Genomic DNA, 65,126 nt, shown 5'->3' with positions numbered 1-65,126 from the left:
GATCCACAAAGGATTCAATGGGTTGAAATTCTAGAAAATGTGTCTTGTGTGCGACACATCGTCTCATTGTGGTCTCATGATGGTGAACATTTGTGCCAAGTTATTTCAGAATCCCTTAATGCATAAAGACGATAAGGCACGGACACGAAAAACAGACCCTGTTTCGCCTTTGTGTCACTTTAAAAAGAAAATGAAAAGAACAAGACATAATTAACTACATATTGCCGATGTTTGTGTGTAAACTTTGAGAGAGGTAGGTGTAATAGTATTGAAGTAATTGCACAACCAAATTTATGAGGACACATATACAAACAGACCTAACTGACAGACCGCATGTTGACTGCTATATACCACCCTCTTTCAAACTTTGCTTGCGGATTATAATAATGAAGAAATACTACAGGAGCATAAAAACGCCGAAATTTTATAAATAAGTCACTCACAAATAGGCATACAGTCTTTTTACGAAACTCGCAAGCACTTGTACAGTTCTTGAGCAAGCATGCATACAGTCAGGAAATAACACCGACGGTTATAAGCAAATTGCAGAATTTATCAATGATTTTATTTTTTTTACCAAACTAGAGTTGTTTCTTTATCCATGAAACAGTGCAATTTACATGTAGGTCATTCTTCAAGCAAGAAAATATGTACTTTTGACGCCGACAATATACAGTTTCTAAAAACAAATCTGTGATCAATCGAGTTTTTTGCTATAATTCTACCTGTAATCAAACTAACACATTATATACAGAAACAAATCATGTTCAGCTTCCAATAAAATATAAATATACATACCTTCAAAGTAAATCAGTCACTTTAAAATGCTGTTTTCAACGTTTAGCTGTCAGTTTATTGTTTTGATCACTCGCAAGAGGAAGAGGGGTATACAGTCGTTTATAGGGTGTGAGGAGAAACGCAATGGAAAGTTGAACCATACTGTCTGCTGACGACCAAAAAGGAAAAAGGTGTTTGGACTTCCGAGTACAATTTTTCTACGTTCTGACATTTAAACTGACTAAATTGAGTTAAAGTAAAAGTCTGTGTTCGGGATATTTTTGTAAAAAAAAAATATTTTCTGCAGTTTCATAAATTCACTAACGGGCCATTCATTATTCCAACAATAGTCAATATTTAAGAACACAAATCGCCCATTCGGTGATAATTGTTATCTAAATGTTCGCATATGCGATAACATGTAATACTTAATTTATCGAAAACATAGCGACCTAAACAACTATTGAGTACAATGATAATAATAATAATAATCAAATGATTTCAAGGACAGACGTAGTGTCATGAGACCGATATTATGGTTAGATGCATAATAGCTAGCCCTAATTATGAACAGAACAGAAAATGATTTTATTTCAGTAACTTATACATATACAGATCATCCTGATTCTTTTATTTCCTCCGATTACAGAGAGCAAAACATATATATCATAAACATTTTAGAATAGTATCTTTATGTACATCAAGTACCAGCTAGCATATAAATAGCACATAATTATATTAGTTATAATACAAAGATTCAATGGTAGAAGTTTATATAGGAAAGGCACATATAAGAACACAAATACACAAATACATAACAGCATCAAAGAATGGAAATCGTGCCGAATGATTGGGTCAGTTTCCACGTATACACCCCGGAGAACATTTGCGATACACCTCGCAGAATCAACACTGCTGTATTAACCACATTAACATTGAAAATAATGGTTCAACAATTAAGCAACGTTGAATACATTTGTTATCAAAATTATACCATGATATATCTCTTAACCTTATTTATGTTGAAGTGGTGCAAGTTAAACATAAAAGTAGTCAGCATAAAACACTCTACTTCTAATCTATTCATGACTTAAAATTAGAAGCAAAAAGTGTTTTAATTTTGCAAACGGTAAACTGTCATTATTTTGCCAGTAGTTTACTATTCGGGATAACCGAAATTTACGCCAATGCGTGCATTTTCATCATACGGACAATATCTAACGCATTTGACTTTGATATTATAAATCTGCAAGTTTTATTACTTCTAATGATTGAAGAGCAAATCAAATGATAAAGTATAAACAAACATTTTAGTGTACCATAGCAATCATTAATTTATTTCATCGTAACCAGTAAATCGGTATACATAAAATCGGTTATGTAATAGAAAGAGCATTGAAACTCGAGGGTAAACGATTTGTACGAGGGGGCGTAGCCCCGAGTATAAATCGTTTACCCGAGAGTTTTAATGTTCTTTCTGTTTTGTATCATAGCCATCCATATATGGTAGTTGTAGGCGTTCCACATTGCCATATACAGCAGTTCAGTGAGTACTTAAAATCCTTGCTTTACAAATGTGTAAAGCCCAGGTAAAATAAACCAATGCTAGAGCAGAAAATCAATAAAATACACGTCGCTGTCTACTGTTCCAGACATGCTGGCATACTTTCCTATCCAACAGTGCGGTAACTAGAGTGCGGGTATTAAATACCTGCACACTTTTAGTTACCGCACCCTGTAGTCAGAGTATACGAATTACCTGCACCAAATTTGTTAAGAAAAAACACCAAGCTATGATACAATTACAGTTTAGTGAGCATTATGGAAGTTCTTTCTAACTTTAATAATTTATATTTGTTAAAGGTGCATTCACCTATTCATAACTGCTGCATTATGTGCTTAGAAAATTTACATACAATAAAACATAATATCAAAACAATGAACCAAGTAGATGATAAATGTATACCATATATCAACATGTACCGATTAAGTACCCGGTACATATGCATACTCAACTGGCCTCTAACGGCACGACTGTAGTAACCACTACTATAATGTTGAACATACGATGTAGCAGTCCGAGATTTTCTGAACTCGTTGAAAGTAACACTGAGAAGTATATCAACCTTAATATTTCTAGGTTTGTGTATCCAGTCTATATAGAAATGTGATCCCATATCACTGAGGATAAAACCCTATATGGTCTGTCTTATTTTCTGACTTCTTTGTGCACAATTCAACACATTGGCAATGACGTCATCAAACAAAATTAGACAACTTTTGCATTGTTCTCTTTACTGGCGTGATATTAATGTTCCAGAAAGGGATACTATCACTTCACAGTATTGATGTAACACTGGATGTTTTTGAATCACTGACCGAACCTCACGAGGATTTTCTAACTTTGGTATATAATCTAAGCAGACAGGTCTGCTCATTTCTGCTTCTCTTCATTGAGGTAATGACATAATTAGTAAGTACGTTTTTCCATTGTTGTTTAGTTGAAAATATTCCTGTACTAATGTATTCATCCATTTCAGATTTAAGTCCGTATTTCTGTAGATGCCTGTAATTATATGTCCGGAATAAGGCCAAGTGCTTTACAGTCAATATTTATTTGTTTGTTTGTTTGTTTGTTTTGGGTTTAACGCCGTTTTCCAAAAGTATATCAGTCATGTAACGGCGGGCAGTTAACCTAACAAGTGGTCCTGGATTCTGCACCGATACAAACCTGTACTCCGCAAGTTACTGCCAACTTACTAACATGAATTATCAGAGGTGGAGGACGAATGATTTCAGATATAATGTCTATTATCAAATCGTCTCGGAGAACAAACGCCCCGCCTGGGGATCGAACTCGCGACCCCGTGATCCGTAGACCAACGCCCCCTCCCCCTACTGAGCTAAGCGGGCGGGCTACAGGTAATATGTAAGTACCTTGTTTAGCTAAATATTGACATGGAGGTCTACATAGTTGTCCTAAGAAAATGAGTTTCTTATAGTCAATCATGGTTTCTACAGATTCCGGAGGGAAGTTTGTACTTTGATTCGTTTTCAGCGACTGTATTCTTTTCACACAAAGCCAGTGAGCCATCTCCATTTTATCCATATCGTTTTGTATATACATATACCACAACTCACTTCCAAACAGCGCTTTTGGAATGACTACAGACTTGTATATTGTTTTCAGTTCGTTCGGACACAATCCACCATTAAAAATTTGTTTATGAATGTTCCCCTAACTTTAACTTAAACACGCATGATGAAGACATTAGTCAGTTGCAAATACATCCAAAGATGTGTGTAGTCCTACAATTCTTCAATAGTCTGATGACCCAATCTCCACTGACGTGTGAAATGTTTGCGCTGCGCTCTCCACATCACTCAAAGCGCAAGCATTTCGGATATTTGTCACATATTGATAACATACTGTCTAGTCTATTCTTTGATAAATATATCAATATCATGTCATCAACTGGTAACTGTAAGAGAACATATATTCATGCTGTACATGTAAAAACCAAAAACGACTGTCTGTAAGTTCATTAATAAGTCCATTTATAAAAATGAGATAACAGCGTTGGCGAACTTTTACTGCCTTGTTTGGTACCTTGAAGGATACCTAGGAAACGATTCTGACAGGAATTCTCGTTTCTTACACAGCTAGAAATATTGCGGTACAAACCTCTGAATAAGAGAAATACAGTATCTCGTTACATACATACAATTTAAAATATAATAACTTCAATGTCACATGACAAAACCATACAATCTCAAGTAAAAACACAAAACATATAGCGTATTGTAATTATGTTTTGTGTGTGTGTGTGTGTGTGTGTGTGTGTGTGTGGAGAACAGACGATCACACATTTAACAGATGTTGTTATCTCATACATGCACGGTATGCTATCATACGTACATATTATACAGGTTACAGTACCAAATAACCCTGATAAACTTTTCACAAATAATTGTACATGCTTTAAGAATACCAATAAAGTCAATTGCAATAAGGAAGTATAAAATATAGAAGTACGGTTGTTTTATAGTGACTTGTGTGCATGGTAATAAAACAGAATCTGTTATTTACAAACAAACTGGCACCCAGTCCATTTGGCCTATAAGACACTTTTTGTTATGCATTATAACTTCAATACATACTAAGATATTGACCAAAATACACAATTGACAATGAACTGAGTAATTGTAACTGTAAAAGAGCAAGACATCCGCCATATGCAGAGGTGCCGAGCCGCCAGGAGAGAGTCGCATTCAGATTGATCTCATGACGGCACACATTGCACAGTAAGCAACACATGAGTGTCCCATACCCTACGGCGGCATCCACCGCAGGTGTAGGTTCTCCATGGTTGACAACACAGTAATGGCAACTGCACTATCAACTGGAACGGCTCGTCTCTATGTTTGCTAGCTTGACTAATGTACTTACCTAAATTTACAAGAACAGATTTATTGTTTGACTGCAATAATTCAACTAATTTGTGCATACTTGGTCTGATATGATAATAACGTTTCATAGATTTTAGGCGAAAATAATACTCATCCTCAATCTCTTCTTAGATGCATAATTTACATAGTCTTTCTTGACGCTGTATTCCTATCACACTCATGTCTACCAGTTTCTATGCGTAGACTATGTGCTGTTAAAACACGGTTGTGATGTAATCCTTTGTTAGTTTCGTCCATTATATAGGTTATTGTACCGATACCGTTCTATACACACGATTATTTTACTATAGCTGTCCATTATTAACCTGTAACTGTCCATTCTTAAAATAATGGATACTTTAAGACTGGTCAGGTACAGGTTAATAATGGACAGGTATAGTTACAACCTTGTACGTTGAGAGGTGAGTACATCAACCTATGAAATTCAAAGTTTCGAAATATAAAATGCAACGTTTTACAGAAGTTGTAACGGCAATAAAAAAATACCTGAATAGAAATGTATGGATTTAACCTAAATTGCCCCACAAATCATCAGTCAAATGAAAATCAAATAATGTGCCAAAAGTAATTACAGAATGTTAGTTTAAATCTTCAACCGTTAGAAAGTAGTAATGTCATCTTTGTGTACTCCTAAATCGCAACAGAAAAGTATCGCAGATATACACCTGGTATGGCAGTTTCAGTAAAAGATAGATGAAAATAGGCAACATAATGTAATACAAGGGCTGTCGGAGGACAGCAACGCTCGACTATTCAACAGCCTTGTCAATTGAATAAATATTAAAGGGGGCATAATTTTGTAAAATTGCAAAAAGGGTTATGGAACCTGTACAATGCATATCAGCTCATGACAATAGACAATAGTGCAAGTTTCAACGTGGATACTGAGATACCAGCTTACATACAAAAATTTTACCAACAACTGCTTAGTCGAAAAAATGGCATAATTTTGTAAAAAATGCAAAGTAGAGTTATGGAACTTGAGCACTGCATGTCACATCATCACAATGAACAAGTGTGTTTCCATTTTCATTAGTAGGTACTGAAATACCAGCTTACATGATTATAAAACCTTAATGAAAAATTATACAAGATAGAGTTATGGAACCTGTGCAGGGTAAGTCAATTTATCACAGTGAGTAAGTTTGTGATGTTTCAATCCATTCCCACAAGTAGTTACTGAGAAAGCAACTTACATAAAAAAAAAACTTAACCAAATCGGGACGCGGACGCGGACGCCGACGCATGGATGAATGTTGCAGGCTCCGTTTGATTGGGCCTGTTCACGGACGGTAGCGGAAGTGCAAGCTACCGTCCACGCCCTCAATCCACGGATAGAGCAGAACTCAACATTTACATTTTATTTTTAATTAGTACAAGAATGTAATTTAGAAACATCCGCAGATGTATTCATACGACGGTACACATGGAACCTTCAATGATGCACAGAGTGCAATTCCATAAAAGCGGCGTATGGTCCCCAGATAAAACAAGGCAACCTGAAAGACAACTAAATCCCCCGCCACTGTTATGGATAGTGAAAGGGTAAACCTTTGACCTTGAGCTGTGATTTTGACCTACAACTGATATGGTTGACACATAAATTCTGCACATCGTCTTGATGAGGTGATCATTTGACCTAAGTTTCATGAAAATCCTTTGATGGGTTTAGGAGTTACAGAGCTCAAACTTGTAACATTGAGTTGTTACCTTGACCTTGAGTTGACAAGGCTGACCCAAGGGTTCTTGATGAGGTGATAATTTGACCCAAGTTTGATGAAAATCCTTCAAAGGGTTTAGGAGATACAGAATGGGCACAAAATGGAAGGCTCAAAACTTTGACCCCGAGTTGTGACCTTGACCTTGAGCCAGCATGGCTGACTTATAAGTTCTGCACATTGTCTTGGATAGGTGATCAAACCTTTGACCCGGAGTTGTGACCTTGACATTCCAACAACATGGCTGACTCATTAGTTCTGCATATCGCCTTGATGAGGTGATTATTTGACCCAAGTTTGATGAAAATCCTTTTAGAGGTTTAGGAGATACAGACCAGACACGAAATGGAAGGCTCAAACCTTTGACCTTGAGTAGTGACCTTGACCTTGAGCCGACATGGTTGACTCATGGGTTCTGCACGTTGTCTTGATGAGGTAATCATTTGACCCAAGTTTCATGAGTATCCTTCAAGGGGATTAGGAGATACAGAGCTGACACGAAATGGAAGGCTCGTACATTTGACCTTGAATTGTGACCTTGACCTTGATCCAACCTGGCTGATTCGTGGGTTTTGCACATCGTCTTGATGAGGTTATTATTTGACCCACGTTTCATGAATATCCTTTATGGGTTTAGAGGATACAGAACGGACACAAAATGTTACGGAAGGACGGACGGAGACCATTCTTATAACCCCCACCACTCGTGGCGGGGGATTAATAATGACTGTGCCCTAAATGAGAATTAAACAAACTGGAGTCCAATAGCTCCACCTATTCTTTGAATAGTCGAGCTAAAACACGTACTTTTCCTTTCTTTTTCAAATGCTGCAGACCTATCTTTCTCATGTAGTGTTCGGGTAAAATTGGTTAAATTTGTGCCATAACTGACACTTGTTGCAGCCCTACTAAGAAATGTGCAATTTCACCTTTCTACTACAAAGACAGAAACACAAAAACAAAAAGCCAAAAATAAACCGTCAAGTTCTCTAAAGTTTAACTGTACGTTTCGGTATTACCAGAAAATTTGGCCATAATGATCTTAAGGACACGTCACGGCTGAGATAGTTTAGCATTATTACAATACACAATCGGTATTGAAATTGTGTTTCCAATACATGTGCTCATTAGATAAAGTCTCAAAATCTATTTGAAAATAAGGGTCGTGTTTTGTATGATTCCAACACTGTGAGTTGCTCTAATTAGTGACAAATGACTGAAACAATAGGAATTCGTATGTGACTTGGATATACAAAACGACAGTGAGGTAACAATATATTCTTTTATTGGTTAAATTTATGAGTTGTAAGCTACAATATAGAATACCCATTTTATGAAAATCAAACTGGAAGTTGGAGATAACAGAAAAATAAAATAATTAGTTCATGAGTCCTCATATACCTGTCAAAATTTGTCATTAGTTTTCACGAGCTGTCAAAATTATTTTTATCTCTCTATTCTGCAAATGCATTGTTTTTGTAAGTATCTTGGACGGATATTGTAGTATGTAACTTACTTTACATTCCACATTAATATTTGTGCTTGAAATTGCTTTGTTGAGCTCACCGAAGTCGCGTATGAATTTCTATTGTTTTAGTTTATTGTCTGTTATGAAGGTATCAAATTGCAATATTAAGATGCAAGTATTGTTCCTTTCTGGTAGACAAAGGGCACTATTTGGTTGAATCATAGCGTAACGGTTTTTGGAAAGAACTGAATATTCTTTGTTGTTTTTTTTTTTTGTTATTCATCAGAAATTCAAAATGTGACGTCACCTTAATTGAATTTGAATACAATTTTCTTGCAATAACGATGTTATTTATTGTAATAACGAAATATGTCCTAGTAAAAACGAGATCTAAGCAAAAACGAGTGAAGTTAATTACGAGATAAGAACGATTGTTTTCTAATTACGATATAAAATACATATACATACATTTTAGAATTCTTCACCTGGACCCGACATATATTAATTACTTGATTTATATAAAACTGCAAACTCAACACGAACAAAGCATGGACAAACATTAATATACATACATCATAAGGCCAAGTTAAATTTTACTTTTTTGTAATGGTACTTCAAATCATTCATAAATATGACAAAACGAGATATGTTCGAAACTTTCCTAAGAATCAGCACTGAATATCATTAGTGTTTAAAAAACTTTTAATTGTAATAAATATGCAATCTAATTTAATCTTCATTTGACTTAGAATTTTTATTGAGCTCAGAGACACAAATCAATGAATTGTATTTGCCTCAAAGAGGTCAATATTAGAGACATTATATTGATATTAATATTGAATTTTTTCGTGAGGACCGTGCTTTAAGTCAGAGAAAAGCGTTGCACCTCGATTTGTCCATTCTTTCACATAATGGACAGTTTGAGGCTTTTCTCCTTTACATATTCTAGTACAACTGATATTCTTGCTGATAGATTAAAAAAAACAATACCTCTATATGCAATACTTTATGTGAATCACAAAAAGAAAAGCCAGATTTTCTTCTTCTTTATTTTGATGTCTATGACGACCGACGTGAAATGAAATGAATGAAAAAGATCAAATTTTCTCGTACGAAACGTTTGTTGCAATCGGAAAATTTGTGTACACTCGAAACTCATAACAGACAAGTTGTATTCATAATAGGCGAGTTTATCATAAAGGCCGGGTTTTAGTCGTATTGTCCAGAGATGTGTGATTAGAATCAGTCGGGTATTTGATATCATAATACGACTAATATCTAAACACTGCGGGGAATCACATGATCAAAATAATCTCTAAACCAAAATAAATTTAAAATAATATGGGATAATGTTGAAGAATCTTTTGCTGAAAATCTAAAATATAGCCTATCATATGCCAACATATATGTATCCTAAAACTACAACTTCAATCACAATCGCCTTCTGATTATCTGGAACACTCCAAGAAACTGATACTTATTATTTTCCTTAGTGTTTGTAATTACAGGATACCTATCATTATTGTCAACTACATGATAATTTAACAATTTTCATTAGTCACATGATAGGCTATGTTTAAACCCCATATCTTATCATGAGAGGAAATTTATTCATGTTCTTCAAAATATAACTTTGGTTTAGAGATTATTTTGATCATCTGATTCCCCACAGTGTAAAGTTAAATGATATAAAAGTACAGCTAGAGTCAATATGTTTTGTTTATTCAGGTGCAAAGTAGTTGTTGGTTGTCATTATGTGATAATTATATTACAGATAAATTTATGGGTTGCTACGGTAGGCGCAATGCCGCGAACCTTCTCGATTTAAAAGTCTGCTACTAGAAGAACAAACGTTGTTCTGGATAAAAGGCCTAACCTCTTACAATGTATTGAGCCTTCCAAATGTAAACGTATTAAAAGCCTATCCTAATACGATTAAAGTAAAAAGCGATCTTCTGTGAGTTCGTCACGTAAACGGACATGTTTTGTAAATGATAACGGTGTAAACGATAACGATCGAAATCAATAGAACAAGAAATATCTTTTAAAAATATATTCGGCATTGGTGAGGCTTTCATGTACGTCATAAATAATCGTATCCGCTGTAGATCTATCTACGTAATTCTAGGGACAGTTATTTTCCTATAATGTAGAATTTGATTAAACCCTGATGTTTTCAAAACTTCAGAATATACTTAGAAAATTCAGGAAATAAAAAAGATAGGGTCGTGTGCTTAATTTTTTGCTAGACTAATTTGAAAAGTTTGAGCATCACGTAACTTTTCATGACATTTTCGCGAATAAAAATTGTTCTACAATGTATATTTAAATGAAACTTCTCACAGTCATAAATAAACATATGGTCTATAATGCGGTGAAATAAAATGTAAAGATACGTGTGCGTATTTTAATGATATTTGATCCTGATTAAAGTTAACCACACATTTCAAGCTAATTTTAAAACATTATTTTGAATGATTTAATATGTCAGATGTTTTAGTATCACATTTTAACTTTAAAAAAATAGAAACTGTGCCATTGTAATAGATTTACTCACGGGTTGCCATAAATTCATATAATGGTTTTCACTTACCTACGCCGAATCCAGGCTTTATGCTTTCCAGATAAATAAGTAAAACGTGCAGAACAACCTTAAGTAGGTCAAAAGTTGGCTTAGACAGCTACGCCGAAAATGTTGGTTTCATAGTCCAAAAGCTGTAGTAGCCAATTTTGTTTACCATGTAAACAGAAATTGCAATTGTCGAATAATCTTGAGGACAAAGTTTAACAACGTAGATAATATCACATGCCATATCCGCAAATCATATAACAAATGCAGACATTTTACATTGTGATAAAGGCATAAATACGTATATCTTTAATGATAGTTTACATTAGATGGATACCCTCTTGCAGTGATAAAATAAAAACAGTTTTCTCTTCTTTCTTTCCTTCTTTACACCAAGATGGAGTGGTTCAGAAGAAAGAAGAAGAAAGAAGCGAAACTCTTGAAGTCTAGAAATAAACAAAACACAGGAGAAGACAAAAGGCCAGAGACAGGACAATGTACAAGATTGGAAGGATCAAATTCGGTGCGTAAAAAATTAATAATTTGCAACAGCATTTCGCTTTGAATAAATATAATACATGTACTTAATCGAACAATTGTATAAAATAAATCGGACAAATGAAAAATCGGTAGCATAATTATTGTTGTTGTTTTTTTCACTGAAGATATCAAATGGCTATCTTTCACTAAAATATTTTATATTTAGATATTTACTTCAAATGCAGAAAATCCTCCCCATCAAATATTTTAACTTTACTAAATATGTAAATTAATTGTGTATGTTGAGCTACATTCATAATAAAATGTTATGATGTAACAAGTGATTGTTTCTAAAACTTTCAGTTTATTTACTGGTAATACACATTTATATTGTGTTCAGCCATACATGTATAGACCTTTTTACATAAACTATCGGTTGCTATGCTATTTCCCGGATGTTTTAATTTTAACGCGCAAGCGCTATTTACGTGTAGCAAAAGAACGCTCAATATTATGTAAACCTACATAAAATTATCATGATATTACGAATTGTTTTGACACTATAAAGATGATTTCAGTCAAGTAATTTATTATACAGTATGCTTTGATTAAAGACATATATGTTATTAACCATATATTTCCAGAAAAGCCGGCTATATTCTTAATTTTCGTCAGAAAAGAACAAGCATTCCCAGTCTATTTAAACACCTCATACAAACATAAAACTTGTGTCTTACATTTAAAAATGTCATATTTTCTTCCATTTTATCTATTTTTTCCACAACAAATAGTCGTATATATTTTTATCCGACTTAACCGACATCTACATTCTTAGGGAATGCGGTTCCTTGTCACTGAAGTTGCTGTTTAAGTAATATACTGGAAATTATTACGTAATTATTATGCAAATGACATGATAAAATGTAGGTCACTTAAATAATCAAGACTCTAACATAATTTAGAGGATGTCACCCAGTTACAGCGGATCATAAAAGTTACTGAATCATATAACACAGCTTTGATGTGACATACTTTCATGCCCTACGGTCATCAATGCCATAATATGAACGCACTCGGATTAATATATCACGTGGTGGAGCTGTTTTGTGAATCAAAATTAAACATTTCACGTGATATCTAGTATTCTTAAATCTATAAGAATATACTTTGGAATTTTAACGGACATTTCCTTTAAAATTTACAACACACCTTTGGTCAGAAAAATCCGATGAACAGAAGTTTTCAGCCTTCGTGGTTCACCAATAGATCGTGGTTGCATTACAATGAAACTAAGGACCTCGCTTATTGTCGTGTGTGTATAGTTGCTCACATAGACGGCAAGTTGTCAAGTTCGAATCTTGATAAAGCCTTCATTATTAATGCCACCGCCTGATAAGACTCACAGAGGGGTCGAAATAGTTGTTTCCTTTTGTATTGCCTGACACTTAGAAGTGAAATACATCAACATTCATTGGGCAAATGTCGGATAGTTATCCTTGAAAACTGTTATAAAATTGACTGAAAATCTTAATGGAACATGCTTTCAAGATGCAAGGAAAACGCACTTACGGGCATCCAAAAGCGTAAAATTTTCTCGAGGGAGACCCCCAACCCCGCCCCCCACCTTACGAGAGGGTTGTAACCCCCTCTCCTGCTCTCCCCCCTCTGTCTTCGGCACACGCCTTCGACGTCCCATGGCCGGACCACTTTTTCGAAGCTGGCGACGGCCCTGTAAATACGATGAAAATTTAGCTATAAAAATCTTTGAAGTCGTAAGATCTGGATCAAATCAAGGACTATAACAACATTCTGAAGGAAAATACCTAATATAAATCTCTAAGTTTTAACTCTTATATTTACATGGTGGATCATTTTCATATCGAAAATGTATCGTGAGCAGAAGTCATTTACCGTTAATTAATGGAATAATTATTATAAACTTAAATTCCGCAGAGAAAATAGAACATCGTCTAGCAAAAGATTAAGAATGGAAGCGAAGAACACCGCTACCACCCTCTCTCAATTAAATCTGACCGCTGCATTCACCATCCGAACGACTTAGATACTTTGAAATTCAAAGAATGAATAAAAATTCATTTTCTTTTTTTTAATCAAAGGCTGGACTTTGTAATTTGAACATTTTATTTTCAGTTATATTACTAGTATTATGTAAGCTAATTGTGGCTGAGAGATCATGTTAGGAAATCATACAGAAACTTTTTTAATTCGTGGAAAATATCAATATTTTCATTTTTCTTAAACAAAATTTGTCGAGGTCAAAATTGCTGAAAAATATTTATTGCCTGTTCATTATGAATCCAAAATCATCAATTATAATGCCCATTAGTTAAACACACCCTATAAACGACTGTATACCCCTCTTCCTCTTGCGAGTGATCAAAACAATAAACTGACAGCTAAAAGTTGAAAAACAGCATTTTAAAGTGACTAATTTGCTTTGAAGGTATGTATATTTATATTTTATTTGAAGCTGAACATGATTTGTTTCTGTATATAATGTGTTAGTTTGATTACAGGTAGAATTATAGCAAAACACTCGATTGATCACTGACTTTGTCCAGAAATTGCACATTGTCGGCGTCAAAAGTACATATTTTCTTGCTTGAAGAATGACCTACATGTAAATTCCACTGTTTTATGGATAAAGAATCAAAACTAGTTTGGTAAAATATAATAAAATCATTGATAAATTCTCCAATTTGTTTATAACCGTCAATGAAAGAAGATTCGGTGTTATTTCCTGACTGTATGCATGCTTGCTCAAGAACTGTACAAGTGCTTGCGAGTTTCGTAAAAAGACTGTATGCCTATTTGAGAGTGACTTATTTATAAACTATAGGCGTTTCTTATGCTCCTGTAGTATTTTTTCATAATTACAACCCGCTAAAAATGTTTGAAAGAGGGTGGTATATAGCAGTCAACATGCGGTCTGTCAGTTAGGTCTGTTTGTATATGTGTCCTCATAAATTTGGTCGTGTAATTACTTGAATAGTGAATACTATTACACCTACCTCTCTCAAAGTTTACACACAAACATCGGCAATATGTAGTTAATGTCTGTCTTATTCTTTTCATTTGCTTTTTAAAGTGACACTTAAATGTGAAACAGGGTCTGTTTTTCGTGTCCTTGCCATAACTTCTTTATGCATTAAGGGATTCTGAAACAACTTGGCACAAATGTTCACCATCATGAGACCACAATGAGACCATGTGTCGCACACAAGACTATATTTTCTAGAATTTTAACCCATTGAAACCGATATATCATCGCAACTACAATTAAGATTTGAAAACATGAACAGTAAATGGGGTGACTTTTAGTGAAACGGCGCCTGTCTGGCGTCAACAATTTGACTGTTAACACTGTAGAGGTCACACTTTTGGCCCAATCTTACTGAAACTTGGTCAGAATGTTACCCTCAATAGAATCTTGGACGAGTTTGATATTTCTGGGCTCAAAAACTAGGTCACCAGGTCAAATCAAAGGAAACGGTTGTTAACAATCTAGAGATCACAAAGTGGCCCAAACTTAATGGTTAGAGACCACCAATTGTTTTCCCATAGACTTACATTGTAACATTATAGCGTGTACGGCCTTCCATACATCGAAACGTGTATATCTAATTACAAGTTTTTCAAGAACTATCTTAGTTCTACCAAAATATCGGACGAAAAACATATGAATAGTGATACTTTATTTAAGTAATTTTCGTGTGAATGAGATGACCCCCTGTTTACATCATTGACATAGCGGGAGAAATTCGTTTGATAAAACTTTTTTTCAATACACATAAAATGTAGCAAATTTTGTCAAAATGTATAATAAAATACTGTAAATGCAGTGAAAAAAATATCAATTTTGAAAAAATAATCACTTCCTGGGTTTGTTTACATGACTGGCCAATCAGAACGCACAGACGTTACCTTACACTTACCTCATTCCCAGTAAGTTCCCTGTACTTTTTTGAATTGGTGGTCTCTGACCTAATGAAACTTGGTCAGAATGTTACCCTCGGACGAGCTCATCTGGGTTCAAAACCTAGGTCACCAGGTCAAATCAAAGAAAAAGCTAGTTAACAGTCTAGAGGCCACATTTTTGACCATTTATTAATGAAACTTTTTTTCAGAATGTTACTTTTGATGATATTTAGGTCGAGTTCAAATCTGGGTCAGATGGGTCAAAAACTTGGTCACCAGGTCAAATCAAAGGAAAAACTAGTTAACACTGTACAGGCCACATCTATGATAATACCGTAAGGAAACTTTGTCAGAATATTAATCTTGATAATCTATAGGTGACTTTTAAATTTGCTTCAACTGGGGTCAAAACCTAGGTCAACAAAAGCAAAGGAAAAACCTGTTAACTTTCTAGAGACCATAATTATGGCAATATCTCTATGGAACTTGGTCAGAATGTTAATCTTGATGATCTTTAGGCAAAGATCAAATCTTGGTCAAGTGGGGTCAAAAATTAGGTCACCTGTTTTGACATCAGTGAAAATCTTATTATCACTCTAGCCAAATTTATGATTGTATCTCCATGAATCTTGAACAGTTTTCCTCGATGATCTTGATAAAGTTTAAACAAAGACGAGGTACAACTCACGCAATTTTTTTTACAATGGAAGTGTATTGAGCCAGGCTTAGCAATGAAAACGATTAAATCCACAAAGACAGATTCCCGTTGTGTGCAAGCGTTATCACTATCAAATGTAAATTATTTCAAATAGAAATAACGGTTAAAACTTAACAGGTAGAAAACACGCCGCATGGTATTTGTAACGATAACATGTTTATGTTATTATTGAGAAAGGGGGAATCGGGTTACTGAAACCATTAGACTATTTGATCCAAAATAGTTGTACTTTTTTTGAATCTTGTTTACTAAAATATGATTAAATTTTACCATGACGTAAACCCTGAATTACTAATAAGGACTTAATCGACTTTTCCGATAATGTGTTCGTTCGAAGGATACTTGCGGGTGCAATAGTTTTTAAAATATCAGAGGATCATTTTGTGGACAGACGGGCAAGACAGACAGAGGTCAACCTATAGCACCCTCCTGTCTCATCTCATCGATATTTTGAAATCGTCAGGTAACATTTCTTCGCGTGAATTCCATAAGGTATCGACGTTTAATTTCTTGCATGACATAGTAGGGACCCTGTGTAAACTTTCAGTTTGTATTTATGTATTTTATGATAGTATATGTGTGTAAAACCAACACTGAACACTTGCATGTAAACGATGCTGAAGCATTCAATTTATTATATAATTAAGTAGGATAGCGAGTCACAGACCCTCTATCCCCGCCCCAATGGATTAGTACAAGCATAGCACGAGGAGTCCGACATTAAGGTATTGGACCTGTAATAGAGTACCTCCTTTTTGAAGAGTATTCAATTCCTACCATAAACAAACTTTGAGTGCAATTTTCGGGGGGGGGGGGGGGGGGGGGAGGGTAGGTTCAAGCCCCACAGGGACAAAAAAAAATTTCCATACTTTCCTTTTTTTCTAGTAGGTTTTTACTTCTTTCAAGACTTACTATGGATGTATTGTACAAAAGCGGAAAATTTTCATTTTATAAACGATTTCTTGCTGTTCAAAGTGAATTTACCTCTGAATCAGGAGGGGTAGAGTTAGACATCTTTAAAAATACTGAGTTACATGCAGTAAAGGTTCTCTATATTGCCTTCATTCTTTAAATTACATATTGTGGAAGAAATGCAGGTAGGTTTTACTTTTGCCCCAAGGTTTTTTTTGAATGAAGTGAGCAAAATTCAAAACAAACCCACAGGATTCGACCTTAATTTTTCAATGTTGGAGTTAGAATTCTGTCTCATTAAATCTGTTTACTTGAGGCACCCTAGAAAAATGATATTTACAGTTTTATTTTGTGTTTTATAATTGTTTAACAATAGTTTAATGTTTCTTTTATCAAAATTAATGCTGTAATGTATTCTCTGCAAACGTTTTATATAGTGACCATCACATTGAAATTCGTCTCTACTTGAGCTTCAGGAAATACCATAAATTATACAAAATTTACACAAAAAACGGCACGTTAAAATGTGTTTAAAATTTGCAACACAGAGCGGAACATGGTCAACTTTAAGAATATACAAAGCAATTGCCATTTTTTAAACATTACTATTAGGGGCCCAATACCTTAAATGACATTATTTATATGACGACTGATCAAAAGAGACAATTTTGTATGCATTTTTTTTAATTTCATTTCGACTTTAAATGACATAAATCGCCTACTTTACTCGCAAGATGGAATACAGTTTCACTCGCAAATACGCGTTCAGATCAAATATCAAAATTGGCAAGTCGGCATACATTGAATGTTTTTTCACCGACTAGATAAAAATATATTTCATTCAAAAATGCAACAGATATGAAACATCTTATTTACATATATTTATGGAGTATGCATACTTGTTTCAGGAAACATGAATTATTGGATTACAAATCAATAATTTGACGAGTTATTCATCTGTTTCGTGACTTGGTCGAGTGAATTTTCATGCAATGAGTGGTATTGGTCAACATTTTAGCAGCATTTTGTAAACATTACCTGTCAATGTCATCTATCATATCACCATATACACATATTTATGCAGACTTATCGTTTAACTTAAATACACATACAGTGTAAAACAAAATAATTAATTTCAAGAAAAATTCTTACTTTCCGGGTGTCTGTTTATTGTTTTGATCACTCGCAAGAGGAAGAGGGGTAGTACAGTCGTTTATAGGGTGTGGTTAAAGTATCTCAGTTGTGGGTTTGCAAAGATCAGCATATATTTCCCTTTGTCTTGCGGTGGATATTTACCATAAAACAGACTCATTATTGATCGAACAGATTGAAATGCAATATAACTTTAACGTAATTTATATTGTGTGGTCATGTCTTTTTGCCTAACGTAGAGTGCGCATGCGCGAAAATTTTCACTCGTTGCCAAGGAAGTAGCTCTCTGTAAAAACATTTATACAGCGTGTACTGTTTTAACACTAATGCGTAGTACTGTTTATGGGGCCTCCGTGACCGAGCGGTTAAGAACTGTGACTTCAAATCACTTGCACCTCATCGATGTGAGTTCGAGCTTCACTCGGGGCGTTGAATTCTTCATGTGAGGAAGCTATCCAGCTGGCTAACGGAAGGTCGGTGGTTCTATCAGAATGCTCGCCCGTGATGAAATAAGGCACCTGGGTTCTTCCTCCACCATCAAAGTTGGAATGTCGCCATATGACCTATAATTGTGTCGGTGCGACGTTAAACCCAACCAACAAAGGCAATACATACCAGCTTATATGTAGTAATTGTACATGTTTCAAAATTCAAAAACAGTGCCTGACCAGTAAGAAAAAAGAAGAACAGTATCTTGGGCGCTGCTATTTGCAAAAACAACTATCCAAATAAAATTCATTTTTACAAAATTTGACATTGTTACGTATAAGCACATTTTCCCTCGTTGCAATTATAGAATAAACAAAGCACTGAACTACTAATGGGGCGATTATCTGTTAGTCCGAGGGAAATTTTGGGCTGGAATCCCACTACCAAGCTGACTGTTAATAATTGTTTTCTAGTCCTGTTCCTTCCCTAATACGATGGTTAAGAAAATTGACCACCGCAAGGAAAATTGACCGCCTTTGTATAACTTGAAATACTGTTGAAAACAGGTTTTTAAACACAAATCGCTTACATATACACCTGAAGTAAATTGAACACAAATCACATTTTACAATATTACTTTCAGCATTCGTCAGATGAACTTGTTTAGTATAAAATTCTTTAAAAAAACTGCCGTTAAATTAAATAATGTTGTAGTTTCAATTGTAAATGTAATCATTATTCTATATCAAATTATAACATGTTCGCTATTTCTGTATACAAATCGTAGAATGTGGTCATTTATTTGTGAGAATTCCACATAGCGCTCTCCTCCCTTTGAACCTAGCCACTGATCTAAGTTTATGCATCCTTTTTACATTCTATACATTTTGTGCTCTTTATTTTTTATATAATATGCAAAATCACATCTAGTAAAAGTAATACTTTTATTAAAAATATAATTAAACTGTGGTCGCTGGAATCCCGTTTCCACTTAATACAACATATACATGATCTAATTATCGAACATACAATATGAATAACGACATATAGAATAACAATGATAACACTTAGAATATGAATGACACGACATTGAATAACAATATCAATAGCGACATTTACAGTAACAATGGTAAGACTTAGAATATGAATGACACGACATTGGCTAACAATATCAAAGATACAAAAACAATAACGAAACATAGAGTAACAATAATAACTTTTACCATAAGAATATCGAACATACCATAAGAATAACGACATTTACAATAACAAAAGCAAAGTTTAGAATATGAATGACACAACATTGAATAACAATAACAAACATACAATAATATACATATACATATATAATTTAGCAACGTTTGACATGCCATAGTATTTGGGACAGCTATACATATCTATATGCCATACATGTTATTACTGTTCTGCTGAAATGTTAGGACTATTTCGAGGGCGTTTGTTTAACTTGATAGTATACACAATTAATCATTTTCTTTTTCACACGTCTAACACGTCTAACCGTAATGCGACGTTGTTGGCGCTGCTCTGCGGCGCCGGTAGCTCTGCTATAAAGACTTATTGAAAGTGGCATTTTAAGTTGACTTTGAAATCTGTAGTAGATTAGAAAGAAAGGCTGCTGTTTTTTCCCCTTCATTCGTATCCGTATGCACTGAAAAGAATCTGAATAGTTGAGGAATCGTTCAATTTGGAATAACATAGGCGTAGCCAGGACTTTTTGGAAGTTGGAGCGAATGCAAGCCTTCGTAGTGCGAGTTATGGTATGTCCGGGAGGGGTATGGGGGTCTTTCCAAGACAATTTCTAAATTCTGGCATGTATTCCCTGCAATTTGACGTATATGCGAGAACTTGTTCAGTTTAAGACTTGAACTAGGTCATTGGTAATATTTTAAGAAAGCTATTTGATCATTTTGATACTTTTTAGTCTGAATATTGTCTGCTCCAACCGCTCTGTAATTATTGATACTATTGATATAAAAATGGCGAGCGAGGCAAAATGACTGATATCTGAAGTTAACGCAAAAGTATATACTCACCAGATTTGAGGGAGAAGTGCATCCTGCATACCAACCCCCGTGGATTCTCTCTTCTATACTATGTTATTGTATGCAACAATTTTCAACTTGGGCTGCAGTTAAAAGACCGTTAGCCTGTGAAATAACTGTTTTGTAAGCAAATTATTTGCGTATGCAACAACCCAAAACGAATTTAAATGCAAGTTTGCGAGCGAAGCGAGCCAAAAAAGAAAACATACGTAGAAATGGTATAAAAAGTATGTCGATGGAATCAAGTTTGCAAACTATGCCTTAAAACGGAGGTGCATTTGTATTCGTCGCACCCTCACCTGAAAACGCAAATGCGTTAACTACCGTGAACACATAATAGTTATTATAAAGATATTTCTTTATATATATATATTAGTGGTACGTTTTTCGGCGAACGCCGTCTAAGGACGTAAATTCGTGTCATGCTCTGACTCATGCCTCTTGACTAAAGTTTGCAAATCAGATTACCTGATAACACATTATCGATAATTTATCAAAATGAAAGATTTATGCAACACTCTTTATAGGACGAGAGTGCTATTTTTATTCACTCTGCTGATTGCGCAACGTTGAGAGAAAAGTAAGACAAAGCGTTCATTCTTAATGACGCTGTCCACGTTCCGCTCAGTATATTTAGCAAGAATATTGATATATCAAAAATGATAAATAAGTTTAATAAATTTAATAAAAACCTGTTCAAATACCAACAGATATCAATTTACAGAGAGAGCTGAGTACGGTCTGTGAATCACATGAAAGGTGTGATAAGCCCATCAGTTAAGTCTCCTGGGTAGAGAAGTGTCTTCAATACCACTGCTGAAATTAAATTGCACCCCTACGAAGCCTTTGTAAAAAAAAATAAAAGAGAACCATTTAAATTGTTAAAGTGTAGTGTTTAGTTTTGCTAATTGCAAAATGTTAGACAGATGAAAGATTAACACAAGTGATATGAAAACCATAAAGACGTCTTGTCTTATTACAATAAGCCGACAATTTTTATTAAAGATATTTCTCGTTTATATTAACACCTTCATTAAAATTATGTTTTTCTTAGCTTACCAAAGTTTTTGAATGACTGACAGTTCTAAATTAGACGAAACCTTCAATGAATTAATACATTCTGATTTGCTTTAAAATGAAGAAAACCCTCCTTAATTGTACGCCTCCTGCCTTTAGTTTGATATAATGAAATATTCTAACATGGCTGGATTTGATTGCCAGTTAAACAAAGAAGAAGCGCGTGCTCTGTATATATATAAAAATATATATATATTGATGCGAGGACCGATAGGAGAGCATTATGGCGTCAATTATGACGTCAATTTGCCGCATGATGCCCTGATTTTTACTACTCGGATAAATGAAGCTCAGCAAAATCTTTTTCAATACATTTCAATCAACATGAAAAAATGAAAACAATCAATGCCTTCTCAAGCCTTTCTAATGGTTTTATTTACCACGTTTCATTGTTCAAATGCTTAGATATTACTTAAATCTGAATCATGATTTTTTTAAATCTGAACAAAGCAAACTATGTTTGCATTGAATACGTAAATAACATTTTATCTACCCTATACTGAATTTCGTTATCAGTAACGGGGGGTGTTCTAGCATTTATAAAGCTAACCTCATAAGCAAGAAATATCAAAAGAATGGTCTTTTAAGCTTTAGATACATATTTCAAACTTTCATTTTTTCCAGGAATCTGTATAATCGTTTTTTGTTGTTTTTTTTTTTTTTGGGCGGGGGGGGGGGCTTGTCTTTTTTTACATTAAAAAGATAAATTCGATTTATTTAATGGTTCAAAATATTTAATAATAGTTGTTGAAATCTTTCATCTAAATGAAGAAAACTAAACTTTAGACGTCTTATCATCACTTATTTTGGCACTGCTAAAGCATGGTGAATGAAGGAAGATGGGTGAACAAAAGTGTGTGTGTTTGGGTTTAACGTCTTTTTCAAAAAAAATTCAGTCATATAAACTACGGTGTCTTCCTGTAGCAGTGAGCACAATGACCAACTTTACAGCGCTGCCTCACTGGAATACCAGGCCGTAGACACGTGGCATGATACCCCACCCAGTCACATTATACTGACACCGGGCTGACCAGTCCTAGCACTATCCCCAAATGCTGAGCGCCAAGCGAGGAAGCTACTAGTACCATTTTAACGTCTTTGGTATGACGCGGCCGGGGATCGAACCCACGACCTCCCGCTCTAGAAGCGGGCGCTCTACCACTAGCTACGGAGGTGAACAAAAGTAGTTATAGACTAGATCTTTTACTGAAAAAAGGCTAACACAAAGACGAAGTTGTTGTCAACTTGTTTATTAGTCGAATTGTTTTATTTAGTACATCAAAATATGTTTCAAGGATATGGAAAGTCCTCAGCTTTCAAAAACATGTGCAGTAAGTATTTTTTTTTAGAAAATTTAGGAAAGATAAAATATTCTTCTTTTCAGAATCGGGAGTATATGTATCTGATGGAATATAAGATGCTGCGTAAATTATTCACATTTCAAGTAACGATCTGCATGCTTATTTCAGAAGAAAAAGAAAGTCGGAATGTGTCAGCGAAGAATAAATTTGATAATTGAAAAATTAATATTTTTTATTTTAAATTTATCATTAATTAATAGAAATAGCTTACGGCAATTTAAATATCGATTTTGTAGAAAACAAGGTCTATAGCCCCCGCTCAATTTCAGAGGTGAACACAAATTTGGAAGATAAAGATCAAAGCTACATCGATTTTCAAATAAAGCATATCAGCAGTCGCGTTTAATACAGATCCATATGAATACATAAATGATATTATTATACAGCAACGAAGTTTCTGTGTTAAATACAGCAAGTATTTCACAAAACAATACAAAATTCAGTTTAAATTGGATACGGAAAAATATTCAATGGTGGGACTTGCTTTAGCCGTAACATCAAATATGACGCTAAAATGGCATAATGGAAGTGTATCGACGTTCCAGGCGTAAAAATCTTCACCGTCTTATTTATTAAAAACTAAAGCAGTTCTGTTTCGGCTGATTCACTTATTTGATAACGTTTTTCTTAACATTTTCTAGCATATCAGATTTTCAGAGACATATTCCCATAAAGAACTAGATCTATATCGCAACTGTAGAAAGACAAAAAGAAAAAAGGGGTGTTAACTTTTATATTACAAAACTACAGGTCGTTAAAAACACCCTGCTGAATTTACCCCTTTTCGCTTCTTGCAATGTCTCTCTCCGAGGCATAAGATTCTTACGCCGTCATTTCTAACTAGCATGCGACAGGAATATGCTATTTAAATAGATTGCTACACATACATACCGAAACGCGGTAGAGTAAAAGAAAACACGTTGCTCTAGGAAAGTAAAAACAATTAGCACTAGTTATATTTGGACTACTTGTGACTAGAGCTGACGCGGCTTACATTTTATCTGGTTGTGATCATAGACCTGAGGCGGCTTATATTTGATTTGGTTGTGATCGTAGACCTGAGACGGCTTCTGTTTTATTTGGTTGTGATCGTAGACCTGAGGCGGCTTATATTTCATTTGGTTGTGATCTTAGACCGGAGGCGTCTTAAATTTTATCTAGTTGTGATCGTAGACCTGAGGCGGTTTATATTTTATCTGGTTGTGATCGTAGACCTGAGGCGGCTTATATTTTATTTGGTTGTGATCGTAGACCTGAGGCGACTTAAATTTTATTTGGTTGTGATCGTAGACCTGAGGCAGCTTATATTTTATTTGGTTGTGATCTTAGACCTGAGGCGGCTTATATTTTATCTGGTTGTGATCGTAGACCTGAAGCGGCTTATTTTTTATTTGGTTGTAATCGTAGACCTGAGGCGGCTTATATTTTATTTGGTTATGATTGTAGACCTGAGGCGGCTTATATTTTATTTGGTTGTGATCGTAGACCTGAGGCGGCTTATATTTCATTTGGTTGTGATCTTAGACTTGAGGCGGCTTAAATGTTTTTGGTTTTGATCGTAGACCTAAGGCAGCTTATATTTTATTTGGTAGTGATCGTAGACCTAAGGCGGCTGACATTTTATTTGGTTATGATCAGCCTATTTACAGTACCTGCATGATGAGTGGATGGAGAAATAAGTTCTTCGTGAAAAGTAATTTCAAATTTTGATTTTATATTAATGTTACAGCGCACTTACACAACACTGGTTTTATAGCGAAGAACAGGATTAACAATTTGGTATTACATTTCATTAACAGTAAACATATCCTTTTCGCAGCCTTAACGTAATAAAACGTATTAGCGTCTGATGGCCCTTTCACGCTTCCGTAGAAACAACATTTATTCCACGAAATTTATTTTGAAAATATTTGTGAAATGTTTAGGTCTGCAGCTCTGAAATACGGTTATATCTTACATCCGAGGCGTATACTGACACTCTCAGACAACATCAAAAACGACCTTTTGTGCGATTTCATGGAGTTCCAAAATTATCAATGTATCCGTGGTCCGTTACGGACCCCTGTGGGATTTGTGTTTATCCTGAGCTCAAATATCTTTTCGTAGATGAAAAGCTGACATGCCGTACTAAAGCCCAGGTAATTTCAATTCGTTAGAAAGTGCTGAAAATTGACTCCCCAATAGCAAAAAGAAAAAGTCCACGCGCATACATTTAGACGGGGTAACCCCTGCGCGTGACCCCTGACTATCTACGAATCAAAATACGGGTTTCGTTTTCAAGTTTAGCACTTCTACTTTCATTTTCTTTACTTCCGGAAATAGCTGAAGGTCGAGTAACGTCATTTTCTGTGTTGTCAAAAACATACATATGCCTGGCGAGATTGCATAAATATGTGCTGGCCGTCCTAAGGATATGAAAACTTTATTTGCTAAAATCACAGAGAAACAGCAAAACAAAGTGTCCATACCCTATAAGTCACCCTTTGTGGTCATGCAAGGGTAAGGCAGTGGTTGTCCTTAAACCACATTGCTATGTCATGCTTTATCAGTATAATGTTAAAGGAGGTCCTATCTTAACTAATAAAAGTTGTTTCATACACGAGTGTTTGTAGTACTAACGCAAACCTTAACTTCATATTTGTGCTGAAACTTGACAAATATGTCAAATGTTCCTTATTTAATTATTCATTGCTTTCAGTATGTTACCAGACGAACTAGTTATCCATTTGTGTACTTCTTTTTTTTTCTTGGATAGAAAAAGGTAAATACATGTAATTGCATTATTTGTTTAGGCAACGCTTCTGTGTTGCGTCTACTTGGAAAAGGAATGGAAGGGAGTAGAAAATATCTACTTTAGTTGAGTACTCTTTATCCGGCAGAAATATGTCCCTGAATTCACCAGTACATGACCTTTTTGTCGTTGCTTTATTTTTTGACAGAACACAAATTTGATATTAGAAGCGTTTTTCCTACTACAAGCATTTCCTTGTTATTTCTGTGTTGGTTTGGAGCCCATGACTTTTAGTCAGCTGTAGAATAAGATAAAGGTCTGTTTTCAACATCTGAAGTGCAGCTATCAAGTGAAAATTCGTGCTTTTCCTGAGTGCATCAAACTTGGTAAATAGTGCGAAAACAGCATGTTGAAGTCAAACATGAAAGGAAATTTTGAAAAAAAGAAAAAATTGCCGCCATTCTTTAAAACTTTGAAGAATAATAATGACCAAATAGCATCAGTATTAAGAGAAAGCCACTAGGACGGACAAATCAGCCCGGTGTAAGTATAACAATTATATTACAAGCTGAAAACATTGTTACTGCTGAAGGGAATCGTGTGCCAGAAACATAAGTAGTATACTTCGGACAGTTGGGGAATTTGCCTGCAGCCCGTCACGTGATCCTATGACGTCATCAATGACCGCGCACGAACAATGGGGAGGGTATCCTTGACCGCGCAGAAACAATGGGGCGGTATCCTATGACTGCGCACTAACAATAGGAGCCTCGGAGGCGAGGTTATCACGTTACGCGGAGAAAAAACCCATGACGTCATGACCGCACCCAACATTCCAAAATAACAATAGAGACTAGGTGAGTCAATCAGAATTTACCATGACGTCATGTGCCAACCCAACATTCCAGACTGTAATGAGGTGAGTCAATCTGAAATTTCTATGACGTCAGAGCCCAACCCTAATATTGAAGAAAAGGAGCAGCCTGATCTTCGGATGACTCATCGGGTCAAGGTCACCTCGGTCAGTGCCCTACAACAGAGCCAAACCCAACATTCCGGACTTATTATCATTTTTTAATCTATTTTCTATTGTCCTATCATAATGAAATTCTTAATCGTATACAATCGTAATTATATAAAACGAAATATGAAATGTAAACAAAAATCTAATCCAATAATTGTTATATCAATACATACGGATCAAATAACTGGTAACGGTATATATATGTTAACGATCTTATCAACTGTTTAAGAGCTTTCAATCGGTGTCAATTACACTGTGTGCGGTAAGACGGAACATGATCTCTTCTTATAAAATACCTGGTGGAAAAAAGTCAACAAACTTTGTAATTTTGATGTTACTTTATTTTCATTTTGTTTCACACTTAAAATTCATTTTTTATTGCTGTTAATTTATCTTTTACTTCTTTCAGCTGATTTGCTAAGTCCAACCCGTGTCAATTACATTGTAAGCGATGAGGCAAATCAAGCCCTCTCTAGTATATATAAACATTAAGTTACAATAGTAAAAAGCTCGAAATAAAAACCAGTCGATTTAATAAATTGATATAAGAACCACGATATTATTGAACTCATTGAGAAAATGTTTTTAAATTTGTTTAACGTAACTTTTATTTCTCATTAGATCTGAAATACCAGATAATTATAGGTAAATTTCAATTTCGACACGCGACTAGTATCCTATTCAATTACCTGTTATTATTTGACTATTGAAAGATCAAAGATACGATAAACTACCTTATGAAGTCAGGTCAACTTTGTTGCTTCACGGGTTGTAAATAAAAGAGACCTGTAAGAAAAGCTCAGTATCTATACTGCAATCAAAAATCTCTTAATAGAAAATGTATACTTTATATAAATCCAGATAGTTTTAGAAATATTCAAGTGTTTTAGTGTAAAATCTCTATTACCGTATTATTTCAAACTGAAGCGCCCATTAAAATTCTGAAAATAAAACATTTGTTTAAAAGTACCACCATCGTATAGATCTCATCAAGACGATTCCAGAGATATGTGTAACTCTATACCCGCGAGACATAGTTTTCGAGTAATTCTAGATCGAAAAATCCAAGATGGCCACCAATATGAATGTTATTTATTAAAATCTCTCTATCTCGCTTATTCGGTGTCGGATTGACTCGGGGTTTGGTTTATTTTATTAAGAACGTTGCCTCACACCTTTTTAAGTGGGGTGGGCTGGGTCAAACAGTCATGCATTAGTGATTTTCAAGTTCATTCAAACGATATAAATTTCAGCAGCAGTGAAGCGTATCCACCGCCGCCGCCACTTATGTGCAGTGAAGCGTATCCGCCGCCGCCGCCACTTATGTGCAGTGAAGCGTATCCGCAGCCGCCGCCACATCATTTTTCTCTTCATTCTCATCTCCTCCTCATCATCCTTCTCCTCATATTCTCATCTCCTCCTCCTCATCATCATTCTCCTATGTTGTTGGTTGCGGCGGCGGCGGTGGCGGTGGTGGCGGCGGCTGCGGATACGCTTCACTGCACATAAGTGGCGGCGGCGGCGGATACGCTTCACTGCACATAAGTGGCGGCGGCGGTGGATACGCTTCACTGCTGCTGAAATTTATATCGTTTGAATGAACTTGAAAATCACTAATGCATGACTGTTTGACCCAGCCCACCCCACTTAAAAAGATGTGAGGCAACGTTCTTAATAAAATAAACCAAACCCCGAGTCAATTCGACACCGAATAAGCGAGATAGAGAGATTTTAATAAATAACATTCATATTGGTGGCCATCTTGGATTTTTCGATCTAGAATTACTCGAAAACTATGTCTCGCGGGTATAGAGTTACACATATCTCTGGAATCGTCTTGATCAGATCTATACGATGGTGGTACTTTTAAACAAATGTTTTTATTTTCAGAATTTTAATGGGCGCTTCAGTTTGAAATAATACGGTAATAGAGATTTTACACTAAAACACTTGAATATTTCTAAAACTATCTGGATTTATATAAAGTATACATTTTCTATTAAGAGATTTTTGATTGCAGTATAGATATTGAGCTTTTCTTACAGGTCTCTTTTATTTACAACCCGTGAAGCAACAAAGATGACCTGACTTCATAAGGTAGTTTATCGTATCTTTGATCTTTCAATAGTCACATAATAACAGGTAATTGAATAGGATACTAGTCGCGTGTCAAAATTGAAATTTACCTATAATTATCTGGTATTTCAGATATAATGAGAAATAAAAGTTATGTTAAACAAATTTAAAAACATTTTCTCAATGAGTTCAATAATATCGTTGTTCTTATATCAATTTATTAAATTGACTGGTTTTTATTTCGAGCTTTTTACTATTGTAACTTAATGTTTATATATACTAGAGAGGGCTTGATTTGCCTCATCGCTTACAATGTAATTGACACGGGTTGGACTTAGAAAATCAGCTGAAAGAAGTAAAAGACAAATTAACAGTAATAAAAAATGAATTTTAAGTGTAAAACAAAATGAAAATAAAGTAACATCAAAATGACAAAGTTGGTTGATTGTTTTCCACCAGGTATTTAAGAAGAGATCATGTTCCGCCTTACCGCACACAGTGTAATTGACAGTTGATAAGATCGTTAACATACCGTTACCAGTTATTTGATCCGTATGTATTGATATAACAATTACTGGGTTAGATATTTGTTTACATTTCATATTTCGTTTTATATAAAGTACGATTGTATACGATTAAGAATTTCATTATGATAGGACAATAGAAAATAGATTAAGAAATGATAATAAGTCCGGAATGTTGGGTTGGGCTCTGTTGTAGGGCATTGACCGAGGTGACCTTGACCCGATGAGTCATCCGAAGATCAGGCTGCTCCTTTTCTTCAATATTAGGGTTGGGCTCTGACGTCATGGAAATTTCAGATTGACTCACCTCATTACAGTCTGGAATGTTGGGTTGGCACATGACGTCATGGTAAATTCTGATTGACTCACCTAGTCTCTATTGTTATTTTGGAATGTTGGGTGCGGTCATGACGTCATGGGTTTTTTCTCCGCGTAACGTGATAACCTCGCCTCCGAGGCTCCTATTGTTAGTGCGCAGTCATAGGATACCGCCCCACTGTTCCTGCGCGGTCATAGGATACCCTCCCCATTGTTCCTGCGCGGTCATTGATGACGTCATAGGGTCACGTGACGGGCTGCAGGGCTGCAGGCAAATTCCCCAACTGTCCGAAGTATACTACTAACACAAAAAGATTGGTCTTTTTTAAAATTTAAATAATATCAAATACAGGTACATATTTCAAAATGATATTAAGTACGCGTACATATTTTATATCATTATATAGCTACGAAGTTTCTAACTTAATAATAGCATATAATTTTCGAACGAATACAAAGTCCTGTAATCAGTTCCAATCGGAAACGGAAAAGTATTCAATGGTGGGACTTACTTTAGCCGTGACATCAATATGACGTCAGAAAGGACAAAATGGTGGCATATCGGCATTCCATGTGTCAAAAAATTTACCGTTTGAGTATATATATAATAAAAGGGACATCAAAACAGTACCTTTATCTACAAGGATGCATCTTTGAATCCAGATCTAGCATAATCAACTCCAGCCGAATGTAATATTGCAGATCAAAGTACTGTTATAATAAGGCTATCATATCTATGCTGTGCAAACATAAAGGGGTAAAAAGATGGTACAGTTGAATACAGTAGCGATTTGTTGCCTTTGTACAGCTTTGATAATCTCATCATCTGGCTTTTAAAACCGGTAATACATTTTGTATTTCATATTTGTTAAATTTCTTTTATAAACTCACATTCGTTGCAAATATATCCTACTGTTTTCAAAAGAAACTAGTAGAATATTTAAATGTAAAGATTTTTATCTATATCAAACTTTACAGGAATTAGCAACGCCAAGCCTAGATACACATATCATGTCATGTTCAGGTTAAGATATTAATAGTAGAGTTATGACCCTTAGTTTGTCATTGTTTTACCTTGTTAACACTACTTGCTATATACAATTAGGCTAAATAATACAAAACCCCAAGATTGGATAGTTTAGAGCATAATTGTGAATAATATCGTCATGTTTTTCAATGATTTTCAGCGGAGTCATGACGCTTCAGTCACCGAATTCTTGAGTTTGTACTTCTCAGGCCTATAACACTGGTTTTAATTCCAACAAACTTTTGGTGTTACAACTGCCAAAAGTCTTGCTTTGTATATAGATGGAATGTTATGGTTCAGTGATTTTCCCTTGATGTTTGGCCCTTAACTTGTGCTATTTTAAATTTCTACTTGATGAATATGATTTTCGTGAAAAAAGCAATCTGAAGTTTTGATTTTATATGAATTTTACAGCTCGCTTGCACAACACTTAGTGAAAACATTACCGGTCAGAAAGTTTTGTCACTGATTTCACCAGTACATAATTATGTACATTGCTTTTTTGTTGTTGTTTTATGTGTTTTGATAGAACAAAAGTTTAATACTAGTAAAAATCTGCTATCAGTATTTTTCCCTCTCTGTATCATTGTTGGTCTGAATGACAGTGTTTTCCTAATTTTCCCGCGTAATTTCTATGTCGGTTGGACCCCACGATGTTCAGTAAGCTGTAAAATAAGACAGATAGAGAATGAAAGCGTGCTTTTCGTTGGTCACGGCATTTTGTATTCAAAAATGAAAGTAAGTCTGAAAAAGAATTTAAAAAATCCCGAAATTATTCAAAATGACCGCCATTCTTGTAAAATATGAAGAATAATGAAAATCAAACTACTTCTCCGCATTAAGAGGATACTACTAGCCTATCATGTCACGTGTCTTTGGCGTGATATTCCATTGAGGCAGCACTATAAAGTTTGACATTGAGCTCACCTCTACAAGAAGACACAACTGTTTATATGAATAATAAAAAAGCATGTTGAAAAAGACGATAAACCCGAACATACACACACACACACACACACACACACACACGCACGTACGCACATATGCACACACGCACGCACAATCACACACGCACTCATACATAACATATTGCACTATATTGTCACCCACAATGGAGTCATTTAACACTCCAGCTTCCCTAGATGTGCCCTACTTCACTATCTAGCACTGAAAAAGTCGAGTGTGCTATCTCGTAAGAAATATGACCTTTGTACTAAGTCATATTCGTTCACAAAATTGTCAGCGAAAAAGTTTCTCAGTAGCTAAACATTATAAATCAAGAATAGAATGACATGTTTACAGTTTCTTTTCATCAACTGCTTGATGTTACTTTTCAGGATACAGTGTGTCATGACATTGATTCAAAGTCAAACAGTCGAAATCGGGTGAGCAACTAAGGGTCATTATGGCCCTCTTGTTAAATTGTCTTGCTGTCCTGATGCTAGCAATAGTAACATAGCTACAGAAAAAGTTACGTTAGACGTAAATACACGTCATAGTGACTTGTATACATGAGATTAGAAAACCTTTCTAACTTGTACGCCTCCTGTCATGATTTTAATGTGTTAGCATCTAAACATAATCATAATCTATAATGTGCATGAGTAGGCCTACCGTCAACGACGTTTTTCAGTAACGAGTGTTGGTCTTGCAGTTATAATACAAGCCTCATAACATTTTCATTGCTCGTGAGAATCATGTGCGAGTAACATGAAAAAAGGGGGTATTTTTAAGCTTTAAAATGATACTAAAGACAGGTATATAATTTATGCTATTATACAGATACAAAGTTTCTGTCCGAATACAAAATCCTATGACATTAAATATGACGTCAGAAATGACATAATAATGGCTTATCGACGTTCCATGCTTCAACGAGTTCACCGCTTGAAATAACTTTTCAGTCTTATTCATCTAAAACTGAAGCAATTCTGGCTGATAACACTAGAAATAGATCTATATAATAAAAGGGACATTCAAGCAGTACCTGTATATACAATGATGCATTCGAAATTTGCTAGACCAGATGACACTGGGCGCAAGCACCTCCTGTAACCCAGGTCTAGCAAAATCCGCCCAAGCCGAATACAACATTGAAGATCAAGATACTGTTTTCATAACATCTCAAGACAAATTAATTGTCCAGACAAAATCGGACGGACGGACGGACAGATGCAAGCACGCTCATACAACGAGCAGTCATTTTGACAGTTATGTCGAGGAGCTCACCGCAAGCTGGCTCAACAAAATTAAAATGCGTATTTACAACTAAAGTATGGCATTTTCAAGCTGTCAGAGGTGAAACTTGATATATTCAACAATTTCAATGGGTATATTTTGCAAAGTAAAACTAAATGAAAACGGGCTAAAATAAGTTCCTTTCGGAAAAACAAACTTGCCGAAAAGTATGCATAGAAAGCCGTTTTGGGGGAAATTTGACATATTGACATGTTACTGAAAACTCTAATTAACGGTTTTTATCAAGCTATAGCAAGGTAATTTTATACATTTAGGTTGCTAGTAGAGATAAAATTAAACTGACACTTTCTTAGTTTTCCTTGTAGGTTAACAGCTTTTTTGTTTTGGTGTAAACATCTGAAAGAGTTCTAGGGTACATTTTTGAAATTGCTTTGACTATTTCTCATACTTTTTATGCATTCCTTATGAAATCTTTCCTGCTATCATACCATCCATGTAATTTGCCTACAGTAATAAGTAACGTGTGCGTCTATTTTAGATTTAATTTGTTTGAAAAAGTAAATATATTGTTTAGCTAAGAAAGAGACTATTTTGTTTCAAATGTTCTTTTTCAAAAGACGTCAGACACTTTCCTGGTCGCAGCGATCGACTTTGGAACCACATTTTCTGGATGGGCATTCTCTTTCAAGCACGAATTCATGTCTGAACCTACAAAAGCATCAGTTAAACAATGGTTTTCGGGATCACATACTACAGAGAAAACTCCAACTGTAGCCTTAATCCACCAAGACGGAAAGACTCTGAAAGCGTTCGGATACGAAGCGGAAAATGAATACAAGGATTTAATGGACGAAGGAGAACATGAAAACTACTTCTACTTTCAGAGATTTAAAATGATGCTTCACACAAGATTAGGAGAGGTAATCAATAAAAAGATCCCTAGGAAGCATATAACATAACCATGCAGATGTAAGGACATGAGGTAAAAAGATGCAACACACCTCATGCCCCTAGCATAAACTTTAAAGCTACTTTCCATAGAATCGCAAGCAATCTTATCATTTGTCTATATTTTCTTTATGGTTTCAGACTATGCAAATAGCAATTATTTTATCTAAATTCCATTTTCTTACTTTGTAATCGCTTATTTTCCTTGGAGTACCGAAACCTATTTTTAGAATGTGAAATTGAAAATAGACTATGATAATCAAAAGAGCGCACACTTAGCTGGCAAACAGTAACAAAATGGCTGCCCTAGCGCACAGTAAGGCTTCTGAGTAAAGGAATTCGGTATTTAACGGCGAATATTCTAATACACTGCCTTATATGCAATGTAAATGTTCGTTGGGGGTATATTCAACAGCTTAAAGACAAACTGTCAGGGAATGTGACACAATTTATTATACAACGCGCATACATTGAGAATGAAACGGTGTATTAATCAATTTTGTATGTGGGTGTCAAGGAGAAACGCCGTTTGTTAACATAATGAAGAGCAAAAAATTACTATGCTAGGGAATATGACACCACATACTGCACACCATTTTAAATGTATTTATATTGTCTTTCAAATGCTTCAACATGCAATGTTCTATCTTGGGGAAAGTACTTCTAACGGCATTCCCATAGAAGACATAAGGTAGAAAATTGAATGAACTGCCTAAATCATGCCAGAGATATAAACCTGGGCCATAATGAATTTGAAAGACAGTTAATATCTTTAAATATCTGTAAAATGATGTATGATGAATTGTATTATATATTCCCTGAAAAGGAACCTGTGCCGCACATTTTTAAGCTCCGTCGACCAATAAACGTTAGTGTTTGCAAACGATGTTACTGCTGTTTCTGTTACTGTTGGCCAAAAAGTGGTTATCTTATAACTGCTAAGTGTTGTCGACGACAGTTAATAGTTAACCATTGAAATCTTTGAAAGTACGCCGAATTTAACAATTGTCAAATGTTTCACTGTTGAAACCAGAATTATTTGACCACGTACAAGTAGAATTATTTTTTTCTATAACGAAATTTAATTAGAGTGTGGAAAGCAGCTTTAAATTTCGATGAGAATGCCGTGGCCTACAGCGAGTTTTATTTTATAGTCATCACATCTGTAAGTTACATGCTAGTAGTACCCGACTGTTTCATAAATTATGGATGCAAATTGCTAGAGAATGCCATACCTTTCACTATTATCGTGAATTTTGTGAATGTATAAAAACTCAAAGGAGTAAACCCTCGTAGATAATACGGATAACAGCTGAATTAAAATATATGATACCAAGGTAAAATTAACAACTGTAATGAAATAAAATTATATGGTTCTGTAAATTTTATAAAATTCTCAAGTCTGACCAATTTAGAAAATAAGTTTCCGTATCATATTCATTTTAGGAACTGGAAAATTCCAGTAAATAATTTGTATTCTGTCTTTGCATGATTTTAGACACTCGACCGTACAATTACACTGGAGGATGCCATGGGTCGTTCACTTCCAGCATTGGACGTGTTTTCACTGTCGATCAATTATTTAGTGTCTGATGTGATGAAAGCAATAGAGGATAAAGTAACAAGTAGAATAAAGAGTGAGGAGATTTTGTGGGTGATCACAGTACCTGCAATATGGACAGACGCGGCCAAACAGTTCATGAGGGAAGCAGCAGTAAGGGTAATCAGGAACAGTATTATTTGTTACGAATTGCAATTCTTATGGTACACTCGTGCGTATACATTAAATTTCAACGGGGCCATGTATAAGCCACTAGTGTCTTTTTAATAAATGTTACAATAGTGTAGTGTCAAAAGCTAAAATATCATACTAGTATTATGGAAACAAAACAGCATGATAATATCATAAAGCTTTAATTACAGACTGTATATTAAAACAACTAAATAAACAGCCAGTTCATTATTCATTGTAAATAAAAATACATTTACGAATTATATGTATTATGTTCATAAGGGAACTAATAAATTTCACATAACCACATGTATGTGGAACGTAATTTTCAGCAATTGTTTATTTCTATTTTTTACAAGTGGCATTCATTTTTAAAGGTGGGGCAGTTTTTTAGAATATTTGAAGTATTTATCATACGGGACAGTACAGAACATTGTATTGGTCAGGTAGATCTATATTGTTGGTAAAGGTGTTGTTCGTTAATAAAAAACATCTGTGTTTTGATGATATACTCATAAACCTAAAAAATTGAAAGCAAACTATTAATGCATGTATACATTTACTCCCTTGGGGAAACCTATGCTAAACCTGGAAAAATAATTACTTGAATACACAACAATATAATAATTATGTATCGGTATGCATCCTATATTAAATCAAAATTGGCGTTATGCCGTTATTGGACAATACCCTTACAGTTTGGGTAAGCGTCTTACCGTAACTGGACACGAACCTGACAGTATAGCTAGGCGCTTTGCCGTAAATGGACATTAACCTTACATTATAGCTAGGTGTCCTGCCGTAATCGGACATTAGCCTAACACTGTTTAAAAGCATAATGTTCAAAAGTAATCTGCCATCTGAAAAATAAATATTTCTAAAATAAATATTAATGATCAAATTTTGAATGATTTGATGATATACAACAAGGCTTGACCAAGGAACATTCTTTGTGCCTCATTAGTAACATTCAGTGCATGGTTATATAACGGATGTATACTCAAATACATGTTCTAATTTAAATTACAGGCTGGTATAAACACGGAGAGACTAATTATCGCGCTGGAACCAGAGGCTGCTTCTGTATACTGTCGACATCTTCCCGTTGACAAAACGGTTGACGGAAAAGAAGTTTCAATTTCGACGTTTTCTGAGGGTACTAAGTATGTTGTTCTTGACGCTGGAGGTAAAGTCTATGACAAAACATTTTATTTTATAAAGAGGAAGCCATTATACAGAACTATTATTATAACTTTTCGTGCTTGCATGAACAAGTGTAACTGAAATAGATTTATATGTACGTGATCATCAAAGTTAAGTTCTACTGTACCGGTAGCCTTTCACAGTCATAATAGTGGCCATTCGCGAAACTTTACAACGAGAGAAAAGCTAAATTGAAAACACGAATTATTTCTACATTACTGAAAGAGCCATGTAGAAAATGTGGTTCAAAACTATTTATCAATTTTCTATGACATCCAAACCAAACTAATAATGACTGATTTTACATCGCGTACCCAATACTATTTTGACGTCTCCTTCGAAATTGCTTTGCACCTGTCGGTCGCGCCTGTATGTCGACCGGTCCGTCAGTCAGTCAGTCTGCCAGAAGAGCAAATGGTTTCCGCCGAATAATTTAGAATAACTTAGAAGCATGATTGGGCTTTTCAAATAGATGACTTCTATAGTTTTGGGGCCAGAGGGCCAAATGTCAAGTTCGCTGGAGCCCGAAATTTGAAACGGTTTCCGCCGAATAACTTGAGACCCTTCAAACCATGATAGGATTTATCAAGCAAATAACCCTTTTATTATTATATAGACAACACTTTGTGGGTTAGATACTTTTAGTACACAACTATACTCATAGATGAACATCAGCATCAAGCATGCACACCTATTAATACACAAGATTCCCGCCAGTTCATAACCACGTGATGTACCTTATATACTCTACAGTTCTTCCCCATTCTTCAGAATTATATTTTCCTAACTAAAGAAAAATATTATTTGGAAAAAAACTCAAAAAGTATAAACGACAGTTCTATATGGTCCACTACACATTGTGCCAAATAACTAGCATAAACTGAAAGTTTTAGAACAATTGCGGTAACATGAGAAAATCTTTCCAAGGATAACAAGAAATATCTTTAAAAATGATGGTCGGCGAATTGTAATAAGGAAAGAAGTTTATGAATTTTTCATCTAACATTCATCTTTCATCTAACATTTTTCAAATTGCAAAACTAAACACCGCACTTTAACAATTTAAATGGTTCTTTTAATTTTTCGCAAAGGTTTCGTAGGGTTGCAATTTTGTTTCGTTTATCCTTAGACGAATACTTACAGCAGTAGTTTGATGAAGATTCATGAAGCGGTTCATGAGAAGAGGTCATTAAACGTGTCTATATTTTTAGCTATATTTTTAGCTAAATTGGTCCCTATCCCCGTTTGTAACAAAATAGCAGGAGACCTTACGATATTGTTACACATCGAGTTTGATAAAAATCCATTTCATTTTAGTGGTTAATGCGAAGAAAGGCATATCTACTTTTAGCTATAGTGGTCCCTAATAGGGCCCAAGTCCCTATATAAATAAATTTGGAAGAGGACCTTCTAATGATGCTCCAGACCAAGTATGACAAAGATCCACCAAGCTGTTCATGAGACGCTGTATAAAGGCATTACTAGTTTTAGCTCTAGCAGCCCATAAAAGGGGTCAAATGTCCCAGCTGAACAAAGTTGGCTGCGGGCCTAATAAAGATGCTACAAATCAAGTTTGATTAGAATACATGAGAAAAAAATCAATTAAATGATTTTTTATTTATTATTTTTATTTATTTCTAAAATAGGCCAACTGATCCCGCTTTAACAAATGCATATTCGCTATTCATGAATCTTTGGACAATGACGTCACCTATAAAAAGGTGAAGGTCAAGCAAAACATACAGTTGTAATTATTTCAATATTTCTGTTTCTAAGCAAAGTTTGACCGTAGTCATATCACATAGATAAACTGTATGCAGCGTACCTTAATTTCAGTGTAATGAGATTCAGTCATTATATAGCATATATATAATGAAACAGATTTCAACTGAGTTCAATATTTGCATACCATACTAAAGAAAAATATTCATATATAATAAATCAGTTAAATAATTTATAACAAGTATATCAAAGCAAACAAGTATTCATTTTAATATGCAATCTGAATAAGTCACAAAAGCAAGAAACCCTTTCATATACAGACGACAATTGTAACAAGGAAAATCTTTTAAAAAGCATTACTCTACATAAAAGACTCTTATCACACCCTTATTCATGTGATACGCAGACCGTATTCAGCTCTTTCTTTAATTTGATAAATGTTGGTATTTGAACAGGTTTTTATCATATTTATTAAACTTACTTATCATTTTGAGATATATCAATATTCTTGCTAAATATACTGAGCCAAAGTTAGCTTTAAAACTGTGAACAGCGTCGTTTAGAATAAACGCTTTGTCTACATTTCACTCAGCGTAGCACAGTCAACAGAGTGAAAGAAATTGACACTCTCGTCCAATCAGGCAGAGTGTTGCATAAATCTTCCATTTTGATAAATTATCTATAATGCGTTATCAAGTAGTTTGATTTGCAAACTGAAGTCACGTGGCATAGGTAACGAAAACGAATTTAGACGGCGTCGCCGATAAACTTACCAATATAGATATAATGTTTCAGTGAAATAATTCCATTCACTATTTATCAAAGCAAAAGGTTAATGTTGCAATACCAAATTGTAAATGTCAGCTAATTAATGTACACAGCATGCATACGGTGAGGATGCGTACATCGGATATTGCGACTTAGTGATAAAGGTATTTTCTGAAAACGTGATTAATTTTCGTCAAGAAGGTAAGTAAAACCCCGATTTACTACTGTATTATACTATTATAGAAGAAAAATGCATTGCTTTTAATAACCAGAAAGGTAAAATGATCACAAGCGTGAAATGAGTCAATCCTGTGTATTGATATTAAAAATCCTGCATATTCTTCATTATTGGCGGTCACTATATAGACAAGGCATGAAATGGAATCGGCTCAAATGTTGGAATGTCTTTTTCTGTTTGTAGATGGCATTAGATAATAACAAAAATCAGCGGCAAGCCAATAGTCACTCCGGGAAACTGTCTAAGGAATAGCCATTGCCAAGTACAGGCCAAGCCACAAGTACACTCGTGAGGTTTTACAATGAATACGAGACATCTGCCTTGGTAAATAGATGACTTCTAATGATTATCGTGCCACAATTTAGTTCAATGGTCAAGGTCGTAGTGGCTTTGAACTTTTAAAGTGGTTTCTCCTCAGTAACCTTAGACTCAATTGACCCAGAACCTTCGAACTTCATAGACCTAGCTTCACTTGAAAATTTCTAAACTCCTAAATTCAATTTCTTGTGTAACATATCAGAAAGCTGACGGGTATAATTATTTACAAATAATCTAGTCAAAGCTATTTTTATTGCTTTATATATATTGTACTTTTACAGTTTCTGAAAGGTAATGTACTCACCACTTGTTTCATAAGAAACAAAATAGGTGTCATATGCACTGAGCAATTTCTTTAAAAGTAGGAGGAAACAGTGCTATGTGTTATTCTTGAAATATATTTTGCACACTTCATTTACAAGATACATGTTTATCATTTCTATGCAAACAGATCGTTGTTACTTTTATGTGATCAACTTCCCTGTAGGTCAAAAGAGTATAGTTATTGTCAAGGTCAACTTAGATCAAATGATCAAGAACTGACTTGAAGATCATTCCGAATGCTTGCATGTATTAATTCTGTTGAATGTAAAGTGTTTATGATCTTTGTTATTTTATGGACGGACTTGTGTTCACGTTTAGTATTAATAAATATTTTAATGAACATGACTATTTTTCTTAATTAATGTAAAACATTACTTTTAAAATATTGCTCGTCAAATAATGTTTAGTAAAGTAAATCTGTCACAACAGAACCTATTTGAGTATCAATGCCCAGTCTTTTACTAGTATGTGAGAATAACCATCAAATTTATGCAATAACTGGCTGCTTCTTTTAATGCCAATGAGTCTTCATCTGTCTGCCTTTTCTCTTAGTCAGAAATGTGGTCGCTGTTATACAAGAAATTGTATAATTATTGTTAAATCCTCGGAAAAGTTAAAGCCTTTTCTTCGAAAGCTGCATTCTTCACTATACCTCATATTAACCAAGTTGTCGATGGAAAACATTTTGCGACGTCAAGATATACAAAGATCTATATCATCTAAAGGAAACTTTCTTTTCAAACAAACTAATTAAAGACTATGTATTTACCCATCTATTTTGTCAAATTCTTTCAAAGACTGTGTAACTGTTGTATACTCTTTTCAGTCCTAGTCTGTCCGTGGAGTTGCGCTCTGTGTATCGTTGAAGGTTTCATGTACACCACTGTATATGACTACATATGTTATAATTTTGATACTGGTAGCATGTGTGAATGTTGAGTTCTGCTAGAGGGTGTGGATGTTAGCATGCATTTCCACTGCCGTCCATGAACAGGCTCAATCAAACCAAACATGCATCATTTGCATTTATATCAGGTCAGAGAAATGGCCCGCTTGCACCAGCTGGTTCATTTGAACCAGGCTGGTCCATTTGACCCATAACAAGACATGTACACATGGGCCTAATGAACCATAATTGTCTCAAATATCAAATTGTGATGAAAAACTTATAATAAGCGCTTAGAAACACATTCGCAAATTTGTTTTGACGTCTACGCTTACTTCTGAGTATGCACTTCGTGCTTAGACAAGCTATATAAGCTGCCTTGACTAGATTTTTGCCGCAGAACGAAGATAATATGGAACAGATTTAGAACTGTCAGTAAAGCAGGAGTTATTTGCATCGAATTTACGGTATTTTTCAACTTTTATACATTATTTTGCTGTGTTTCATCAGTTCGCCGCCATCTTGCAATTTTCCCAGCTGTATTATGATCATGTGACATAAAGTAGCCATTTGATTCTGACGAAACTGAAAATAGTATAAAGGGAGATAAATGTTGCCATATTTTAGTTACGGGTGCAGGGGGATACGAATATACGGTTGCATCACAAATCAGCGGAAGTCAATATGTTTTCTTCCTCCTTTATCTTTCGGATTTTACAAATGTCCGAAATAAAGATTTTCGAACATTTCATTTTAAGAATTTTGTAAAATCTATGGTGACCTAAGTGTACCTGTTTGCAAAGCGTTTCGCAGACTGTTGTAAGTGTCAAATTCATTGAAATTTAGTTGCATTGCATAAGTAAAAATCCAATAAATCATAAAATGTCCATACCATGATGCGAATATCCACCCAATGATTGTACGTCCTCTTCTAAAACCAGAAAAACATGCGTCTCATGATTTATGGATCATTAGGCCCATGTTTGCATGTCTTATCACGGGTCAGTTGAACCAGCCTGGTTCAGAAAGGCCATCTCTCTAACCTGTATATTACCTTTAGTTTTCCACTTTTTCTGTTTCATCCCCCAGATCTCACAATTTGCCTAAATCAAATTTGTCTTTACAGCCTTTTTGAAGGGGTTTTGTCACAAATTGATATGCGGGCCTCGAAAGTATCTGTAGACAGGTATTGCATCATCTTTTTGTAAATTTTTGAGTTATTTAGGTAAATGTCAGATTTTACGCATAAAAGACCTCTAATGTTTTTTCTGTATTTCATAACTTAGATTTCCATAAAAATTTCATTACATTTGGTTCAGTAATAAAGTAGTTACTAGTTTTTAAACTTCAGCAATTTATGTTTTTTATCCCCAAAACCACTTTAACAGGTCTTAACTTGTCCAATACAAATTCCCACGATAATAGTCCGAGTTCACGACTATGTCGTGACTCCCGTGCAAAATCCAATATTTGGCGGGACATAACCATACAGGCACCAGATATGCTTAGCGCACACCACATTACCGACTGATGACACTTTGTTATTCTTTTTTATCTTCTTTGTAGAAATTTAATTTGCTCGATCGAGATAAGAAGTTCATTTGTTAGATTTTTGTATAATTTTTGCATTATGATGTTGTAAATTATGGAACGCCGGTACTGCATTGTATTATATTGTATCTTTTACTATAAATTTAAAGTATATTTAATATTTAATTGCAATCTAAAGATTTATTCTTGCTATGGTGCTTACCATATGTTATATCTTTTAGCTTTTCCACCAGACGACATTTCCTTGGTGATGTCACGACCCCGAAGTCATATACCCGTGGTTTTCTTAACTCGCCTGCATATGAATTTCCAGCGCTGAGAGTCTGCGTCCCATGTATGTGCCTTAAACGCCAAACTTTTTACCTTTGTAAACGACTGAGATAGTTCAGGGATACAGATACCGGATATGGGGAGCCAAAATGGAGCCAACGTTTCGCGATTTGATGGGACAGTATCTTAAATAGTGTTCAACATTTCTCGTACTACTCTAAGTTTAAAGTGGAACTGAAACATCTGTAAAATCGTCACTATGACATTATATTAGAAATCTAGGGCTCGAACAGCTTTTCCAACCGAAAACAATATATTATAGACATTGAGCTTAACTTTTTCTTTCTTTCTATGTGTTAATTATTTCAATTTATTTCATTGTAAATATTCATTCATGTAAATAAACTTGTAAACTTGTATTGTAATGAGTGTTAAATTGTTCGTATAGTTTCAGTCTCCGGTTCGACCATCTTGTCACGGTTTTCTGTTGGACATTTCTTATCATTATCGTCCCTTTTGTAAGTGGGTTCCTTTATGAAACATGTATTTCAATATTTTCTGAATCAACATTTTTTTCTGCTTTTTTACTCTGCATATACGTGTATCTGGTGTTATCTTGTAATTTACTTTTTACGGTCTTGGTCGTTAACGTAATATATTTGTTTCCGTCATTTGAGTGGTGTTCAACAAATAGCATTCAATGGCCTTAAACTCGTTTGTCGATTCAAACAGATTGCTATAAACATGTTGAATCTGCAAAGAAATAATATATCACAATACAGAATTTAATAGTACGGCCATGCTTTCTGCATGATACTGAGAGTAATACTTGAATGGCATGCCAATGCCAAATTTAAAATGATACCTTTAACTGTTTTAGAGATAATTCATGTACTGTCAACTGAAACAACAGACGATAGATTTTGTTGTACAACACCAATTAAATGTAAAATGTACAGCCAAATATTATCATGTGTACGATGCTATTCCTTTATTTCGTAAATCTTAAGTCTTTACTTACGGATTAGGACATGTTCTATTTCGCAAGTTTTGCCTTACGTACCAGCCACGTTGACAAGCAACAAATGGGTACATTATTAGCTGATAATGAGGCAAGTGAACGAAATTTCAGAAATAACTGCCCAAAATTACACAAATCTGAAAACAAAATGGCTTCCAATGCATAGTGAAAAAAGGTGGACATTGAAAATTTAATTGATTTGTATCATGTGCAGTCGGATTCATAGGACATGGTAAATCCGGATTATTCTATGAAAGCGGGAATTTAGAAGTATTGAAGGAAGCTTTGAAAACAGGCACGTAGGAAGCATTTTCAGATAGGAGCACACATTTTAAACATCTGCTGACCTATAACTGACCCAGATCAAAGAAACATTTTTTTGTGGTTTAAAATGGGCTTATCAAAAACTGGCTGCTAAATTGCTAGGATAATTATCATAATCGGTCAAATTGTAAGGGGGAGCGGTCCCCCTGATCCCCACCCCGCCCCCGTTCGGACGGCACTGGAAAATCAATACACAGATGAATATTACCTTTACACATTCGGGAACTTTATCTGCTGAAACCAAACAGTTTTACAGACAGGTTTTTAATCAATATAAGTTAGTTTTTTTTGTGCCAAATTCTTTCAGTTTTTTTTCAGATGAGTGCTTTTGCGTTTGTATATCATCAAATAAACACTGAATCCCAATGTTATAATAAGAATATACGGTGGTGGTTCATAGTTTTTGTTCATTTTCATATTTCTTTTGCTTGTGTCTTTCAAAAGAACTTCATCACCAGAATTTGTATCCCATGACGCCTAGTGATAACAAGCTCCCATCCACCTGCTGTATTACATTGTCCTATTTCGAGCATTTCTCAATTTCATTAAAAGAAAATGAGTTAACACTGCCTCTTTTCACATAGTATTTCCATTCATACTCAAGAAATTTGTTGTTCTGAGGTAATTGGTTATCTCCAACTAATCGAGATAGGTCATCCGCACAATTGTCTACCTTTTTCATATACGTTATTGTGCATGAAATAAGGTCAAGCAAAACAGTTAATGGTTTATGGTCTGTAAATATTTCAAAGTTAATTCAACACAAGTACAGTTTGAATTTCTCAACACTCCAGACTGAAGCTAAAGCCTCTTTTCTGCAGCTGAATAACGCTTCTCAATATCTGATAGTAACCTGCTAGCACACAATATCACTCTTCTTTCACGTTCTGTTCCGGACTATCCTACATCAGAACTGTCAACTATCACTTGTATTTTCCAGCATCGAGTCTGAAATAAGCTAATGCTAGAACATTTGCCATTGCCTCTTTTAATATTTTCCTGTTCTTCTCCCCACACGAAGACTGTACATTGTCTTGTGACTTTTCGTAACGTATTCTGAATGAACTTTGCACTGAAATTGAAAACTCCAAGGAAACTCCATGTCGGTTTTGCTGTTGTAGGCCTCGGTGCTGTTTTGATGGCTTTCATCTCATCCGGTCTTCGGTCGGTTTAACAACACGTGTCCCATGAAAGTGATCTTGTCCATTGTACGATAGAGTGTCAACCTTTCGTCTGTTAATGTTTTCAGACACATTCTGCAAGCGTTGATCGTGCTGTTTCCTATTTCTGCCATGAACAATCAAGTCAGTTGCCACGTTCTAAACGTCTGCGAATACCTGTGAAATAATTAAATAAATTTTCTCGTACTTTTCAGGTGAAGCTTTAACACAAAAGTTAGTTTATACTAGTTAGTTTTAGCTCGATTGTGATGAAAGCTTCAAGCTTATTGGAACCACTCTCGAGTCCGCTTCCTGGAAAAAGCAGCACTGATGTCATATGACGACCCCTGGATTGAGCGGCCGAAACCTTATCCTTTAGACTACAGCCCCCATCCCTCTTTAGACTAAAGTTTAGCGTCTTGTATCTGTATAAGCCTTTTTGCGTTACAATCGTTGTGATTTGCCTTGAAGATGAATAAAATTTAATTTGATGGAATGCCATAGTCAAGTCCAACTTAGTAAATAGTTCAGCTTCATTCATTTTTTACTGTATTTCGTCTACTGTTGGTATTGGGTGCCTTTCGCGCTGAATAGCTACATTCGCTTGTCTCATATCAACGCCAATTCTGATATTGCCGTCCCTTTTCGGTAAGATTATCACAGGGCTCACCCAAGGGTTTGGCCCATTTACATTTTAGCTCACTTGTCACCTAGTGACAGAGTGAGCTTTTGTGATCGCCCTTCGTCCGTCGTCCGTTCACACAATAGAGATCACATTTTGCAACAATTTTAATCAAACTTGCACACAACTTGTATTGGCATAATATCTCAATTTAATTCCTTTCGAAAACTGGCAAGATCTCATCATAATTTCTAAAGTTATGGTCCCTTGAAAGGCCAAAATTTGTTAATTTTGGCTTGTAAACACGATAGAGACCCTATTTTGCAATTTGATATCAATAAATCCTGCACAAAAGTTGTATCGGCATAAAATCTCGGTTCCTTTCGAAAACTGGCCAGACCACATCATTGGTTTTAGAGTTATGGCCCCTTAAAGGGCCAAAACTTGCTATTTTTGGCTTGTGAGCAAGATAGAAACCACATTTTGCAACTGATCTTAATAAAAATTGCACACAACGTGTATTGGCGTAATACCTCCTTTCTTTCGAAAACTCTCCAGATCTCATCATGGGTTTTTGAGTTATGTCCCACTGAAGGATAAAAAATTGCTATTTTGACTTTTGCAGCCATATATAGACTACATTTATGGCTTGATTTGATACAAACTTGCAAAATAGCTTTAACAACAATAGATCTTGGATTCCATGATGAATCCAGCAGATCCAATCATTGGGTCTAGAGTTACGGCCCCTGATTGACCCCTTAAAGAGACAGACTTTGTTACTTTTACCTTGTAAACACGATAGAAGTAATATTTTACATTCGATTTTAACCAGACTACATACAACTTAAGTCACAATGTTATTTCGTTTCCTTTTGAAAACCAGCCTAAATTCATCATAGGGGTCTAGGGTTACTGCCCCTGGAAGGGGCAAAATTTTCTATATTGCTCCTCTCACTGGTACTAGAACAGAAAGAAAATGCCTCTGTACATGTTATACCCTACCCCAAGGTATTCTATATAGAATGCTAGGGGTAGGGTATAACATGTACAAGGGCATTTTCTTTCTGTTCTGCTGCCAGTGGGCCCTCTCAGCCATATAGTGGTTTCATTTATGCTTTGATTTGATACAAAGAATATACAGAATGTTTAGCTTGTTAATCTCTTGGCCAAGTTTGAAACTGGGTCATGCGGGGTCAAAAAACATGTCATCAGGTCAAATCAAAGGAAAAGCTTGTTAACACCCTAGAGGACACATTTATGACTCTTTCTTCTTGAAACTCGGTCAGAATATTCATCTTGATGATTCCTAGGCCAGGTTTGAAACTTAGTTATGTGGGGTCAAAAACTAGGCCACCAGCTTGAATCAAGGAAAATGCTTGTTAACATTCTAGAAGCCAAATCTTTGACCCTATCTTCATGAAACTTTGTAAGAATGAGTAGTATCTCTTTGGGGCCTGGACTGTGCAGGCACGGCGACCATCTGGATCTATGACGCCATAGTAGGTGCGCGGCAGACATCTTGTATCTATGACGTCATGCGCAGCCATTTTGGATTCTAATTTTGAACATCGTTATGAGGAACGTTTTATTTTAAGAATTACTTCACAATTTTATATATAGAAACGATCGTTGTAAATCTATTTTAAGTCTATCATAATGAAATTACTTTATGTTCTTTTAATAGAAAATAGCTCCCTGAAGTATATAGAGCTGACAGTCTTCTTTTAATAAAATAAACCAGGAACTTACTTCTAATCTATGTTCACCCCTTTAACTCCAGCAGCTAAATGATTTCAGCGATCAGCGTACTTTTCGTGCGCATAGGCGAATCTATTTCTAGAATGAAAACATTATCTATATTTAGTTCCTAATATTTCATTTTTGCACTGAGCTATAAATCACATTACGAAAAAGTCTATTGCGTTCAAGCGCGGTATAAAATATGCATGCAGTTTACCATATCATGCACTTTTATAGAAGTTACTACAGGCCACATCATATTTTTGATAACCTTTGCCCCAACCAAGTGCATTATCACGCTTGATTTCCAAGTCAAGATTTAATGTGTTTTTTCCATACTTGGTCCGATAGGCATCGGGAACATTGTCACGCCTGAATTCCAAGTCAAGAAACTTAATGTGGTTTCCGATCTGTCATTATTGATCGCGATATAACGCTCGGGCGCAATTCCGGGAGAGATAATGTTTTCTTGCCTACCTAGCAGAGAAAGTATACATTTGTCCGAGCACGCGCCGGGGATAGATATTCCTGTCTTTCCCTAGGGAAAAACCTTGTCAAAAATAGCGTGCACAAAAGTGACGTCACATAGTACTGGCACTATTGTGACGTCATAAACTTTATAAATATTGTCAGGGAATACCTAAATTTATTTGTCTCCACGATCTATTATTAACGTGATAGGCAAGAAAAATGATCAAACATGTCTGCCTCTGTAAGACAGCTGCTTTCCCAACCCTCGGGACAGCATGGATAAAAAACCTCGCTAACGCTCGGTTTTCCATTCCACACGGTCCCTCGGGTAAGGAAAACCCAGTCTTACACAGGCAGGCATGTAAGATCCTTATATTCTCCAGAAAGTCAACGAGTGCACCATTTATCGGATGAGCGCAATTACCGCGCTTGAATACAATTGACTTTTCCGTAATGTGATTTATAGCCCAGTGCAAAAATGAAATATGAAAAACTAAAAAAAAGGTAATGATCTCATTCTAGAAATAGATTCGCCTATGTGCACGAAAGGTACGCTGATCGCTAAAATCATTTAGTTGTCGTAGTTTAAGGGATGAACATAGATTAGAAGTAAGTTCCTATTTATTCTATTAAAAGTAGATTGTATATTTTCTATAATAGAACATAAAGTCATTATCAGTATGATAGCCTGAAAATAGATTCGTTTCTATTTATAACATTGTGAAGTCATTCTAAAATAGAACGTTCCTCATAACAAAGTTCAAAATTAGAATCCAAAATGACCGCCGCGCATGGTGTCATAGATCCAATTTGTATGCCGCGCATCTGCTATGACGTCATGTATCCAAGATGACCGTCGCGCTTGAGCAGTCCTGGCCCCAAAGAGATGCCTATACTACTAGAATGTCTTTCTTGATGATACCATCGCCAAGTTCGAAACTGGGTCATGTGGGGTCAAAAAATAGATCACCACTCATATCAAAAGAACAGCGTGTTAACATTTATGACCCTAGCTGTCTTAATGAAACTTGGTCGGAATGTTTATCTTAATGATTCCAGGTCCAAACTTAACAGGTGAGCAATATAGGGTTATCATGACCCTCTTGTTTGATATGTCCATAGCTTCCGATTCGTCAAGCTTTTCACTGACTATTTCTTGTAAGGCGTAAAAAAGTGCTTGTTTCCGGTATCCCGATCTGCCCTAAATTTTTGACCCGACGCTCAATGTTTTTTTTTTCTGCCTTGGAGAATAATTTTTTAAACGTTTTATGCTTTCAGCATGGTCAGCGGTGTTAAAGATCAACTTACTGATGCTCTAAAGGCATAACCCCCTTATCTGTATTCATTTTTGACACAAAAATAATCTCCAAAAAGTCTTCCTAAATAAAAAATATCAAAAAAAAAAAGATTCCAACCTATCTACCCTAAATTTTTTTAGCATGTTATCGGAAACAAAGAATTTTTTTCTTTTAGGCGTAATGAGAATGGTATCCTATACAGCTTTTATGATACATGTTTCACTGTCTCGTCTCTTCTAACTGAAAGTCCTTGAAACATCCGGCTCATCTGAATCAAATGTCGTATTTCCTCATAATATCGTAATGTAGATTTACTCCCACTTTCAGCAGTGCCTTTTCTTCTGTATTTTCTTTCCCCAAGAGAACTGGGTCTTTACCGTCCATCACATATATGTCCAACGTGATATATTCCTGTTCACATTTCTTGTCTGTTTTCTCAGTCATACATTTTACCCTTTTCATCTTTAACCTTTTCATAATTCTTTATCAGTTATATTGACGGATTATAAATTCCACCTCAATATCATTTAGAGACAGTCATACTTTTTCTGACCGTGATCCCAGTTCAAATGAATATTCCTTTGAATAATCATCGTCATCTTGATAATCGGAATTATCCTGTTTTTCTGTTGTTAATCAACATTATTCACATGTCCAGACCGACCTCGGTCGCTCTGTTTGCCTGCATTTTCCCATTTGCTTTTTGTAGCATTTTTATAGTGTTCTGTAAGTCGACATCGATCACATTTTTTGTTTCTTGTACGACAATTTTTGTCTCGAGCTTTATGTCCGGATAAACTACAACGATAGCAAAATGCTTGCTGTTTTGAATTCACATTCCTGGGTGGTCTAGCATTTCTGGTTTCGACACGTTTAGGTTTTGCTCTGTTTTCTAATTTATTGACCATTCCTGATATTTGCGCTTTTGTGCTTTTATCCATACGCTTTGATTGTCGTTTTGCTAATTCCATGGTGGAAGCAATTTTACACAATTCGTTCAATTTTATGTATTTTTTCTAATAATTTCGTTCTAATTTTGTTGACTTGAACTTTTCGATAACTTTTTTCATCGGTATTTTGGAATGTACAGTGAATTGCCTTTTTTAATGTAGACACATATTGTTCTACTGTTTTCCGAAGTTTCTTGTTTAGCGGCTCTGAATTGATATCTTTCGTATGGTGTGTTGAGTTTTGTGATAAAATACTTGTTCCTTTAAGTATGTGTTAGCGCCTTCTTCTTCATGTACCGTAAAGTAAACGTCTTGTACGTCCATATCAATAGTGAACGTTTTTGATAAAATTTTATTATCCCGCGTCCCTCCACAAACAGTTCGAACGATCTGAGCCAACGCTTCCATTACGTTCCCTGTTCTGACTGCTAACAATGAATAATGAAAGCCTCAATGCCCGTCAAGCTCACGAATTTGCCATCTTAATTTATCAAATTTAATCTGACTAATCTTATTACAGAATCAATGTGGTCTAATTTAATCAACATTGAATCTTCCGAATCTAATCCATTTAAACCAAGTAAATAGTTTGCATATCCTTCTAATTTAATCAGTCCTCGAATTTAATCAGTTGCAAAGGAATTAAATCATATTAAGTTCTTCGAATTTATTTTTAAAGAAAACATCCCATTTGTGTCGCCAAACTGTAGTGTTATATAGACAATACTTTGTAGGTTAAATACTTATTGTCATAGATGACAAATATACAACTAACATCAGCATCAAGCATGCATACCAAGTAATACATAGGATTCCTGCCAGTACAGAGTCACGTGATGTACCGTATATACTTTATAACCCTTATAGTTTTTTGGGTTTGTAAGGTAAGGTAAAAGTCTCAGGGGTCTGAAAAACGGTTTCCGCTCAATAATTTGAGAACCACTTGACCTAGAACCTTCAAACTTAAAAAAATAATTGAGCTTATAAAGTAGATGATCTCATTTGTACTGGGGTCAATAGGTCAAAAATTAAGGTAACATGGAACTGAATATTGAAAAAGGGTTCTCTTCAGTAACTTGAAAACGACTTGACACAGAACCTTCAAACCTGAAAACATGATTGGGCTTTTGAAATAGATGATCCTATTTGTCAAAGGTCAAGGTCAGAGGGGACTGAACCTTGAAACAGTTTCCATTTAATAACTTGAGAACTACCGAACCAGTATCTTCAAACTTGATAGCATCATTGGGCATATTAAGTTGATGATCCCTACAGTTTTAGGGGTTAGTAGGTTAAAACTTGAGAACTACTAACCCAGTATCTTCAAACATAATAGCATCATTGGGCATATTAAGTTGATGATCCCTACAGTTTTAGGGGTTAGTAGGTTAAAAGTCAATGTCATAGTGATCACAGACTGAAAATAAGGCAGGTCAGACATTAAATAAATAGGAAATTGACGCGAAAAAAAACTGGTAGTCGCATAATGGCGGATACAAATAGTCCTCCGTTTTTGTTGTTGTTGTTGTGTTTGCTCTAGCTATTTTTTTATTTTTTTCTTTGCCATGACAGATCTATGCTTGATATGTAGGTAGCATTTTTACAATGAAATAACAACATGACAGAATTTTTCGTGGAAACTTAGATCATACACCACCACTACAATTTGGTGTCTCAGTTTAGCTTATTTTGCAGTTGGTGTGTTTGACTGAAAATATTTTTCTTCCATCAAACATGATCCCCGCTCCTTTTGGTTTTTATTCGGCACTGACGATATTCTTCGAGAAAATATAAGTTAGAGACATTTAAAATGGGTCCTGGTGTGTTGTAACCTTGAGAGACATGAATATGTATTTAAAACGCGTCAAATATCAATGGATAGAAGAGCTAATGTACTGCATATTCAACCTGCCTATTAGGTCCTTTTCACGGCAAAAACGGCCTCAGTTGGGATTGCACACTAAGTGCAGACCAAGTGAGAATTTAACTTCCTGTATTATCTGTAAATGATTGAACTCAAGCGAATGTATGCAGTTTTATTTGTATATGAGTAGGCTGGATATAAATTAAACGTAAACGAAAAAAGTTCTTTATAACTGTTTACTTTTTCGCAATTTTCAGTTGCATCTAGATACCTTGAAGACCGTTCCAGTTATGACCTCATGTTAGTTTTTAGACCAAATCGCAATTAAGGAGCCAGAAAATTCGATAAAAGCATTCCTTTATTTTACACAAACAAAAACGCATTCGCGAGAATTCTTAGTTTGATAAACATCATAACTAACCTACTGAATAAGAACATCTACTCCTTTATTTCTATTACGTAAGAAACTTCCCTTGCAGGCATTAATACACTTAGCTGGTATAAAATTGACAAATTTCCAATAGCTGCAGCACACACAAAAACCCATTTTAATACCTGTAACTTGCATTTTCTTGAAGAATATTGTCAGTGATGAATAGAAATTATGAGAAGTGTTGGGGTCATGTCTGATGCAAGAAAAATATTTACAGCTAAACAAACAAACTGTAATTCAGCTAAACAAGAGACCCCAAATTGTAGCGATGCTGTATGATCTCAGAATTCCATAACAAATGCTGTCATGCTATTTTTTTTTTCAATATGAAAAGAATACCTTAATGTAAAGAACAGATGTGATTTCAGCAACAAACGCAAAAACTAGGCAAAATAGCTTTACAGAGCAAAACAATAAACAAAACTATTTGAATCTACCATTTTATCCATTCTAATGTCTGTATACCTACGTCTAACCAAATGTCTTTTTTAAAGTTCATTTTATAAGCCACAGATACTTGGGGTCAGGAGACATTCACCCACCATCCCCCCCCCCCCCCCCCCCCCCCCCCCCCCCCCCCCCATGAGTGGTGAGGGCATATAGATTTGCTCTTGTCCGTGCGTCCGTCCGAAGTTCGTGACGCGCCTAGCTCAAAAAGTATTTGATATAAATTGATGAAACCTTGCATGAATCTTTATCATGATATGAACTTGTGCACCTTCTATTTTTCGTCTGGATCCGCCCCCTAATTTTAGAGTTATGGCCCCTGAAATAGTCAAAAATGCACATTTTCTCCTTGTGACACACCTAGCTCAAAAAGTATTTGATATAAATTGATGAAACCTTGCATGAGTCTTAATCATGATATGAACTTGCGCACCTTCTATTTTTCGTCTGGCTCCGCCCCTTATTTTTAGAGTTATGGCCCCTGAAATATTAAAAAATGCACATTTTCACCTTGTGACACACCTAGCTCAAAAAATATTTGATATAAATTGATGAAACCTTGCATGAATCTTTATCATGATATGAACTTGCGCACCTACTATTTATCATCTGGCTCCGCCCCCTATTGTTAGAGTTATGGCCCCTGAAATGGTCAAAAATGCACATTTTCATCTTGTGACACGCCTAGCTCAAAAAGTATTTGATATAAATTGATGAAACCTTGCATGAGCCTTTATCATGATATGAACTTGAGCACCTACTATTTTTCATCTGGCTCCGCCCCCAATGTTTAGAGTTATGTTCCCTGAAATAGTCAAAAATGGACATTTTCACCTTGTGACATGCCTAGCTCAAAAAGTATTTGATATAAATTGATGAAACCTTGCATGAGTCTTAATCATGATATGAACTTGCGCTTCTCCTATTTTTGATATGGGTCCGCGCCCTATTTCTAGAGTTACGGCCCCTGAAATGGTCAAAAATGCACATTTTTATCTTGTGACACGCCTAACTCAAAAAGTATTTGATATAAATTGATGAAACCTTGCATGAGTCTTTATCATGATATAAACTTGCGCACCTACTATTTTTCATCTGAGTCCGCCCCCTATTTATAGAGTTACGGCCCCTGATATAGTAAAAAAATGCACATTTTCACCAAATTATGTGCCTCACTCAGAAAATATTTAATGTAAATTCATGAAACCTTACTTGAGTCTTTATCATAATGTGACCTTGCACATTTGGCATTCTTCTTGAGAATTTTAGCATTTATTACAGAGTTACGGCCCATGAAATAGCCAAAATAGTGGAATTTTTGTTTCTGATGTTCATAGCGCAAAAAGTATATGGTATAGAAAAATGAATCCTTCTCATATTTTTTGAGGCTATACCCCATTAAGACTGCAAACATTTGAATTATTTCACCTTATCTGTGACAAATGTACCAGTGGGGGGGCACACCCTATGTCCTACAGACACATTTTAGTTTAGCTTTGTAACACGTACCGAGCGTAGGTGACAATTGTCACAATTTCGACATGTTTACAGATGCGCTTTTTACCATCAGTCTTTTTCAATTTAATGATAAGTAGAAACTGGCACTAAAAAACAAAAGTCGATCTAGCTTTTTAATTAGCAACTACCTATGAATCCCTGATATCAATCAACGACTCTGCAACCATTCTGCCAAATGACACCAGTCCTGACAACTGACATTCGGGTTCCGACGAGAAATCAATAACTTCATGCCTAAATCGATCGATCATTACTTGTACGGAATACTTCCCTTCGAATCGATCTCTGCTTTGTACTGCGCATATCGTAGGCGGGTATTTTATCATAGAAATGGCGATCCGGTTTAATATACAATGTATAGTCGTATTGATTGTCATTTTTTTCCTAAGAAAACATTATAGTTGTAATAAATTTAAGTGCATATGGCTCATGGACCAATACTGTATCCTAGGTACGTTACTGCCACCTGTGATTTAAACGAGCTGTAGCAGTCGGTTTATAAGTGACTTTATTGATTCATTTTGTGTTTGTTATTCGTTGTCAAAAAGTATAACGGAAGTGCATCACAGCTGAAGCGGAAACCAGTTTGATGCGCAAAGTAGTCCACTGTAAAGTAATATTTTTTGATAAATGTCCATATAAATTCATAGTATTCTGATATTAAAGACGACTATCTGAATAGGAGTCGTTATCTGATAAGAAATTATAATCATGGACATGTTTTTTAGAAAATCATACACGTACTGACACCTAAGTTGTCTCCCGTTGTTTATTAGAGTTACCGTTCGTCCGGCGCAGTAATACTTTTTGCAGTGAATCGCCGAGAAGTCGTGGGAAAATTAAAAACCATGTAAATAAACTAAAATTAACCACCTTTTGAAGATCAATTTCAAGTGATCGACGTTATGCATTTAACCCACCAGGCCTGTGTAGCATCTTACATATCTGTTCGAAGGTATTCATTGTGTAGAATATCATGTTATGCCCTTGCAATGCTAATCCCACTCTGATTTTTTTTGTTTACATTTTTTATCAATGAGAAAGATGGCGTCCATCCCGAGTTGAAATGACGTGACGTTACTTTTTTACATGTTTAAGCAAACCTGGTGCGTTAGAAAGAAAATCTCACCCATTCAACATTATTTGTAACACTGGTATTGTACAAAAACCTGTTCTTTCCTTATACAAAAGCTTAATATTTTGTGTTGAATGTACTTTCACAAAGACCTCTGTTTTCCTATTACATTCATAGTACCACATCCTTACCACAAAGTACTGAATATTACAGGTGTCCATCAATATTATATCAGTTTAGGAATACGTTTTTTATCTTCCCACTATCAATTTCTTGAATATGCACCCCTTCCTCATTTCTGTATGAACTGTGAATGTAGCAATATGTGCATGTCCCCTTAATATCGTGTTTTCGCCTAACTCACCGCGAAGATAAAATGAAAATGGTAGTGGTGTGCAAATCATTATGAAATATGAGGATGGAATATTGATTAGTAAATGCAGCTGCAGAATTGTAATGGCACATTATATGTAATTATAGAAAATGACAATAAGTAATACTGAAGGTGCCTGATAAAATCACAGAAACACAATGAAATCTTCACCAACAAAGTCGTTGCTCGTTAATTTTCCTTTTGGTTACTATATGATTTATTCAAAATATATTTCTATAACTACGTTAACAAATTGAACAAATGAATGGACCGACTTGCTGATTTATCCATATCACATTATTTTTCCAGGTGGGACAGTAGACATAACGGTGCATGAGGTAGTTAGTGATGGTGTAAAGGAGATCAAAGCAGCCAGTGGAGGGGGATGGGGCGGCACAATGGTCGATAAAGCTTTCGGAGGGTTTCTTGTGGAAATATTTGGGCCAGATGTCTTTGATACATTTAAGAAAGGCGAAACTGAAGATTGGCTAGACCTTTGGAGAGATTTCGAAATGAAGAAAAAAGGAGTTTCCTACGACAAGACATCAAAGATAACTTTGAAATTTCCTCTTTCTTTAATCAATATGTTTCAAGAGAGGACAGGACGGGTACTGTCTGAAGCCATTGCGTCAACAAGGTATGGTCTGGATATAGGATTTGCTAGTGACAAGATCAAGTTTTCATCGAGCGTCTTTAAACACTTGTTTGATGAGCCTATCAAACATACGATTGATCACTTGAAGACACTCATGGATGACATCGATGTAAAGGCGATCCTTATGGTAGGCGGTTTTTCGGAGTCTCCGATGTTACAACATGCTGTAAAGACCACATTCAAAGATATTGAGGTCGTCATACCGGTTGAAGCATCATCTTCCATACTTCGTGGGGCCTTAATTTGTGGTCACAGTCCTCACTTTATAACAGAACGAGTGTTGAAGTTTACATATGGCATTGAGTGCTATCTCCCTTTCATCCACGGGACGCATGAAGAACACAGACTCGTTGTTATTAATGGAGAAGAGTATTGTGATCAGGGCTTTCAGAAGTTTGTGGAAAAGGGGCAGGTGGTTAGAAAAGGAGATACATTTACAGATACCTTTATGCCGGTGGATTGCTCTCAAAAACATATGGAGTTCCCAGTTTACGCGTCAGAATTAAAATCGCCATTTTATGTAGACCAAGGATGTAAATACGTAGGAACAATGGATGTTTTGCTAGAAACGCACCATCGTGACGATCATGACAGAAATGTTAACGTAACACTACAGTTTAGTGGTACCGAAATTCAAATTGAAGGAGTTGACAAAAAGTCAAATCAGAAAACACATATATCCTTGAATTTTTTAGGATAACAAGACAATTGGATACGTACAAATAAAACTCAGATTATATAAACTTCTTTCCTTGTATCATTTTGTGTTTCAAATGTTTAATAATATTCCTTTATTCCTTTTCTGTTAATTCACTATTTGTAGTATCACAGTTATATGCAGAAATGTTTTGAGTGAAACTGTGTACGTGAGTATACTTAAGGAATTGCTGAGCATGTAGTTGTATTGTATCCAATTCCAGTTTGTCCAGTTATAGTCAGTCCATTTTTTGTAGTATTTGAAAACAAAGTACACAGCCTGTAAAACATTTTAGCGTACCATATTACTATCAAATTTTTGTATTTTCCTTTTGTATATTTCATGCTCGCATCGTACAGCGTATTCTTATCTGCAAGCACGTGTGAAGTCCTAATTTACTCCATGAATATAAATAACAAATTCTGGTCGCCGGAAATACAATATTTCATGCAACAGCAACTGTATGAAAATAGCATACATGTACCGTATAGCGGGTTATTTCTGTGGTCAAACAATTCTGCGTTTTGGTTCCAAAAATTGTGGAATAAATTTCTGCTTGTTTTATTTCTGCGTTTTCACATAAAAGGAGGAGAAATTTCTGCGTTTTTGATGCCAAGGAGGAGGTAATTTTCCGTATGATGCGTCATCGTGAGAATGACTAGCGCGTGAAAAACAATAAACTAAATTTGTTCAGCACAGTATTGTCGGATGCAAGCGCAGTCAGATGGTGTGTATAAAACATATTTGCCCCTGGATTTAAGGATCTCTGCAGTTCCAGAAGTTCCTGGGGTAGGCGGAGAAGTGATTACATTTATCATTTACTTCCGTAAGTAGACTTACAAAGTCTGTTGAGATCAAATAATCTGTAATAATATTAATTTCTTTATACTGACACTGATATTTTCTCAGAAAACATTTTCTCTCTATGCTCATCTCAACAGAAGAGACAGAAGCAAGAGATATTGTAATTTTTTTCAGAAAGTGGTATCAGAGAGGGTTGATTTTATGGCCAAGTGCTTTACATTTAATAACTCTAACGACTGATGCCAGTCTATTCCGGAAGCAAACTCTCGCTAATTAAATCCTTTGGTCCACTACCATGTATCCTTTCTCGTACATGCAAGATACTCATTCTACCCTTTTTAAGTCCAACAACAATTGTACAAATTACAACTGCAAACTACGGTATACGGGTATAAATGTTATAAAAAGGTTACTAAAGTATAGGTAGGAAGCTCTTCATAAGGGATTAATAAGAACATGTCACGTGAAAATCACTCCATTTATTTTATTCCCCAAAAAAATTTCTGTGGGATTATCAGTTAGGACTTAATTTACCATCACACTCAAGTAAACCATTATCGGTAATTGCTGGATGACGGCGGTAATTTCCAGAAATTAGACCATCCTATCGTTAACTTCGGATTACCTTGGGTAACATAGCGTGAAACAACGGTGGTAGAAAAAATACAGATGTATTTGCGGTTTAAGTTTTTGCTTGGTAAACATTCTGCTGGAAATAGTTTTGCGATTATACCGAGAGACCGCAGAAGCACAGAAATATTCCACCCGCAGAAATAACCCGCTATACGGGCCCCTGCCACTTTCAGATTTTTCAATTCATGACCAAAAGCGGATTTTACTGGTTCTGAACTTTAATACATCTTTTGCGAATAAAACCGCACAAAATAATTTTAGTAGCATGAAAAGACCTGTATGTGAGCGTCTAAACTAGCCCACCCCTCTCGCGCGAAATGAGCCAAAATTTATAATTTGTCGCTACGAGACAAATAATGTAAAATACGTCCTTTTTATCATTTTCTGGCGTAATTCAACGTATTCCGTTAGTAAAAATGAAATAAAGTAAAAATCGCATCATTTTGCGAAAATTAAATGCCCCCACCCCCTATTTGCCTATTTCATGGGGTCCCCACCCTCCAAGCATCCCCCCGATTGACGGAATGCAGAGCTGATTGGCTAAATATGCGCTATGTGGGTTAAGAATAATGAAAACGATGTTTTTACGGTGCTAAAACACTGTTAATGGTGGTAGAATTTAAAAAAAATCGTCTGTGCAGATATTGACTTTCAAACCTTGACGTGTCCTCACCGTAACATTTTTGAGCTGCTGTGCCGTCATTTAGCGTTTTAAGTTCCCAGAAAGCTAAAAATATCAATCTAGAGGTTCTAAACTGCCTAAAACTGCGCAAAATCAAGAGATTTTTCGAAAATAAATTTTGGCCGAAGTCACTTATGGGGGCAAGGGACAGTAAATTTGAAAACTCCACAACTCTGCGCTGATACAAGTGCAAAAAAAATCATTAAAAAATCCAATTTCGACAAATTCAAGGCAATTTTTGAGCAAATGTCTTGCATAGACATAGCCCTCTATTATGTGACATTTTCAGTTTGCCGATGCTGTTGTTTCTGTGATAAAAACGAGTAAAACGCAGGTTTCAGGACACTAAATTTTGAGACAAAAATGGCCCAAAATGCACACCTTGCGCGACCTGCACGGTATTATCTGCAATTGACTGACCTAAAACACATGCATATTTTTAAAGCATTTGGCCAGACAGAAATAATGGTGGGAAAGAAAGTGTCTCATAACCGTTTACTTTTTCCGCATATTTGAGCTGAAGCTGGATGGATGGATGACCGTTTCCGATTCGTCTGACTTCCTTCACCTCAGGTAAAGTTTTAGACCCGGCCGTCTACATGGAGCTAGGAAAATCGATACATGCACAAATTTATTTTACACAATAATCACTCGTACGCAGGAATCCTTAGTTCTATAAACATCATAAATAACCAGTTGAATATATATGCCTGTAAAGTACATATGTCTATTTTATTTAAAAAACGTACCAGGGCCAAATGCGAAACTGGTCCCTGCCACTAAAACTTCCCAGTCGAGAGTGGCTAAAGTAAGTGATTCTAACAGTTTACGAGAGTTGTTTGCAAATAGTGGCAGTAGCCTCATAACTTTGTTATAACAAGCTTTTCCTTTGATTTAACCTAGTGACCTAGTTTTTGACCACACATGACCTAGATTCGAATTTGACCTAGAAGTCATCAAGATAAACATTCTGATAAATTCTTATGATTTTCAAACATAAAAGTAAGTCTCTAGAGTGTTAACAAGCTTTACCTTTGACCTAATTTTTACCCCATCTGACCCAGATTTAAACTTGACCTAAAGATCATCAAGATTAACATTCTGACCAAGTTTCATGAAGATACAGACATAAATGTGGCCTCTAGAGTGTTAACAAGCTTTTCCTTAGATTTGACACCAGATTACCCATAGAGATGTTGTCATAAATGTTGCCTTTAGAGTATTCACAAGGTTTTCCTTTTATTTGACTTGGTGACCTAGATTTTTGATCCTATCTCATCCAGATTTGAACTTGACTTAAAGATCATTAAGATTAACATTCCGGCCAAGTTTCATTAAGATATGTCATAAATTTGGCCTCTAGAGTGTTAACTACTTTTCCTTTAATTTGACCTGGTGACCTAGATTTTGACTCTACCTGAGCCAGATTTAAAGTTGACCTAAACATCATTAAAATAAACATTCTGACCAATTTTCATTAAGATAAGGTCTTAAATGTGGTCTCTAGAGTGTTAACTAGCTTTACCTTTGATTTGACCTGGTGACCTAGTTTTTTATCCCACAAGACCCAGATTCAAACTTGACCTAAAAATCATCAAGATTAACATTCTGACCAGGTTTTATGAAGATACAGTCATAGATGTGGCCTCCAGAGTGTGTTACCAAGCTTTTCCTTAGATTTGACCCTAGATGACCCAATATCAAACTATTGAGAGTAGCATTATGACCAAGTTTAATTGAGATTGGACCAAAATTGTGACCTCTAGAATGTTAACAAGCTTTTCCTTTGATTTGAGCTGGTGACCTAGTTCTTGACCTCAGATGACCCAATATCGAACTCATCCAAGATTTTATTAAGGGCAACATTCAAACTAAGATTTGGCCAAAATTGTGATCTCTAGGGTGTTAAAAGTCAAATTGTTGACGGCGATGGACGGACGACTGACGACGGACACAGGTCGATCACAAAAGCTCACCTTAAGTACTACGTGCTTAGGTAAGCTTAAATCATTCAATACAATTAAAAGTAATAAAGCAGAAACAAATTTATACTTGACCTTCAATAGTGACTGTGACCTTTTACCGACAAGCATAGATCATGCTTTGACACATTGCCACATCATGGGGAACGTTTGGTGATCAATGCATATAAAAGTTATAAAGCAGTAACAATTTTCACTTTACTTATTTCAACAGTGACCTTGAGCTTTGACTTACAAGCATAGGTCATGAACGGGCATAATCTACTTAATCCCTCTGTACACATACCAACACATACCAACTTTTATGAATCTAGCTTGAATACTTACTGCGTTACCGCAAGATCTAGATTTGCAGACGTACGAATGGAACTTTAATGACTTTCCAAAATGTAGCGCATGGGAATGTAAAATCTAAGACCTTTACAAGACTGGACTACACTGGGTAGAGAGCTATTTGGGCTTGTGGAGAGAGGTCAGTGAACTACACCTCAGAAACAGAAAACGAAAGAGATCAAGGAACTCAGACTCAACCAGAGATTCAAGCATGCATCCGATATCGAATGATGCGGCCTCAAGAATCTTACAGACCAGCTCCGGGCCAGCTTGACAGACCTGAGGAAAGCAGAGAAGCTTGCCAATTCCTAGCCAACCCCTTCCAACTCGCTTCCAACTTGCTTTGTGACAAAAGATCAGGAAGGCTTGTCAGACCTAAATGTAGATGAATTCCTCCATAAATAGAAAAAGTGGAAACTCCCAATAAAACGCAAAACGACCAAAAGAAAATGTGAATCTCTTGGTCAATGTCCCAGAATAAAAGATGTAGACCCACTTGCAGAACCTAAATAGTGCCAAGCCTACTTGGAAAGAAGAACAGGGTGTGAAAAGAACAACAGGGTGTAGTAAAGAAAGCTACTTAGCTACAGCCAAGTTAGCCTCAGGTCCTAATTAGATTGCTGTGCGGAACACGCAAGCGTGATTAGCCAACTACTGAGAGAGGCAAATGGTCTGAGAGCTCACGGACTTTTATTGCAACAATTTAGGCCAAAAGAAGTTTATTCTGTTTTGGAAACAATAATTCAGATCTTCCATGAAAACCCATTTCTTAAGTGTCAAAGCCGTGCCGATCTATATTTTGTTCACTTATGTTTGTGATAGGGGAGGTAAATCTCGCTTGTAAAAATATTAACGGGTATGGTAAAGTTTACGTCTACCAGTTTTTTCACTGTTTAATGATTGTCAGTAAATGTATATAATTATGTCACACAATGAGACAGAAATAAGAAATTCACCAAAAAGGAATGGAGGGCAAACTTGATATTCAAGGTCAAAAGTCAATTTATGTAAAAATTACAAAACTTTGCATATTTGAAATTTATTTTTATTCTAAAAAACAGTTTATCATAAGTCACCCAGCTTTATTTATGTAATGTGTATATATCACCTAGTATCAGAAATACAAATCTTATTGCAAAATGTAAAGGTCAACCCTGATAACTGATGGTCAAAGTTCATTTCCATGCAAAAATGTGGTAACTGTTACCTTTACTTTTTCTAATCTGTTTAATATTTCTTCGCATAATTATTCGCTGAAGTTAATTCGGTTTAATGTTTGTATGTCAGGCAAAGTCAGCAGTGCAGACTTTAACCCAAAACTGCCAAGAGTAAAGCTTATATATCAAAGGTCAAAGGTCAAATTGGTCTGAAAAATCGCATGAATAACTCCCTGTTTGAATTATAACAGATATTTTTGTCATTATTAGTAATTGCTTGTGATTTATTTTAATGTATGTCCCACAACGTCAGTAATAAAGATATTGTCTAAAATTCGACAAGTTCAAATGTGATATTAAGGGTCAAAGGTCATTTCAAGTAAAAGAATGAAAAATAGCTCTTTACCTTTTCTCTTTGTTAAAAACATTTTGTAGATATTAATCAATGATATCAGTTCATTTTAATGTATAACTGTTAGGTGATGTCTGGTATGCACATATAGTTTCAAAACATTCAAGGTCAACAACAATATCAAAGGTCAAAGTTAAAAAAGTGAGTAAAATAGGGCACTAATATCACCTATTTGTAATAATTTTATTGTTTAAAAGTATTTGTTTTTTAATTTTAGTAACTGATCGTTGTTCAGTTTATTATTATTATTATTATACCAGATTTATATAGCGCCCTTTTCATGATCAATTTCACGTTCAAAGGCGCTTTACATAGTTCAAATGCAGCCACACAGGGTGCATAATACATCCTCTACTAGTACAGACACAGAGCGATCTGACCAGAGGGACAGAGCGAGACAAAGCTCCCACGACAGAGAGATCAGAAATCAGATACAGGCTTGTCCGGCTAACTTAGCCTAGCTCGTTGCGAATAGATAGCCTGGTTCTTTAACGTGCCCAGTGTATAGCACTGATACACGCAAGGATTGCCTGGGTTCCTGACCAGTACACCTCTAGTTCGGTGGAAAACACTGAAAAGCGTTTCTAAAAATTCCAGGGTAGCTGCCGGGGATCGAACCCCTGGCCTCCGGATTGGAAGGCCAGTGTGCAATCCACTGAGCTATCCGTCCACCTTATATACCGTTTACTGTATATATGTCAGGCGATGTCATGGAACAGAAAATAAGTCAAGGTCAAACCTGGTATTAAAGGTCAGGGGTAAAAAACTAGGTCAACAGGTCAAATCAAAGGAAAAGCTAGTTAACACTATTGAGACCACATTTATGACCATATCTTAATGAGTATTGGTCAGAACGTTAATCTTGATGATCTTTAGGTCATCTATAAATCTGGGTCAGGTAGTGTCAAAATCTAGGTCAACAGGTCAAATCAAAGGAAAAGCTAGTAAACTCTAGAGGCCAAATTTATGACATGTTTTAATAAAACTTGGCCAGAATGTTAATCTTGATGATCTTTATGTTAAGTTCAAATCTGGATGAGATAGATCAGAGGTGGAGGACGAATGATATAAGACACCATATCTTTTATCAAATCGTCACGGAGAACATACGCCCCGCCCGGGGTTCGAACTCGCGACCCAGTGATCCGTATACCAACGCTCTCCCTACTGGGCTAAATGGGCTTTGAGCCATTAGAGCCAGGGCGAGAGTACAAAGCCCTTGTGCAGACAGAGAATGCAAAGAGACTACCATCCCACCTACTCCACTCAAAATTCGAAAGCAGAACCAATAACAGACTGGAACAAGTCTCGATCACATCGTCAAAGAACTGCCAAAAGGGAAAGCAGCTACTCTGGACACAGAGGCAGAGCCGCTTGTGCCCTATGAATGGGTTCCTAGAAAATTTGCTCCCAATATCAGATTGGAGGTACCAGGAGAAGAAGAAAAGGGAACTCACCAACAATCTCTTACGCTAGAAAT

The 65,126-nt window shown here is 35.6% G+C and overlaps 1 protein-coding gene across 1 annotated transcript; it reads left to right on the top strand.

Annotated features, from left to right (window-relative positions):
- The first annotated feature begins 11,224 nt into the window (after window positions 1–11,224).
- On the top strand, window positions 11,225–57,860 carry LOC128553416 (heat shock 70 kDa protein 12A-like). The gene is made up of 6 exons (XM_053534559.1): window positions 11,225–11,525; window positions 32,171–32,218; window positions 33,650–33,952; window positions 35,479–35,700; window positions 36,742–36,898; window positions 56,601–57,860. The coding sequence occupies exons 1-6, from the start codon at window positions 11,400–11,402 to the stop codon at window positions 57,644–57,646; spliced, it is 1,902 nt and encodes a 633-aa protein (XP_053390534.1). The 5' UTR covers window positions 11,225–11,399; the 3' UTR covers window positions 57,647–57,860.
- The last annotated feature ends 7,266 nt before the right edge of the window (window positions 57,861–65,126 follow it).

Source organism: Mercenaria mercenaria, unplaced genomic scaffold (assembly GCF_021730395.1).
Source record: "Mercenaria mercenaria strain notata unplaced genomic scaffold, MADL_Memer_1 contig_3804, whole genome shotgun sequence".
Lineage (NCBI taxonomy): Eukaryota > Metazoa > Mollusca > Bivalvia > Venerida > Veneridae > Mercenaria > Mercenaria mercenaria.
This window is presented reverse-complemented; position numbering and strand designations above follow the sequence as displayed.

What these genes read in the sequence shown, in the direction of transcription:
- LOC128553416 (XM_053534559.1), top strand. Translation starts at nt 11,400, where the DNA reads ATGGAGTGGTTCAGAAGAAAGAAGAAGAAAGAAGCGAAACTCTTGAAG. An exon ending in AGTCAAACAGTCGAAATCGG is followed by an intron (nt 32,219 to 33,649) that starts GTGAGCAACTAA and finishes CTTTTTCAAAAG; the next exon opens with ACGTCAGACACTTTCCTGGT. An exon ending in TTCACACAAGATTAGGAGAG is followed by an intron (nt 33,953 to 35,478) that starts GTAATCAATAAA and finishes GCATGATTTTAG; the next exon opens with ACACTCGACCGTACAATTAC.